Source organism: Mugil cephalus, chromosome 12 (genome assembly GCF_022458985.1).
Source record: "Mugil cephalus isolate CIBA_MC_2020 chromosome 12, CIBA_Mcephalus_1.1, whole genome shotgun sequence".
Classification (NCBI taxonomy): Eukaryota; Metazoa; Chordata; class Actinopteri; order Mugiliformes; family Mugilidae; genus Mugil; species Mugil cephalus.
In genome coordinates this window covers 25,499,274-25,571,362 of record NC_061781.1, presented here as the reverse complement: position 1 = coordinate 25,571,362, position 72,089 = coordinate 25,499,274, and positions in this window count along the sequence as shown.

The following is a 72,089-nucleotide window of genomic DNA, read 5'->3' as shown; positions in this document are numbered from 1 at the left end:
AGAGATCAGAGTTACATTACACTTACAGATGAGATGATTGATCTGTGCGTGAACTACTGACGGACGGTTGTAACCTAATATTTACTTTTACAGGTAATAGGAGACGGATTATCTCCACTCAGCCAGAACACACATTTCAAAAACTGAAACATTTCTTTTTTTTTTTTTTAATTGATGATATTTTGTCTGATTAAACTGACACAGAAGAACTAAATATTTGTTTCTGGAGCTATCACGCTGCAGAACTTAAAATAGAAACTGTTTATTCTGGGGTATTTTATTCTGTTCCAATGTATTCATAAGAGTAATTTGTATATTTTATTCTATTTTATTTATCCTAGTGATGATTTCTTTTTTATGTGTTTTTATTCATTTTAGTAACCGTATTGTCTCAAGATTTAGGCCTTTGACTAGTTTTTAATGATAGTCTCTTATTTATAACTTATTTATTTATTCAGTTTCTATTTGTTCTAGTTATTGCATCTGCTGTTGTAGTTGACCAACATTGAATCTCCCTTGGGACCAATAAAGTCTATCTATGAAATACTTGATTTGTTCTCCTAACCCTTTAGTTTCTTTTTTGCATAGCTACAAGATTAATGTGATATTTGTGCAAATCTGGAATCAAAAGCATTTCTTTTCACACACAGAACATGTAATAGAGCTCAGAAGTCCACTTTGGTCTCCTGGGACACAGATCAGCCCTACAGTACATGCATACAGTAAATGCTTCACATTTGGACCACGGTGAAATCACTTTTAATAACATATGAAGGGACACACTCCAACATTCCTGTGTGGTGAAGCTCGAGAGGCAGCTTGCACTGAATGCGAGACAGCTCTCGAGCTTAATGCAGAGGGGCCGTGATCCCGGGGCCCCGCGCGTGACAGCTTTCTCATCAATCATTCCCGCATATACTTTAAGTAAACTTTTGACTTGAAATCATCCCGGCCTGCTGCTGTTATCTCTTTGTGCTCGAACATGTTTGTTTTTTCTCTTTCAGACACTTTGTCATGCCTGGTTATGAAGCTGCAGACCCACCAGTAATGGGAGGTGGCCCTGGCTTTACTCAGCTGTGCTATTGTTCTTCTCGGTTTCGAGTACCTCAGAGCTACAATGGCTATTAACGCAGCTATACACGTCTCATGAAGCATACCCCAGATGGGCTCAATTTAAATGTCTCTGCAACATAAGAGGGACATTTTGACCTTCGATTCCCACCCAAAAGCCTCCATGCAAGAAATGAAATCAATGAGACAGTTTTCCCTCTACTGATGACCTCATGCCTCAGAGATGCTTGATGTCATTATGGGAGCTCTGTCTCTTAGACAGAGAAATCCCCACAGGTTTCTGATCAGGACTTGCCAGGTTTCGATAAAGGAGGTTCCATCCCCACCCCAAGTCTCCATAGAGATTGAGCTGACTAATAAAAATAGCTTGGCCTCTATGTTTACACAGCGATGTTACTTGTTACTGTTCCCTTCTCTCAATCTCTTGTTCAGCCTCTGTTTCCAAGCAAATATGCAGCTTCATCTATTTATTTTTTCTCCTTTTATTGGATATGTTTTGTTTAGGATGGATCTCGGTTGTGTTGATGATGTGTGCTGCAGCGATCGCCACTTGTTTGTATCGTATGTGTTTGTATTTATGCACAGTGCCATTCGGACGGTGTGGGTGCACGTGCACATTTCACGGGGGACGGGAGTCTAGTGGTGAGACAAAGAGCTCCAGGAAGCAGAGGAATCAAAGGCAGATGGGTGTTTTCAGTGTCTACTTTCAAAGTGAATGGGAACGGGCCGTAAAGGTCAGGATGGACCCATAAACGTCAGGTTGAGGAGACAAATAATAGGTGGCAGGTGAAGTTCATGGAGGTATGAGGAACCACGTCCTTCAATAAAACCTGTTTTTTTTGTTTAAGGGCAGATGTATAGGGGTAGTTTCCCTTTTTCATCTCTTATCAGACTGTAAAATACTTTGTGGTGATGAAGTAATGGTAATATCTGAATAGCTTTGGCCGTTCTAGTCACCTGATGTTGAATGTTGGAGGCCTTTGCAGACCAAAACAAATGTAATGTGATGAGGGAGATGACGTCGTGATGTGACTGAGACCGGGAAAATATAAAGCCAACAACACGGATGACAGATGAGTATCTTTTCCATTTTAAATTTAAGAGATAGCTACTAATACTCAGAATAGCTGCAGGCTGCAGCTATTATGGTAGCTGGTTGCGCTGCTATTGACATTACGGGTGTAGCAGTTTAAATATGTTTAAATGTGAATAAATATGTCAAAATAGATGAAACCATAACTGTCCGACGAGCTGTAAATGTCCCCGGATTTCATTTCAGAAATCAAGTCACCTTATAATGGCAAAGGTTCCATTTTAGCACTAGCTAATATATGACCAGTCCTGTGAAGGGCTAGCTAGCTAGCTGTATATGCTTTTCCCTGAACTACAATGTATCTGCTGGTTTTTAATCTGACGACCATCATGGCGTTCATGTATCGCCTGAGTGGAACATGATGTCGCGTGTAAATGGCCCACACGTAGCGTGAAAACACCTGAGACATATATAGCACTTGAGAGACCACGTTACCGCACGGAAAGAAATGATAGGATGATAAATTAGTCCATTTTTGTCTGAGATATAGACAGATGCGCTGTCCCCAGGGAGGTATTAACATTAAAATGTCACAGAAAGAGCATGAATGAAATGTCTGGGTGGAATAGGAAAACAGTTGTGAGCAGCCAAAGCTCAGAGTGGTCTCCACGGCGATTATTGCGTCCCACTATTTTATAACCGAGTCGTGTGAATGAAGCATGCTGTCCTTCGAGTTTAACTGATTACTTTAGACTATTGAACTGTGACATTTTACTGTGGAGCATCTCTTAACTGAAAGATAAACTGCGGAGGCTTTGTTATTGCTGAGGGCTTTACTCTGAAACCGTTTCCTCACAGGCAATGCAAAGCATGATCGAGCAAATACAGTACAAGGGCTGAGTCACCTTTCGATTCACCCATTATTTGTCAGGGGGAAAGTTTACGACAAAAGACACTGGTGAACTGATAAGTATCGTAAACTTCCGTTTCCAGGAAGCAGGCTAAACCTGACTGATTGTCGCGCTTCAGCAAACATACATTTTCCATTTGCCGTGTCACGATAAGTCATTTCCACAAAACAAAAAATGATCTCAACAAAATAGTAGTGTACATGTATGAATTATGACAGCTGATTAAACTTAATTTGAGATAAATAAGAAAATATTCTCATTCTTAGCAGGAAATATAGTATATAACACATCAACCTAGTTGGATCCAGAAAAATAAAAACTGAGGGTTTTTTTTTTTTTTTTTTTACACACCGTTAGCCACAATATTTCTATACTGCTCCAAGTATTAGCCAGCACCTGTCATGAACAATTATGACTCGTAGTCATGTGCCTTCATGTGTGAACTGTACCCAGCTTGATGTGAAATCTCTGTCATTACGCATCAACACAGCTGAGGCTCTTGCATCTGATGTATGATGAGCAGATCGTCGTGTACACGCCACAGACTGTGGGTATTTGCAGACACAATATTCCAGTTGCAGCATTCAATCACTAAAATTGACACAGAGTTGGATGATAAAAAGAGTACGTTATAGTAAATAAGTGCTCTCTCTAGCCTCCCTCTGGTCTTCTTGGTTGTTAAATCTGCTTGTTTGTCATCCATAATTGTATTTGCTGTTATGCACATTCGAACAAAACTCCATACTTCACTGGAGACGATAGTAATTTTTCTTTTATGAGCCAGAATCGTTCACAAAGCGGCGCCCTGACACTGAAGCAGCTAAATGGAATCTTTAAGTGGCTCCGCTCCATAACCTCCATACAAATAAGCTGGAAACAGCCAAAGTAACCAAAAGCTGTAATGTTGAGTCAATACAAAGGTGATGTGTTAACACAGCAGGTGCTCCTGGTCTCCTGCTGTGTGTCATATCGTCTCCGAACGCTGAAGAACAATGAATAAAACTGGAGAAGTGCCTCCATATACTCGACTGAAGAGATGGAAAAGTGGTTTGATGCTGATGGTCAGACAGGTTCACTCTCCACGGACAGTTGGGAGATGTTTGTAGGTCTGTCAGATTTACGCTGATACACTGATTTAATGTGTATCGTGTGTAGGGATCATTGACTGCAGGTAGGAATGTCCCAACACCGATACTGTGCTCGTGTTCTCGTACTTGTAAAACAAGTCTGGAACAACTGCACCCAACACCCGTGACAGTTAACCGGCATTATATGTTGTAATGCTGCTGGAATTGTCTTGAGTGATGTTAGTAGGTTTTATTGTTTTCGATCACTAATGTGTTTGACTTGTACTTTGGGTATTTTATGTAAAGCAGTTTAATTATATTCAGATTAAGAATAATATCCGTGGGCTTGAACTTCCATTAATTTCAAAAAGCATGTTACTGTTTTTATTTTTTATTATTATACTTGCTACATTCGTTCCTGTTTTATGTATATTGTATAATAGTATGGAAGCTGTCTGAGCCAGTTACCCCCGGTGGGATTAGTAAAGTCGTCTGAATCTGAATAGACGAGTAAATTAGGTGAGCATATGCACATATCCGTTGGTTGTTAACCTGGGCCTTTTGCAGATGTAGTGGCAGCTTTAACCGTTCCACCATAACTGTCTCCAACCTGGAAGACATTCAGGTGCAGGCTCCAGCCAGACTGGAACAATATAGTCTCAGTGGACTAGATATACATATTTATACATATTTGCCATTTTCGTTTTCATTTTACTTGTGCTTTGTATATATCTGTTAATCTTTTCTGAACCTTCTGATTGCCACATGATTTTGTCTCTTCGCAGTCTTCACAACATCCAGTATAATGAGAATGCTTGGAGTCCTTGGAGATATGAAGTACTGGGGCAGTTTCCAGTCTTCCTCCAGCCACGGTTTCAACATAGCAAACTGAATATTTCCACATGACAAGCCGATTCTGTCAGAGCTTTACGCAAGGTATGACCTTAAACCTGAGATGCAACCATCACATTTGACTTTAAAAAACAAAAAACAAAAAAAACTTCCAATATCTGTTTGGCAAGGTGAGATGACTCTGCTCGTATCTGAATCCGATGCTGTAACGTAATGCAATACCCAGACAAATAGACAGACAGCAACCTATATTGTTCTGTTTTCCTGCAAGCCATGCCAGAAAAAGAGTTCTGACTAGAATCCAATCAGTCATTCACAGCGAGTGAGCCAAGAACTTGTCCACACTGGAACAACGCTTTCTTTGGGAGTGCAGAACCTCGTTATACTGTTTACATGCTCTGTCTCTTCCTTGCTAAGTCAGGTTTCCCTGTGTGCTAGCTTGCAGACCAAACATTTTGTTTTGCCCACAAAGACATGTAGACTTGTTTTTGGGTGAGTTGCATGGCGAGTTTATCCCTGTGTGTTTGTCCCGTTATTAAGCATCTAAGCCCCTGTCTATTGTCCTTTCTCAACAGACGTAGATTAGACTCAGTGATTCACTGTGCTGCTTGGGCCTTGCAGTGTATTTGGAGTATCTGTGTGAATTATGTGGAAATGGAGAGAAGAAAAAACAGCGCAACAGTCCAAGAGGAATAGTGTGAATGTGCTCATGCGATTGAAAACACAGCTGAAATGCAGAATTCCTCATGCTCATCATTCTATATTAGGCCACAGCACAGCAAGGTACATTAATAATATGGAGAGTGAGTCAACCATTTTTCCAGGTCAACATGAGAGCATGTGACACATTTAGCAGATAAACCGCAGATATCCTTTCATCTGATGTTCTCCGTTCTTTACAGCGTTTCTTCTTGCCAGTGATGAAACCACTGAAGTGGACTTTGTTTGGGTGTGTCTTTAAACACCCTGAAACTACCATTCACATTCACCAGACACGACAGCAGAATTTCATAAAATAAACTTATTTTTCTTCTCTCTAGTTTTTTTCCTCCTTGTAGAAATCTATTATTGTAGGCTACAGGTGTCATCACTTGCACAAATAGCCTCCTCCTCCTCCTGGAGGACTTATTTATAGAACAAGAGCCCAACATGTATTGTACATCCTGAACCTTGTTACACGACTACAGAGAAACATGCATAACATCCATTACATTTTAGGTTTGTGCAGATTATTCTGCACCATTTAAACTTTTATCTTCTTAACTAGATACTAGTTGGTGTAAAAACACGACAGTGGATTCATTCTGCAGCGGACCACGCAACAAAAGTGGACAAGGAACAAAACCTCATATTTTACATCTTAAACTTTTTATTTATGCTTTCATGCAACTTTGACAATGATATCAATAGTATTAAGCTATAACTTTATTAGCCATTTAGCAAGTGCTCCGTTGAGGACACTGGGATTTCATTATTTACAGTTCTGCAGCAACATTCAGACGTGAAAATGAACAGTTTTATATTTTGTCACATATAATTGAGTGAAATAATCCCTGTGTGCATGCATGAGGACGTCATTCTTTTCCAAAAAGTACTTCCTGTTCAATGATGTTGCTTCGTTTTTAGGTTTCTAGTGATGCCAAATAAAGAGAAATGGAGAAATTAGGAACAATAGCATATATTATTATATGTCTGTGTCGCCATTAAATTAGGAAAAGTCATTAATTATGAAGTAAAACTAATTATTTAGAGACTTTAAACAGTGAATGAGTCAAATTGAAAAAAACAAAGTATGATTCTTCTGATTTATAATAAACTCAGCCCTTTCAATCTTTATATTTTGCAATGGGGTTAATTAATCCCTGATAAAGGACATTTACCAAGGCTTTGTTCCCCATTAACTATTTAATCCACCTTTCTAAATGAACTGGCTGGCGAATTTGAAAGAAAACATACAAAGTACAAGTTCTGAATAGTTGCCTTACGAGTTATTCATCGTCTATTTTAACTCTAGAGAGTAAAGACACGGAGCAGAAGGAGTTAATGTCAGACACATAATCTAAATATCTCATTTACAACACAGATCAGTGCCTCATCCTCTCAACACCACAACACGTTGAACGTTACACACAAGCCGCAGTCATTTGTTCCTGAAAATCCTAACGTCAATTTGTGGACAGTGACGTGACTGTGGAGTTAACTGGTCTTAAATAGACTGTCAAATTATATTTACTTTTTGTCACCCGTGCACATTGTTATGGGCTTTGAATCATGATAGCGCTCTGGCTCACAGCTGAGTAAAAGTGTTTTATGAGCGGAGCGAAACAGAAAAATCTCACGCTGCCAAGTCGTATCTAAAGTGTGTCATAGTAAATTCAAGTCAGTTTTATTTATAGCGCTAATAAAAATCCACATGGCGTGTCAAACTGCTTTCCTAACCCGGAGCCTGAAACCGCCCAGAGCAATCGCTAAGGTGATGGTAGCGAAGAAAAAACGGTTTCAGTTACAGGAAGAAACTCGGAGCTCGTACGGAGGAACATCTGATGGAGGCTGAGGAGAAGATGGCAGATGAAGTCTTAGGTATTCATTGTTACAGGGCGCGATAAACGGCGTTTCAATTACATCTGGATCTTCAAAACTGTGCCATGGACTATTTCTGGTGACAGCAACAACATGAATGATCCCTGCGTATATTTTCTAATGTTACAGATCACAAAATGCCCAATAAGGGACACACATTAGTTTTTACTCATCACTGGACAATGAGGACGACGTCAGCCTGATCTCAAATGGGGTTTAGAGTGGTGTAATAAATTCCAACTGAAAGGTTGAATTCAATCCTCGTGTGGTCTGAGGCACTTACCAGTGAGGAAAGGTTCATAAATGATAAGTTACACTGTGAGTGGAGGTGGGACCACATTGGATCATACTAGTGAACATAAAACACAATGACTATGCTGAAAATACCATTAAAGCCATTCAATTAGAGCAGTTTTTATTTATTTATTTTTATGCATGGCCTGAAATCAGTCCATCAGCGTATTTCAATGCACTGCTCCACCTGAAAGACTGAGAGAAAACTGGAAGGAAAACGATGGTGATCGATGACGCTCTGGGGTCCAGCTGCACCCACCAGTCACTCCATCACTGAGTGGGAGCTCAATAAGTCAGAAGCTGCAAAGCATTTTACATTGAATTCACACTTTGCAAACATGGACTCGACTCATGTTCATCCAAAACCAAAACACACAGACCTGCATTCAGTCGTCATCAGGACTTTTCATGAACACAGAGATCATTCGTCATTTAAACTGTCGTATGACAAGTTGGACCCAGGCAACAAGCACAACACTGAACACTGGTCCCTCATGGATCTAGTGCCGTTAGTCAACTGTGTTTATGTGTGAGAGCTTCTTAATGATGGAATATAAAAGCTACTAACATAAGAAACTACACCTCTTACAAAACATTTAGTCTCCACCTGTATCTGCCTCATAGCTGCGTGTTGTTTCTGTTGTCATCTATTGTTCTGGCTGTTGTGTTTGTTTTAGCTTTGAGCCTTAGCCTAATGGCTGATGCCTGGTTGTTAGTGATGAATGACTCTTTGCTTTGCAATTTCTTTTTCCACAGATATGATAATGGTTCTTAAAATATCTTAAGTGTCTAACACTGGCATATTTACTATGAAGATGATTAATGTCCTTTTTAAATAAATAAAAACAAAACAAAAAAAGGCTCCAGGGAAACCAAGTCCATTAGCCTGTTTACAGACTAATACACAGCTATTGCTGCATTTAATAATACATATTATTATTATTATTATTATTATTATTATTAGGATGACGTTGGGGGTCAGGTGCCATGGACATGGGGTGAGGAGAATGTGTTGTTGTTCTTTCCTGTACATATAATAGTTTCAAAGAATCATGTGAACTGGATGTGAATATAGGCTGTTAACTCTCACACTGATTTCACTTGAGGGAATTAAAACCTTAAAGACACGACGCAGACTTTAATCCTTCTTAGCTGCTTTTAACGTCAACTTAACGTCTCTAAACAATGTTTTCTGATTAGTGTCAGTTTGGGTAGTCAGCTGTAGTCAGACACTCTGGATTTAGAACGGCATGATGAGCATCTCCCTGTGACAGCTGTGACAACGAGATGCTCCCCACCACCACCACCACCCTCCCCAAGGCTGTGGAGAACCATTCCTACTTCACTGTACACTACAGGGGGAATGTGGTTTTATCTATGTACATTAGAAACACAGTAGAAACTGTTGTTTTGTGCCATGTCACTGCTTTTACCTTCAACTGCATCACACACATTTACTTTTTGTTAACATCTCGTAATCTCCCACTGTGGGTGATAGTATGAACGATTCAACACTCCTGGAAAATGTTAAGGCTTAAGTTATGCGCAGTTAAGATTGTGGCAGATTGACAGGTTCCTAGAGCTGCATCAGTCCAGACATTAGCTCCACATTATTCTTGAATAACCAGGAACCAGGCTAATGTAGCTGTAGCAGCTATAACACCACAGTTCATGAAATCTGTGGGTGATGTCACAGATGATTCATCCATCTTTTTTATGCAGCTTGTACTTTCCAAGGAATATTTAGTGTCCAAGTGTCCAAAAATAACTTTGACAATAGTTGATTTTCACATTTTAATTTTCAAAAAGAAGTTTAAAGAAAGGCAACTGGACTTGTAGAGTTTCTTGAAGACGTTTCAACACTCATCCGAGTAGCTTCTAGCTAGCTAGCTTCTTAAGGTGAGACATGGCAGAAAAAACACTTTTCACCCACTGATCAGTTTTGAGATTTCCTGCTATTTTGCTTAACATGTCTTCTGTCAAACTTCTGTCAAAATGCACATTTAGGTCTTCATTGCCTCTAATTTCCTTTTAAATTCTCTAAAAGTCATCTTTCTACTGTGAGTCTCATCTGTCTGGTATATGAGGAACCTTGTGAAACTCTTCTTCTCCTGCAGAAGTTTGTCAGCTCCAAATATGGTCATATCCTTTCTGTTGGCAACCAATCATTAGAAAAGTAGAAAGGCTGATCTGAAGCTAAACTCTCATTGGTTGGTTTAAAAGTGTCATGTGACTGGATATTCTGCTGGTCTGTGTTTATCTGAGAGGGACATTTTAAAATGCAGTGAAGTCTTTTCTAAGAAGGAAATTACAGCTCAAATTAGCAAGAAAAGTCAAAGTAAAGAAAAGAAAAGCCAAATTAAGGAGAAGTCAGACTCATCTAAGTTTATCTGGCTGTAAACGGTCTTTGGTAAAAGGAGACGATCAGCAGTGGATCATTCATGTTTCACACTGGAATGAAAGTAGTGAAAATTTAATCTGATATTATACATGTTGATATGATTAACTGAGCCAGAGCGCTATCGTGATTCAAAGCCCATAACAATGTGCACAGGTGACAAAAAGTAAATAAACTTTTCTCAAAATGAGTTTTTCTGCTACTCTGAGCCAGAAACCTCCACTTCAGTAGTGTCAGGTAAGCGAGGTTGAGGTGAGGACCCAGATGCAGGACTACAGGCAGGTAATTCAAACAAAAAGTAGTTCATAATTAACAAAAAGCAAAAGAAAAAAAAAAGATAGAAATCTAGGATCCAAGAAGCAAAAGAATCATGAACATGGCATGAAAACATAGAAAACAAGGAAAACAAAGAACATAGAAACATGAGGATAACATTAATGACGCAACAAGAAACAAAGGGAAGGCAGGACTATAAATACACATGAGGACTGAGGGTTGACGAGACACAGGTGAGACGCATGAGGACAATCAACACAGGTGAAACCAATGAACAATCAAGGGACAAGGAGGCACAAGACAGGAAACCCAGAACTTAAGAAAATAAAACAGGAAACAGAACATGACACAGACATGATGAACCACAAGGAAACATGATGGACAGGAAACTAGGAAACATGATAAAATAAAACAGGAAACTTTGAAACATGACTCAAAATAAAAGACAGACACAGAACCATGACAAGCAGCACGTACACAAACCAAAAACTCCAGATTTATTCCTAACGACATCCTGCAGGATGTTTCATACATTATTCAGAGACTGATTTATAGAACATTTTCCTCCTAAAAACAAAAATAGAATTTTTTGGGACTGTCGACATTATTTTGTGATTAATGGAAGTGATAAAAAGAGAAACTTCCCTCTGAAAATAGCTGGAAATCTAATACATTAACAAAATGAAACAAGAATTTTGAACCTCGCTTTAGCCATTATTCAGATTTCTGTTCTGGAAATGTTTGCAAATTAGTGCATGATTAAGTAGATAACTCCTCGGTTGCATATTTAATTATAAAATCACAGAAAACTTGTACAAAAAAAGAACTTAACTGGAGAAGTTTCATGGTGATATTTTTATTAGTTAAATATTTTTACCCTATTCACCTGTAGCGTCTCAGTTTTTCTATTTAAACCTCAACTTCCCACGTCTCTCAGAACTGAAGAAACTACTCAGATAAGTGGTGAAAACGTCTTCAGGAAACTCTACAAGCCTTTCTTTAAACATCTCTTGGATATAAACCGTGACCTGGATGAGTGACAACCTCCACAGACACATTTTACTTTTATAACTGTGTGAACTTGTCGTTTGAATGTCGTATGTTGCTTTTGCTATTTCAAACTGAGCCTCGCAGCCTCTGACACAAAACAGAGAGTAAACGTCCACATAAAGAGTACACGAAACTTTCTTCACACTCTCCCAGTAAAATCACTTCCCCTCGGTTTGTTGCCTCTCCCGTGCTCCTCTTTGTGGGCTTGTAACTCCGGCTTTGGTTCTGCTGTGGTTCTGCTGTGTCATTGTTACGAGACGACGGCCACAATGCTACAGTGTTGTGCGTTTGGCCTCCTGCTAAAACCCGCCCCTCCAAAAGACCAACTCCTGGCCCGAGTACAACCATTCTAGTGCAGACCCCCTGGGCGTGTGAATCCTCTGGCAAGTTCCCATTTAGAGAGAGAGGAGGGAGGGTGGGGGGGTGGAAATGGCCACAACCAGTGGGAACACCTGCAGTTCTGGGATGAGCCGGAGCGCCACCGTGCCAGGGGGCATTTTAGGGCACGCTGACAGAGTCTGGCACGAGGCCAGAGGAAGTTTTATAAGGGGGGGAGGGGGTTGGCACAAACTCCAGGCAAAAGCAATGAGAGTAAGAGTACAAGGGAGCAACCATGGTGTAGAAAATTGGTCCCATTTTTAGGCTGGTAAGCAATTACAAGAGTGGTGGGTTGTCTCAGGTCAGTCACTGATAAAATGAACGAGGCCTCAACACTGGTATTAAAAGACAAAACAGCCACCGCGGGGCTCTCGTACTGCTTTTAACTCAGCAGACCATGAAATTCTGCTTCAGACCAGAACAAAAATAAAAAATAAAAAAAATAAATATATATATATATATATATATATATATATATATATATATATATAGATATATATATATATATATATATATATATTATATATATATATATAAAGGGTATAGAGACCAAATTTAGCTGCAGCCGGTCGGTACCATCTTTAAAAAGTTTGGAGAAACTAGCAACGTACAAAAACGTCATTATCTATCACTGAGTGGAAAATGTGATGGGGCAAAGTTGTCAAACTCACTAAGCATAAAAGCCATTTTTTTGTTGTTTGTTTTATTAGCATACCGTAGGAGTGGGTGGATAAGTGCATGAGACACAAGGTTACCTACGTTCTTCCTTGTCCAGGCATATCAAAGATAGATGCCAGCCCTTGTGTTCCTGCCAGCCTGATACTAAGCCAGATTCCAAAGGTTAACAAGATTCTGCACTCTGCAACCAACCACAGACAATGCTGCCATTCTTCTCCTTGCAAATAGCTACACTACTTTGGATCTCCTTTCCCGAACCTCTTTGTTGTGCCATTCAAACCCAGGCTTGTGTGACTTGGACCCGGGAACGTGCTGGTGAACGATATCATGGCATTTCGTTTGTAATAACACTTGAATGAGGGGGAAATCCTTTTTTTTCTATTTTTTTTGTTTTTTAAATCATTCTGAAAATTACATTTACATTTATTTGTTTCATGTCAGAATGATAACGGCTGCACCATGTGGCAAACTGCTTTACCACCTGATTCATCTAATATTAACGTTTTTTAGAATAAAAGAAACAGAATAAAAGACAATGGTTATTTTTTATTATTGGATTAAAATAAAAAATAAAATCTATTTTTTGCCAGTTCATCTGCACAAACCACAAATTGGAAAATAATGACTATAATAATGAATTTCATTTGATAGTTTTTTCGTACCTGCATCATGTACTGTCATGTGTTACACTATAAATGGTGTATTTTACACCCTAATCCTACTAAAGTATTCATGGTGCCTATTAACTGTGATTTACTTTGCAACAACTGAAAGAAAAACCAAAAACTATAAAATAAAATGAAAAGGTCTCACACAGGAAGCAGACCTCTGGTGAACTCTGACCCCTCTGCACTAGTCTACGCTACATTCAGAAAAAAAAGTGGAAAATTAATTTGAAATTTGATATAATACACATGGCTGAATTAAATACTCTATTTTTAAAGTTGCACTATTTGTCAAGGTAAAAAATGAGAGTCCACGTCCAGGAATGTGACTCAATTAACGCCGGTGATTTTTCACACAGTCCCCTGAGACTGATGCATCCGTCCACCTTCACGTCCCCTCTGCCAGACCTGCTGCCAAACAAGCCACAGTTTTCCAGAATCTTTCTCAGCTTTCATCCAGTTTTTTTCTTCCTTCCTGTCTGTTTTTGAGCTCCTGCATGCGTTTTGGATCCTCATCCTTTTTTTTTTTTGCTTCCTTCACCTCCGTCTCCTGCGTCTTTGCCAGGCTCTTACCGGCATCTGCCTGCTCGCTGTCTGTGTTCGTCTAATGGCGTGTCTCCGAAACCACCAAAAAGCTCTTGTTTCATTTCAATGTAATATTTCCCATTATTGAGAGACTACATTTCATTGTTCGTAGTTGTGTTTTGTGTCTTCTTTATGGACTGACGCGTGACTTTTTGCAGACATACTAGAATACTCTGGCAGTGGACAATAAAGCTGATGGATAGAAATAATAAAAGAATAAATAAATTCCACCAACATACTACATTTCTGCCCTGGTCTGTCTACGTCCATGTTTCCTATTTATTATTCATTCTGCGTTGAAGTCATAGTCTTTCTGCACTTGTGTGTCTTTGTCCATGTTTCCTATTTATTATTCATTCTGCATTGATGTCATAGTCTAAAAGAGGCAGAATATCTGCCAGACTGCACCCACAGGACGGGGGGAATATTCCTCAGTCTTAGATATTTTCAAGCACTGCACTATTAAAACTACAGAGGCGTCCTTCTAGCGCACCAGTACGAGTACAACTTCACGAGAAAAGAAAACGCTCCAAATAATGAATTTACACATATGTAGAAAATAAATGAAATGAAAGAGGCTGCTAATAAAAACGCCATAAACGATGTCTTATACAGTGTGTGATAAATGTATTAGTGCATTGCTAACATGAACTATGGCGCTTTGGATACGAGCTGTCTGAACATGTATGCATGCACACAAATACAGTGTGCACAGACACACAATGGGCTGCCTCACATCTTGAGTTTCACTGCCGTTCTCAGTATGTGCGAGTCCGCAGAGATTTGCAGTCAAGGCTCCAGCTTATTTTACATTTAAAACTGAATTCAGCTGCTAGAGCCAAACTCTGTGCCGGGTTGCTCCGTCCATTTACCCGCGTCTTAAGCTGCTTCTTCCTTCAAGTCCATCATAAGAAAAAGAACAAGCCTGGAGGAAAAAATGAAGGGGGAGAGGAGGGGAGTGGGGTGTAAGGCTTGAAGCCAAAAGAGGAAACTATTGACGTGCTTGGATAATTTATATTGCTTAGAATAGAAAGGAGGCACTTTATTCATCCCACAGGGGAAAAATATCTGTTACGGTGCAGGAGTGTCACGTTGCACTAGCACAATAAAAATATATATTAAATACAACAACACATAGAATCTAACACAAGTGGCTTCATCATAAGAGAGAAAACACTGAAACATATTACACCAATCCATTATCTGTACAACATGCACCACTCACTACGAGTAACAGGATCATTTCTCTCGTCTTAATCTAGTTTAGAGGTTTTTCCTTTGATTTTATTCTGTTGCCATTAGCTGCAGCTCACAGCCTGTACGGGGTCAGTAATGGAGACAACGTGCATATTCTGGTTCTTTTTAATTATTCATAGACAGTTTGGACGAGCTTCAAAAGCCAACTCTCCACTGAGCAGAGTATGTTTTAATATTTATGGGTCACTGAGTTGAAACTCTTCAGGTTTTTGCATCCTGGTCTCAAGTCAAGTGGACTTTTCAAGCATTCAAGCTTTAGTAGGTTGAAGTCACGTCACAAGCAGCATTTGTTTTTATGATCGTGCACCTTTTGTTTTGTCCAGTTTGGTTTCTTACTTTATTTTACTTCCTCTTTTCGTCCGTGTTTCCACTCACCTGTCTCACCTTGTGTCTTTTGTGTGTGCGCCCCTCCCCTCGTTGGTTTCACCTGTGTCTCGTTACTCCTTCAGCCTGTGACTGTGTATATATAACCGGCCTTTCCCTTCGTCACATCGCCTGTGGAATCGCCGCTGTTGATGCCTCTTTGTGTTCAGTTCCTTGTGCGTCCCTTTGTTCTTGTCTCACATACCATGCAGAGCTTATTGTTCCAGTTTTTCTAAGTTGTAGTTTAAGTTATTTTGCTTCCTGCTCCTGCCTCCCATCGTGTCTTATTTGGGTCCTCTACCTCTCAGCCACTCGTTTTAACATTTGTATGACTCTGTAAGAGTTTCATTCCATCCTGACTTGACCACATAATGCAGGTTGTGCAGGTTATCACGCGCTGGAGCTAAAACCCTGATTTCCTGAAAACATCTCAAGTGCTTTCTGACACAGCAGGTGACCCCAGAGGTCTGGAGTGTTTCCATGATGGGACACACCTGGTCAGCAACATTGCTGACGTATATTCTGTTATTCAAGGCATGTTATGGTCATCTGCATGTCAACAATTACAAACGCATTCATATTCACATTTCTACTCTCAAGAAAACAGCACTGCAGCTATTGTGCATAAATTCTTTTTTTCTAAATTATTTTTTTTTTTACTCCCCAACCCAGAACAAATCATTACACTCATATCTGTAGTTATTTATCTATTTGCACCAATGAGAAATTGACTGTACATTAACCTACTGCACAGTTTCAACATTTAGGAGACCAGTTTGCTAAGGATTGTGCTAATTCAGTGTCCAGATATTATACAAACTGACTGGTTGAAAGGACCTTTTATTGTGTCTGTCCTTGCAGAGATAAATTACTCACTTTAGATGTGACTGTGAATTGGTGGAGTGACATTATGTTCACAGACCTGACAAAAAGACACATTAATCCCGTCCTGAGACCTTGTGTCCTCATATGGAGATGTTAAGTTTTAAGTTTGTAGCAGCTTCTTCTGCTTCATTTAGACTTTTATCCTCATAACTAGACACTAGTTGGTGAAATAACTGATCCAGATCAAATAACAAAAGTGGACAAGGTACAAAAACTCACCAGAGTTTACAGCTGAAACTTGTCTGTTTATGCTTATTAAATTTTCTAGTTTAATATGATGCACAAATGTAACAAATTCTATCAATGGTAACAAGCCATAACTTTCATAAAAACGACTTCTTGTTCAAAGATGATGCTTAGATTTTATGGTTCTTGGGTCCAACTAATCCCAAATACCTTGGAGAAATTAAAAATGCATACCAAACTGAAGCTCAGGTCTCAGGAGGTTAATCTTTAATAAAGTTTTCAGGCCTGACTACGCTCACCAACAACACAATACCAAACTATAGTAAGCTTTTGGAACCATCCATATCAAAAGCAGAAGTGACACACGCAGGGTGAGGACTGTGTGTTTTCCGTATGCCTGACTCATTGTTTGATAGAAACTGTTGGCTTGGGTTACAAGTGGTATTTGTGTGTGGCTATTGCAAAGCCTGGGACAAGTTGAAAAGCTTAGCTCTTAGGAAATGTCACTCACTCAGACATGAAGTCAGTCGAACCAATGAACTAGCAGCAATTCATCATCTGAAGCGTTTCTGTTACAGCGCTCATGTGTTTACTGCATGGTCTGCAGTGAAAGAGAATGGACTCTTGTTCTGCCCTGCCAAGGTGTGTGTCAGTGAGAGTCCAGCTCAGGTAGGTACCCACAGCTTCTCAGACGTGGAGCATTTCACAGGGATTAGGGAAATGTCAAACAATGTAAAACGATCCCTATAGACAACCGTCCAATCGTTCTGGAAGACACACTGGAAAATCAGTTTTAAATGTAAATGGGGGAAAAAGTGGAGGAAAATGCACCTGAAACGCTGAATTGGTTATTTTTATCTTGTTTGTTTAAATTATTTTTGAGACGTATCTAGGCCTTGTTCTCAACTGAAAGGCTTGGACATGAAGTAGTTTATGTGGTAATAAATGCACACATGATTCTCAACGTGTGTCAGGACAAAAAAGCCATGAATTCCAAGGAACTGCAAACTACCACAATAAAATTGGAGCCAGACGTAGATGAAAGCAATGTTTTAAAACTAGGAAAGAATTTTCCTTGATCTGGTAGAAGACCAAGAATCCAACAGAAGAGACAAATATGGAACTCAATGTCTGAAAACAGGCAGTGCTCATCATGACCTCCAAGACATTTACATGCACGTGAAAAAAACTAATTATTAATCCAACTCTAACTGGACAGCTTAAGTGCATGTAAACATGTTATTCCAACCAATATCAGAGTTCTCCTGATCCAATTCCTGATCCTGATAATGAGATTGGAAATGGATTTTCTCCGGCATTTATACGCCTTAATTGGACTTTAACTGGACAACACACGTGCGCATGCTCCAGAACTGCTGCTCTAGTGTATGACCCCGGTACAAAAACATCCAAGAAAGTCGGTCGCAGAAGAAGAAAGTAAACAGAGCCAGTAGAAGAACCACCTGAGGGACAGTGCCATCTATCTGCACCAGAAGTAGCATAAGATTAAAAAAACTATTATCCATCTGGTTGTTGTTTGAAATGTCAGTCCGACACATGAACGACTCCAGTTGTTTATAATATGACATAATAGGTCAACCAGAAAGGGGGCCATATTAACCCACTGAAAAGACATGTATCGCCCCCATCAGGTATTGGATTTTCTTTGTTGCATGTAAACAGGGACAGTCGAACTTCAGGCTCCATTAAGCTGTGCATGGAAACGCAGTGAGTGAAGCATGGTGGTGGTAGCATCATGTTAGAGTTGTGGTTCTTTAGACTGGAGTGAAATATAAAAGATTATCTTCTCTGTGTTGCAGCAATCTGAGGATAAGGCCATGACTCACTACCACTAGTTAGAAATGTAAGACAATAAAGTGGTTATGGGACGAGTTTCTCACTGTGCTTGAGCCAAAGCCGTCGTTTAAATGTCACAGAACATCTGTGGACAGACCTGAGGATGACGCTTCCCATCCAGTGTCCAATGAAGAACAGGAAACAACTCCTATCACCACTCACAATGCTGCACCTTTTTACCATCTTAACCTATTCACAATATTCCACAGTTGGAGTAACTCAGCAGTTTTTCTTGTGAGCCTCCGTTCTAATGTTCCAAAATGGCCATGTGGTAATCAGCAATCAGCCACAGAAGTACATGTCATTGTTGGCTCGGTCGGAGCTGAAGATGATCGGTCATATGACTTAATTTTCCCACTGAGTATGAAATCATTTATTGAAACAGGTGTCAAAATATTCCTGACATCATATCTCCACATCCCAACGCCGCTTAAATGACTTCCAAACGGGGCCTACATGGCAAAATCCTTATCGCGTCAGCAATCACACCAAAGAGGTCGTTTCTGGAAGTTAAAATATGGGAAGCAATCAGACTGTGTTTACGTACGGGGGTTAATTATACTATATCTGATATTTTTACTTTACACATATATACATTATGTGCCGGTGCCTGAGACATTTGGCTCATAGGTTTTCAGTCTTTTCCCATGACAGCATGATGTGTACACATTTATTTAAAGTATGAGAACGTTATGCCTCCAGGATTTGTGGGGAAGTCCCTTTTTGGTTATACTGGGGTGTGTGTCTGCTTACAGACATACCAAAGCACCAGGGCATTTAATCCCGTCTACTGGTTCAAATAAGTATTATTTTATGCCAATCCACTCTTACACAAGTCACTTTTAATGGGTTCAGTGGAAGGTATCCAGCAATGATTTTAGGCTGTTACTGAGTGAGTAGCTTCTGTTCAGTGATGCAGAGAAGGACACGAGGTTATTGCACACATGCACGCAAAGCATTCCCATACCGAGCTGCTCCAAACGCAGACAGATGCTGCGACATGCATGCACACTGGCAGTGTGTTCCTGGAGTGCCCTACAGCCTCACAACTGAGGAGAATTTGGAAGAGGCAAACGTATCATCTTAATCAAAGTAATGATGATTAATTACATTTTGTTCTGAAACCTAAAACCTAATAGTGGAGTTTTAATGTTCTTTTGCCTGAAGCACACTTCTACTAGGGTGGCGTCTGCAGTTACTGGCACTACCAATAAATGATGTTGTTAAACTCAAGCTGAAGCCTCTGTTATCTCAAAGAGCCTGTCATTTACTGTGTGATGTAGGGTTTCTCATTTATAACATGAAACGCATCCAACAGGAATTCCCTCTGGCTTTGCTTAATATACTAATATATTCATTAGTAGTCACCATAAAAGTAAGTAAGAACCTGTAACCGCTGCACCGTGAGGCTAAGAAGCAGCAGCACCCTTCCGCCTCAGCTTCAGAGGGAGTGATGTCACACCCAGAAAGTTTCACCCTTTTCACGACTGCAGCGAGGGATGCACTGAAAGCTCACATAGTAAACAGAAGGTGGGAGAAAACTACACAGAAGACATAACATTTTATATAAAACCACGTAGAGAAACAGAACCTACACAGACTTATTTAAAATACTGAAATGCACATAAAAAGGTGCAGCAGCAGCAACATGACTGTTCAATGATTATTATAACCGTTTGGTCAAAATAAAGTTGTAAAGTCTGGTAGAACTATTCAATTTAATTCATGCTTTAGGGGTTATATATATATATATATATATATATATATCCCTCATATGATAAGTTGCATTAAACTTTACAAAAGCAAAATGCCGATAGATCCATGAGGCGCTATTAACGAATTCCCTTAAACTTTAGGAAATTCTTCCGTTGAAACTTTCTTTGCAGAATAAACATTTGATAAAATGTGGAAAATCATATGCACAAAAAGTGCTGACATTTACTTTCCAAAGAACTAGAATGAGTATCCCAGTCCCTCATTTCTGTCCTGTCTTGTCCTAGTTTCGTCTCATACACTGGTTTGTGTATTTTCTGTTATTTCAGGGCCCTGTTCTCTTCTAAAATAAAATCCCAGAGGTGCTCAGTGAGCAACTTCCAATACCAACATTAGCATGTTAAGTAGGTTTGCTAACACACCAGCCGCTGGGATGCAAAAGACATGTGGATAGATTTTATTTAAATTTATTCAGTCCTTCCAGGTTTTTGGTTTCTTCAAGTCATGGAAAAATGACATCATGCCTCCCAACGCTCATCATCCCGTTCTCCAGACAAATATACAACATATACCTATATGTGCTACGCTCTATGTGCTACATAGACACATGCAAGGTGTACGTACGTCCATGGCTCTGATTAGAGCGCAGCAGGACGCCACATGGAGCTGATCTGATCGGGAGTGTGCTGGTTGGCTTTAGTTTCACGTTGGACGGCTCACAACCACCGGGCTTTGCCAAATCTCTGGGTTTCACTCCTTCAAACAGCCGACTTGGGGGATTTGGTTCCCCAGTAATTATTGTGTGTGTGTGATCATTGCTGGGCTCTCCCCTGCTTTTTTTGCCATGCCCCCGCGACTATTGTTGCAGTGTTGCTCCCAAGCTGTTATCATAGGCAGATGACTGCATCGCTCCATCCTGATGAGCAAATGAATGAGGGGCGGCTCAGAGATGGAGGTGTGATGTAAGGTGTCGTCTGAGAATGATGCATATGTCTGAGTTAATTTATGGGATCGTCGGGTTTGATGCGTCGCCACTTGGCTGTGAATTTATTACGGAGAAAGATCATTGTGATGTGTGCTACAATCAGTCCACCACTTGAAAGTGACCAGCCTTTCATTTATTTAAACGTTTTTCACGCAGCTAGTTTCAATTTGCACAGGACGCACCTCATAAAACATGCCAGTTGTGAAAGACCATGACTTGTGCAACATTTCATGTGTATCGTTTACGTCAGCTGGCTCCCTTTCTGCCTTTGTTGGCATATTCTGCATTTGTTGCTTCATGCTTGCCACCAACTGTCAGTCAGTAAGAGAGCAAGAATGTGTGTCTTATCACTCTGAGCCTCACGTGCCTGCGTCCACGGTGCAAACCAAACAGGGGCCCGCTCTCAAAGTGCTGCTCCGCAGGCTGACGCTGCAAAGAGATTAACTTTAACGTGGGACTCGCCCCGATGAAGATATCCTAACCGCTTAAAATATAACACGGTATGTAATTTTTTTCTGAAACTACTGGATGCATCCCTCATATTCTTTTTCCTGCGTTCACCACAAACTCTGGCTTTTTCACTCTGGCAGCTGGTCCTGCAATCATGTTTGTCAGCTCTTCAGGCCACAGAGCAGGTCAGGATCGACTTCAACTGACAAAGAAACGAAACCCAATCAAAATTTGTGGCTTGTAACAACTCAAAGCCAACTGCATGGTGAAGATTAAGCAACTCCAGCTCTGCATGAGTGATAAACAGTCATTGAGCCCAAAGCCGCGCAACTCCTAGAAACACACCGAACGTGTCCCGTGGGCCTGAGGGGGGAGAGGGGGGAGGAGGGGTGAGTGGATTTTATCCCATGCTCGTAAATTAAACTCAGAAATGCCATGTTTGTTTGATTACACGCTGCCACATCTGGGATGTTATGATGGCCTAATCAAAATGTTGTTTCATGATATCTGTGGTGGCAGCGTGTTTGTGGAGTGAATCCAGCACCCACAAGGGAAAGAAAAAAAACTACAGTTGGAAGGCATCAGCAGTTCCCTGAAAATTATTATGTTTTGTTAAAGTGAAAACATAGAAATTGCCAACTCATTGAACTCTTTTTTTTTTTTTTTTTCTCATGACAGTCCCACAGCCCCTTTACCACAGCTCTGTTTAGTTTGATTAGACTTTGTTTAGTCCACTAGATTATGAATTATGTTAGACCAGCAAATGAAAATAAAATAAAATGATATTATGAGATGGGTTGATGGTTTGGCTAATCATTTAAGTGTAGGATGGTGTTTCTCTTTTACAATTATACCACATCTGTGCTCCATATCATCCAAGTTACTCCTTAGTATTTTATTATGTGTTCTAACCTGCTGATGAAGCTCTTCCAGTTCCCTCTGCGTTTTTTGGACGGACCAAGAGACAATGAGCCAAGAGCCGAGGGGAACTTGGGCCAAGGAAGGAAAAGGTGCACTAAAGTGCCTAAAACGAATCCATGTGAGGTCAGGTGTGGGAATCCCTCCCAGTATGAAGCAAGGAGAGAGACCAGCGACAGCAGGAGGTGTGGAGGCGGCGACATTCCGGGAAAAAGGTGAAGTCAGAGTTACAGAAAGGATTTGTGGACGGGGGGAAGTGAGAAGAAAACATGGAAAAGAGAACCAAAAGCATCAAAAGCTGTTAAGCAACTAAATCATTATTTTTTTTTTCTCTCTCTCTAGAAGAGCAATAAAAGTATCCAAAATTCCCACACTGAATCACAGAATCTGATTCCTGGAAAAGGTCTTCCAGCCCACACATCCATTTGGCCACAGAATGCCTCAGTGTTATTTTACCACTCTGTTTCACCTCAGAGAAATAAAAGAACATTTGCTATCATTTGTCTAATGAGCTGTGACTCAGGTTTACAAATGTAAACGTGAAGCCCATTTACACCCTGCAACGCTTTTACTGCTGTCACGTTTTCCCCACTTTTCCACTTCTTCTCCGCTCATTCTGTCCTGATTTGTTGAAAAGAGAAACCAGCGATGAAGAAATTAAGTCCTTCGTTAACCCTTTATGGGGTGAGGAACTTCTCAGGAAACATTCTCAGGTCTAATCAGGGTCTAATGTGGTCTACGAGGTCCACCCCTGCATGCCCTGGTCCCCCAGCTTTTGTTTGTGTCAGTGCACTCTTTGTTGCACGCTTGTTCTTCTTTATGTGTATGTTGTTGTTCAGTTATGATATTGTTTTAATTGTATTTTTTTCATATTTCACCTGGGACTCAAGATAGAAATTAGCAGTATGGCTATAAATTCTCATATTTACATGTAAGTGTTAATTAATACGAAAAATCAACTTATCAATTAATGCAGCAGAACTGATTTCCCTCTCAAACGCCCTAATGTTGCACATGTCTGAATAAATGATAAATATGAGTATTTGAACCTGTGTACATTTGTTTATCACTTAAGGACAAGGAAGCATCTTGATTTTCTGCATGAAAATTAAAAAAGAATTGAAAAATTGTAATAAATAAATAAATAAAAGTCACTGTGCCATATAATAACACTCAGGTATTTCCCTGAGTTTCCTATAAAGGGTTAAAATGTTGTGCTCCCTGAACGTTGGCTAATTTACTGCAAAGACTTTGTCCCAGTAGAAGAGCAGCAGGGTTTCAGCTGATTTAAGGTGGGAAACAACAGGATTAGCGAGTGTAGCGTACACGTCGCCGCTGTTGCGTAAAGTATTGCAGGTTAAAGGATTTACATCCTACAACCCGTCTCTCCAGGGCTCCATGTATCACAGCCTGTGCACCTGTAGTAAACACAGGCGCCCAGTAATGGAAGACATATGCACCTAAGCAACAGGTTACAAATACAAACTCCAAACTGGTTTCACCAGGCTGAGCTCATCACAAAGCTGTACAGAGGACAACCTGAATGAACAACACGTACAGTTTCCATTTATCGGTGATTCATATTTCCACAGTGAAACCAGAAACCCTTAAATGTAAGACAATATTCTTATTATTTAAGCCGACTTGTTGTGTCGCATGAGTGATGGCGTGTTTGTGTTTGACATGACGTCAGAAATTATATCATGTACAGTTTGGTAATAAGCTGTGTCTCAGAGTACAGAGTGTCAGAGTGTCCACATAACCCCTCACCTAGTGGATTTTCCCTCAGATCAGAATCAGAATCTCTTTATTGGCCAAACGTAAAATGTACACAGGAACCTGGTGTATGAGCAACACATAACATTAAATAAAAGTTAACAATATATAGAATTTAGACTCACTTATGGCTAATGTAAGGACAGATTCAGTATGTGCTTCAGCAGTGACAATGCTGCCACTATTCATTTCTTCTCAGTTCATAAATATTCCTAATACAGGTTTTTAGATTAAAGTCACTGTGGACATCAACGTCAACGCACCCACGGCTCCATCTCCCAACGCTCCAGACCAACTATCAGCACGGTGGATGTGGGGCCAAGAACTAAAGTCACTGATTAGATAAAGTAGGTCAATGCTCCCGTGTCTTTGCTACTACTTGGTGAATTCAATTAATAATGTCCCTTTGCATTTACATCGACTACTAAAACGCATTCTTATATTATCTTGATTTTGGCTCCAGTGTGTGAGAACTGTGTGTGGTTGACCAATCTCTTACCAAACATGGAGCCTTTAACGTCGAGGGAATGCTGCTCTGTGGTTCCTATTTGTTGTCTGTTTCTGCTATCTGTTATCTATTTCAGGCCTTCAACCTTCTTCCAACATTTTTCTAAGATGAGCAAATGGATGAAACTGAATATTGCATATTGATCAGACTGGCTATAGACGTCCAGACACATTTTCTTCTTTTCATGCTGAAAAACGTATTTGACCTGTTACTGACAGACTCCTGTTGAATGCAGCGCTGCCATACGTATATAAACCATATTTTATACCATATCACCAAACTATGTATGTCCTTCTTTTTAAAGAAAGCGTTGGTCACTTTCTTTCCCTCTTGTCCTCTCTCTCACACTCTCTCCATGGCTTTTCTCTTTTCCTCTCCCTTTCTTGACCATAAATCTTTCTGTTTCCCTAAGTGGATCCTGGGCGTTTGTCCCAGCCCCTGTGTCTTTCTCCCAGGGTATTTATGAAGACTTTGTACTCGTTCATCACACCACAACACCGTCTCCTTGACAAAGCGAATCAGTCCTTCATATTAATGGAATTTCAATATGATCTACGGCCTCATCCATTTCTGTCTCTAAACATACCGCATGACCTCCACGGGAAGAAGCAACAAGTTCTATCTAAGCACCTCCACTTCATTATGTCTGCAGCTGTCTGGCATTCAAACATAGGTGTCAATTACATGGATGTTCCGCCAACTACGACGAGACATATACTGTATATAGATTGTGCCATAAGGCTTTTGCCATATTTGGCACCTGGTGCTGTAGAAAGAGCACAAACCTCCCTTTGTTCTAAGCAGGATGGCAGCATCACTTTCTGCTCATACATCCAACAGTGCGTGCACACTGTTAAACGCTTTAGCCCTCATTTCGATCCCATTTACTGTTGTTGAAAAGGAGGTATTTAATATGCATGTACCATTGATTGTTTTAATAGTTTTTTTGTTTTAATCTGGCCACTTGCATGCAACTTTTAGCATGTTTAGAATGTTTTGGATTTCTCCCACTTCAGAGGGAGATATATGGGTGTTTGGTTGCTAATTGCCCAAAGAAAGCCACAGCTTCTTGTAAAACTGTTTACGTATAAAACTGAAAATATTTAATTAGAAATGCTACACACCCAAAAGTCACATAAGTGACGCCACCATAACTTTCTCCCTCTCAAGTTACCCAGAGACGTTGAACGTCGAGATCGAAAACTCACCACTTGTGCGTTTAATTTCCCATTAGCTCTTGGCTGGTGTAGCCGCACTCACATATTATCAGAATATGAATCTGGTAACAGGCCATTTGGATTTCATTATGAGCTGTGAAACCTCTCAACACAATTAGATGTTCCACCAACCAATCAGAGCGATTTAGCCATAAACAAATTAAACATGACTACGTCCACAGTGTTTAAAAGCCGCACAAACAATGGGAGTGAACCGGCAGATCTCTGGTGGGTCATAATCAGTCAATCAACAAAGAGACCCCAGACCAACTGTCTGCACACATCTGGTGGGTGGAGGAAGTCACAAATGGGAAAATCATTTGACCAACATTGCTATTGATACATGTATTTTTGCTTGAAGCTCTTTAACTGACATGGTCACATGAGGAACGGTAGTTTCTGTCCTGTCGCTTCAGGTTCTTCTAATTTGGCTCAGTCCCATTAACCAAACAAAACACAACACCAGTGAACTAGTTAAGATAATACATGTTTTCTCAGTTGCTCAATGGTGGAAGAACGGCCTCTGTGATGATAAGCTCGTGGAATTAATCCTCAAACAAGGACGTGACTCAGTCCTCAGAAGTGCTATTTTCGTCTTGGAGCTCCACATCACATGCCGAGGTATGTATTTGTTCAGGCTGACGGGTGGATGACAACCCAGTGTTGCTTTCATGGTTTACTTTCTGACTCTGTTTTTCTCTGAGGCACCTCCCTTTAAGTCAAATGCTCAGCAGGGACAGTCAAAACATGTTGTTATGTGGCAGGTGACACAGAAGTGTGCAAAGTCACCAGTGTGTGTGTGTGTGTGTTTATTAAACCAAAATCAGTGTTGCCACAGTTACCTTGAAAAAGTAATCTGATTACTCCTTTACAAAGTAACTACATTAGATTACAAGTTACTTTACTGGTTACCAATACCCACCATTTTTAACAGATTTAACTTAAAAACTATTTCCTGCCGAAAAACAAAACAAAAACACTACGTTTCTATTAAAGAGGCAGCGTTTCCTCTGTAATCTACTGTCCAACCAACTTCTTCTGCACCAACGTCCATCTTTTGTTGTTTGGGTGGTGGGGGACCTCCTGCATTCGGTGCAGCTTTTACCTTCTCACCACCTGGTGGGACTTCATACGTTAGCTTCACCATGTCGTGCGGCGACTCAACCTGGCCAACCTTAGTGTTGTTTTCTTTAGCTGACACAAACTCCAAATAGTGGCTGTCTAGAAAACGCTCATCTCTCTCCTCCCTCCATTGTTGCTCACGTTTGTGTCGCTGCGTGGTATTACACGTGAGTTGTCGTCACGCTGAAAACGTGATTGTCGCATGTCGCACGACACCTTCATGGCCTACGTGACTGTGACGTGACAACGTGAGCTGGAGGCAAAACAGAGGGAAGCTGGAGGCGAACGCTGTGAAAATGCCGTGTTGTTGTATGTTTGGATCCAAAACCGAAAAAAATCAAAAACAGTAACGTTTAATCACACACCAGCCACTGACAGTCGCAGACAACTTTGGTTTGGCTTTGGAGATTAAAAGAAAGGACTGGAGTGATGACAATTATCAAGGCACACTTCATATCAGGTCAGATTAATATATATAATATTAATATATATAATATATATAATGATCATCAGTTTCAGCCTGGATAACGATATGGGAATAAATCGTGACTGAAATTACATTAAGTTCATCTTGTTACATGTCAACGCTAATGCTAACTGCTAGCTAACCACAACATTGGTTGTGTGTTTCAGGGGTGTCCAAGCAGAAGTTGCATTTGCTACGTTCCCCTCCACAGTGGTTCCTCTTACTTCTTGTAATATCTTTTTTTGAGAGTCTTCACTAGATAAAGACAGACCAGACTTCGTCCCCTCTGTGTCCTTTGGTCAAATCGTCCATCCAGTGAGAGAGAGTGTAGTCAACTTTTTAAAATGACACTCACAGTCTCAGAGAGTGAGTGTATTAGTATATTTCTCAAAAATAAACAGTCCATTTAAATATGCTAACCGCTGTTTACAGGCTATAGTTTTACAGATGTTGTGCCTCCAGTTAAGCCCCGCCCCTCAAAAAACATCACACTGTTTACATCTGTGAAGGGGTCTGTATCTTTTTACTCATGAAAATGGGACAAATAGCAACGCACAGTGACTTGGATAAATAAGTTTAATCTCATTACTGGTTTGGAAAATAGTAACACGTTAGAAAAAAAGTGGTGAGATTAACATGTTACCAGCATCAATTACCAGCAGTGTTTGCTCTTTGATTGTCGTGGTAAAGAGATTTAGGCAGAACGCTCAATGAGTGCGGTCATGTTCTCAAACTAAATCTTTATGCTCCACCTAAATAAATGCAAAGACAAGAGTCTCTGATCTAATGTTGTCATTTTAACATATGCGTAACGTGACAGAATCTGAACAGGAAGCAGATTCTGGGATTACTCTGCTGAGCTGGCGTTTTGGCAGAGCTGCCACTATCCAGCTCTGCTCTGGATTGGGTTTATGTTAAAAGGAAGGAGGAGGGAGGATGGGAGGGGGGAGGTCAGGCGTCAGACGTCAGACACTGTGTAAGTCTGAGTTTACACTGAGAGGCACAATGGAAACTATCTACTCTCTGCATTCAGCCTCTTCAGAGCACAGGCTGCCAATGTGTGCATGGCCAGAAGGACCCCTGTGAGCAGCAATTATAGCTTTGTCAGGAGGCCTGTGTCATGCAAACACCCTGAAATACATTTACAATGTTTCACTCCATGTCTAAAAACCCGTGAAATGGGCTCAGATTAAAACAAAAATAATAATAATTGCCTTGTAGTTTCTCTACTAAGCCCGTGTTTACCGTTGAGGTCTTGTAAAGTCAATATTTACTGCATCTCAGGCTGTTATTTCAGCAGTCCGGCCACTGCAGGGCCACGACTTGACCCGGCTCATTGTCTGGAGCCTGTTTCCTTGTTGTTTAGCTCTCGAGTGCTGCGCTGCAGTCAACACTTCAACTTCTCACACACACACACAGCTTGTAGCTGCCTCTTTTGACAAAATGCTGATCGAGATGAGAGATTGTCACTTGGCAACTGCAGTCAACACGACCACTATCTGGAGCACAGCGCCGTTGCCAGAGGTGAATTTTTAACATTTGCAGTTCGCTCTAACAGAATTTCTATCCAACAGTCTTGTGTGCAATTCGCTGGTTGTGTTATCATTGGCCCCGGGCACAAGAACCCCCAATGACAAATATAGTTGCACAATCAGATTGTAGCAGGCTGGATGTAAACTGTGTCCAAGTTAAGCACGCAAACTTGGAATCAATTTGCAGTCGATGTTGTGGCATTGTTGAGGTTTTTCCGATACGTCAGCGTGATTTCTGTCAGGGGATTTAAACCATCTTAAGAGCCAATTAGAGATGTTGGCGGTTTTATTTTCGAGGAATCCAAATCTCTCAGTTCCATCAAAGTTTCCCATATGCTTGCTCAGCATTAATAACAGATGTCAGCTCCCAAGAGCACGCGGAGTCTGATGATGTGACCAGGGGCAGATGTCGTATGTTACAACTTCCTGAATATAATGACCCCGGCTTAAATGTCATTATCTTAACTCTCTGCGGCACTTGCGTTCAATCTGTTTACAGTGTAAGTGCTCAGTAGTTTACTTCACATTTGTGTTTAACTGCAGGGGGGTGAAAGATGCTCTCGCCATTACGTGAATCAGGGGCTTTGAGTTGTCACACTGCGTTTTTCACCCGAGGTATCATGAAGTACGCTGCCTGGAGGACAATCATTCACCACAACCCAAAGCAACTGCACAGCTGTCAGCTTAAAGGCTAAATATAAATAATGCTGGTGTCACCCATGCAAAGAACGAAAACCAGCAATGTTAGCCCACCTCGGTCTGACTTCATTCTGAGGCGCTCATAAATCTTAAAGAATATGTTACATCATTTTTCCAAAATAGGTCAGCGCATTTGTCGGAGGCTATTTTCAGCTGAGGATTAATTCACATTAGGGAGTATTTTGGGCAGCTCTATGGGAGCAGAAAAAGACGTATTAGGTTACGCTGATACAAACAATACTGGCTGATTAGGTAAATGAACAGTTTATTTTAGTCCTTTAATTCCACCTATTCTGTTACTTGATTGTACACAATGGGAACGCCAGACACAGACACAGAGTGCTTTTATTTTGGACACGCTGTAGGCCAATTACTGCATGTAAGAATTAAATCAATAAGACTACTGGACACCTCTTAGAATGCAGCAATGGGCTGTGAAGTAAAGACCAAATAGAAACCATAAACATAAGATGTTCAAAAGCCAAAGCATGTGGAGCTCCCCCTGGTGGCTGGCTGCAGCATCGGTAATCAGCTAATTACCAAGGATGGTTTCTGTCAGTTTAGGCATTTAGTTTGGAGGAACTACTGCATAGTTCCTAGACTGTTATAATCAACCATTGTACAAAAAATAAAAATAATAATAAATTGGGTGATGAAGTGATCTTCTTTGCACATTTTCGCGCATTTGTTGAAGGCCTGGTTAGGGAGCTCCTATTTCACCTGGCAACAACAAATACTATTTTCTGATTGAAGCAGAGCAGCCTGCCTTCTCCTCATCTATTCACAGGTTACTAATCTCTTTTAAAGTCTATGTGTGGTGAGTTTTATTATTTTTCTGCGTGAGAAATGTCATGTGTGGTGTGAGAGTGTGTGAACTTATTGAAACGTGTGCATGAGACTTGAAAGTCCTGTTTTAGGTAGTTAATGTAACGCTGGTCCAAGCTCAAGGTTAGAGTTTTTGGAGCTTAGTTTAGTCACGGTTGGTTATTTGATGCTATAAAAATAGTATGTGACGTCATGATGATTAACAGTTGCCACTGACAACCTGTCCTGAGGAGACAAAAAAAAGTGCATTGCATAATCCAACATTTCTTTGGAACTGCTGGAGGCAGAGCTGAGCTCAGCATTAACCAAACGTCAGTGAGTCTGGTAGAAGTGTCCGCAGGTCATCGTCATATCGTACTGTGCAGATTCTGGCTCCAAACTCTCAAGATGGCGCCGCCCGTATCCCTGGAATTCTGGCGTCAGCCTTTCAGCCAATGGGAGGAAGAGGAGACGTCCATTTTTTTCTTACGCTCTATGGAAGAAACATTTAATGAAGTGTTCTCTACATGTAGAAATAGCACCAGACTGTCTCATGGAAGGATTGTTCCATTTCTCCAGATTTCCCAAAACTTGCCGAGTCAGTGCCGGGGTACGCTGAAATTATTCTGGCGGCATGTGGCGGCCCAGCCCTTAATGAGACACTTTATGTTGGGTTGGTGTTGAATTTGTCACAAGTCTAAGTGTGTGTATCGGTTTGGCTCCTCAACAGGTTTTGGTTTGAACGGGGAATTCCCAGCTACTGTCCTAACAGCAAAAATGGCATGTTATTATTTTTTCTCATATCGTTATCATTAAAGCTGTGTTAGTACATCATCCTGCCATCCAATTTTCAGTTTCATTTCTCCCTCCTTCCCACCATTCAGTCCCTCCCTGTCACTTCTCTGAATTCCCCAGCCTTCCAGAAATGGTTTTCTCATTTCATCGTAATTACGACCTTAACCGTTGGTGCCTTTTGATTCACTGCTGCCTTCCCTCTCCAAGTATCTGTTTCTGTAAGCCAGGCCCCTTTGTCTCCCTTAATGCCTTTTGTAACTTTCACCTCCCCATGGGTATAAAAATGATCAGCCTCATGAGAGCAGAAGAACTTTCCACATGGACTGCGTTGTTTGAACTTGTCCAATGTGCAATTATGCCAGATCATTTGTTCTTATGTGGGAGGTAAGTAGGAGTGTCATTAAGCTAATTATAGATGTGGGTGCTGGTGGGTTGAGGGCATGGGAGTCTAAAATGAATAAACAACAACAACAACAAATAAAGCCGTATCAAAGTGCGTGTGTGTCCTCGATTCTTCTTTTTTCTTGCAGCTACACACTGAAAGAATCCGGTTCCAGTGTGACTCTACCTCGTCCTCATTTCCCAGTCTGTCGTGTCTCTGCCTCGTCCCGGCTCCTCATCTTTCTGTCTCCGTTGGCCTCTTGGCCTGTTGTGTCTGCTGCCACGTACAGAGGCAGCGACTTATGTGACGAAGAGACTGCGTCCTTGGGGACCTTGAACTTTTCTCGCTCTAACAAGGACTGCTGCTGTCAAAAAAAAAAAAAAACTACTGTGGCTATAGAGTTTCTGTGTCATGCAGTCTTTTATATGGTGCTGTTATGAGGAAGCCACAAAACAATGGCCACATCACAGCTCGTCTGGTTCTGATGTGCGGGGTAACGCGTAGGTCAGGCCTGAGAATCACAGCCAGTCTGTGACATATCAAGTAAGACAGTATGAGGCTCAAAGAGATGCTTTATGGAACCTCCATTTTGAGATTAAATCCTCTCAATGATCAGTGTTGGTTTGAACTACTTGGAGTTCCCAGCAGATCAGCAGCCATGTACTCATATCTACACTCCGCTGAGCTCAGTGTCGGTAGGAAACAAGAAATGACCAACTATATCAGTACAGACGCATTTTCCCTGCGGTAATGTTATGTATCACTCCACCCAAAACCCAGATTTCCCAGCTTCCTGGTGACACATGAACGCTCACTGTGTTTGTAAGCACAGAAGTCTCTTGGAAGCTAAAACGATTAAGTGAACGATCATATTTGTGAATTTGCAATAAAAAATAAATAAATAAAATTATGCTATTTGCAAAATTATGTTGTGCATATTTTTGTTCAAATTGATCAGTGCGCATTTGTCACCATCCAAGTTCACACACAAATAGTTTCTAAGCATTTGTGAATCTCATGTTTCACTCAGGGATCAATGATCACACATTTGAGACCATTCTGAGACTAAGTTCACTCCATAGCGTTGATACATTGTTTAGTATTTTACAGCTTTTCATGGTAAAAATAACGGAAGATACGATGATGCGTTCACAAGTTATTTCCTCCTTTTTGCTGTGATAACAAGTTAGTTCTTTCTGTTTTCTTGAAATCTCCAGTTATTTATTTTGTCATCTCGGGAAAATAAAGTTTTCTTTTGATTTCAAGAGCTGCCCTGCTCATTGGTTAATGCTCTTAATGCTAATAATGTAGCAATAACAGTAATAATAACCTAATGTAATAGATCTACTGTCAGATGAGCCATTTGTCTTGTGCTTTAATGTTTGCTTGATTAAAATAAAGTTTCTGGAGATCTCGAGAAAACAGAGGAAATGAAGAGGTTATCACAGGAAAATGGAGGAAATGTATGAACACGTGGACGCTTAAGGTTTCCATAGGAAGAGAATTGTGTTTGTAATTAAATATACTCACACGTGATATGTTTGACAGTAATTTAGTGACGTGTGTAAAGATTCATTGATTTTTGTCAGCAGGGGCGTCACTAGGCTTTAAGGACAGAGGAGGCTCAGCCCCCAGGAGGCACACAGGAAGTGGGTGAAAAACTGCTGAAGACTGAGAATTTATTAATTGTTATTATTTCAATCTGTTTTAAACACATTGCAACAACAAACACACAAGTTCCAGCAGTAACTATTAATAACTGATCAGCACAGAGGCATGACTTTCACTCACAACACAAATTAGGCCCGAAGACGCCAGTTGTTGTTGGCGGAAGTCATTCAGGAAAACAGATCAACGTGTCACAACTTCTAAACTCATGATGAACGGGCGTGGAAGCAGAAGTTTCTGGGTTACATGCTGAGCTGCACCGAGCTGGTTGGCTGCTCCCTCACTCCACACGCTGGTATCATCATTTGTTATCATTATTTTGGTGCAGGTGAAGACAACACGACCATTATGTCACCATTACGTCAGAAATTCACCAATTAAAGATGTATTGTAGCTTGTCATTTTTTCCCTCTTAGTGTAAACACACCAGGATGAATGTGAATGCACTTTGTTCTCATGTGTATCTGGACACGTAGCATGTTTGGTTTTATCTAAGGGTCGGGAAGGTTTTGGTTGAAATCAGAAGTCAAACCAAACTTCATAAGTGTATTGCAGTCTCTGGTTGATTCTTGATTTCTTATAAATGCCATACGGCTAAAACATGAGTCTGATATACATTTTGTTTCAGAGACACGTTCTGAACCGTTGTTTCACATCGTGTCTCATCCAAACCTTCTCTGCGTTACGCTCATAGCGTGCTGTTAACTCTCGTGCTCTTATTGATCCCTCCTGTCCATCTACAAGCCGTCAGTCATCACGGTAACGAAGTACAGCACCAGCATTAGGTTTGCAGCACTCCAGTCGCTGTGGTGGCATTTAAAGGCTAACCACTGACATGGTTCAGTGAGAGGAAACACAGCAGTACCCCTGTGGAGACTGGATAGCCCCGGACTACGACCACACTGTCTGCTGTGCCTCTAGTAAAATGCTAGGCAGCGGATTTAATTGCATGTCTGTCTACTTCTTGACAGATCATTAGTGTCTTTATATGTCTGTAATAATAGGCTATTTGTTATCATTAGGTATGTGGATGATGTGGAATGTTCTCTGGAATGTTGTTAAGTGGGACCAGAAGCATTTTGAATGGCAAAAGCTTCCACTAGAGAGTTTGATTATTTTCTGTGTTTTTTTTTGTTTTTAAACTTTGCTTTTCAGGTTTATCTGTATCTTTGTCTTCAGTCCCTTTTGTTTATTTTTAATGTTTTACCCATTACATTAAATACACAGTCATCTTTAAAAGATCTTTAAAAGATGATTAATCTGGGAGCTGTGGACTAGCGGTCGCCACGAGCGAACACCTGAACAAAAAAAAGACAGATGGATTTGACTGGATCTTTGAGAAGAAGTCACGTAGCAGCAGGTCATATTTTTCAAGTTGCGTTTTCACGCAGACATGACAGGTGCGACGTAACGCTTGACACTGGCCGATGCTGTAATGGTTTAATACTGCTCACATTACAAATCATCATCCCTGACATCATTCTAAAAGTAATACAGAGACCGGGGCTGATGACGAGTTCTTTCTTCACTCTTTGAGTCTTTTTTTGAAAACCTGGATCAAGTAGCTGCTGTAAATAATTTCTGGCGTTTAGTTTAGTTTGCAAAGAGAAATGATTTACCACTCGAGGCCAGCTCATGATGCCTGGAAGTTATCAGATTAAACTGACTCCTAAGCTGATTTACAATAAAATAGATTGATGGCGGTCAGCAACAATATCCTCATTTAACCAAGGTTTTTAAACCACTATTCAACTACTGCATCTGACACGTAACAATAAGGCAAACATTCATTATTCTTTTGTAGTCAGCTGTTTTTGTTTTTGTATTTTTGTATTTCTGTTGTGAACTTGTGAACTGTACCATGAGGTGGTTGTGGTTCCAGTCCAGAGCCCAGTTTCTCTAAACCAGATGATACACTTAACCTAAACTTGACCGAGAAATGTGAGTTCCTTCACGAAACCAGCCAAGTGTTTAACCCTCATGCTCGAATGTCATATTTTGACATTTCAGATCAAATGTGCTTCATTTTTACACTGTGCAAACAAAATAGTTACATTGTTTCCATTAAAAGACAAAAGTGTCCTCTTCAAAAACGCCCTAAAAATGTCACATTGAGTTTATTTAGTTCTAATTTTATTTATTTATTTTACATAAATCTTTTAATCCACTTCAGTTCTAATAACAAATACTGAATATTAATTATTTTCTGACGTTTAACCCTTTACAAGCACTGACATACAGTGTTTGTGATGGCATCAAATGTTTTTTTGAAAAAATTAATTGGAATATTTCCAATAATCTAAATGCAAAGTAAATTTTTCTTTCTCTCTCTTTTTCTCTTTTTTTAAATCCCAAAAGTCTGTTAATTTCCTGACGTTTAACCCTTTATATGTCAGTGTTTGTGATGACATCGCAAAACAAAAATTGGAATATTTTAAATAATCTAAATGCAAAATTTTCTTCAGGGGATTCTTCTTATTTATCTATTAATGGAGCTTTGGACATGTAGTGAAGAAGATACAAAAAACATGAATACACTTAGTTTTTCTGCGTTTTCAATAGTATTACTGATACGTTTAACACATGTGTGACTTGCTAAACGCGTTAACTGATGCTGACATGTAACAATCTGCTCACATTTACTTTGACTTCAAAGGTATTTTAGTTGTTAAATTATATAATTTCTTGGAAACGGGGCTGATAAGATGTAATGGCAAATTATTTCTATTACCGTTATGTAAGATTCATTTTAGTTGTCAGAGAAAAAGGTTGATTTGAGTTGTCTGAGTGTACCCTGATTCATACAGTATTAAAGTGTCTAGTGCTTTCCACTTTCCTCAAAGAAATGGAACTTTATGCAAGAAAAACTTTATGTCAGATGGTGATTATGTAAGTGAAGCTCAGCTTAAGTTCAGTCAAAGAGACTATTTTTATCCTCACAGCTCTCTCCATCTCTGTTGGGAGTTTCTGGCTTTGTCATTCACATTTTGCCAGGATCTCAATCTGCCCATCATGTCGTCAGACTTAGAATAATTGTTGTTTCAGGTCTGAACTGCTCTGAGCCTCCACCTCCACGTCTTCTAGGGCCAAAGTCAAGGTTGTGAGTGACTTCCTGTCACTTGAATATCTCCAGTCTTCTCTTTTTCTTACCATCACCACTTCTTAGTGTGCACAATATTAAATAAAATTCTCTGACTGATATATAATTAAAAGGCAAAACTGTTCAAACAGGAAAGAGTTTATTGTCATGTGCACGTTTCGCTGTAACAGTGAGATTTTTCTTTTGCCATCCACCCAAAGGCCTTAAAAAAATCTTAGAAACAGAATGTAAAGAAGTACATATGACACAAAGATACATATGACACAAAATATAAAATAACATAACCTTCAATTATTAATGGAAAAGCAGGCAAACATGCAGCAGAGAAAGAGAAACTCTGCCCAAAAAAAGCTGGAAAGCAAATAGTCCACTCAACCTTTCATTTGTTGAAAACCATTGAATCTTTAATTTCCTTCTGTCTTAAGCTTTTGGAAAAACTTTTCCAGCCAAATGACTTCCAGTGTCAAACCATGGTGATGAACTGAAACCAGGAAATATAAGCAATTACCATAACAAACTGCAGATTCTTATTTTAAATACTATGGGGCTAAGACAAAGACGTCATTAATTTACACTTATTTACATTTTAATAGAAAATCAAACAAAAAGTGGATGAAGTGCTACAGTAAATGTTCTGCCTGTTATGTGACTTCAAGCTGAAGCGTGACAAATCCAGCGTCTCTGAAATGATTTAGAGCAAAATTAGACAGAAAAGGTTAAAGTACAGACTGTCACAGAGATGCTCTGAAGTCCTGGTTCTTAACGAATGGTTACTATGACACTATTCAACAGAACAAGACGTGGGACGGTTTAGTTACTGTGATACTGATTTTTACTAAACTGTCAAATATACTGAAGCTTTTTAGTCTATTATTTATGAGTAACATGTTTGTGACACAAAGCGACACAAACCCCCATGTTCATATTTAGAGTATGTGGGCGGAGCAAGGCTCATCCAACATGGCAACACCTGGCTCCGCCCACTCCAGGTTCAGAATCCAATGGGTAACGTCATGATGGGTTTGTCCATAGTATAAACAGTGATGTGTGTACACACAAAAGCTAAAGACTAGATGGAATCATTTTTAGTTTAATGAACTGGCTAATTTGGGTAATACAAAAAAACAAAAAAAACAAACAAGGAAACTAAAACTAGAACGCCAATATAACAATAAAAAACTAGCATAGCATGTATAATAGCTTATTAGGCTCATAAATAGGTTTCATTTAATATAATTAATAGACATTTAAGGTGAACTGAACCTCGGCTAAAGTCCAAAAAACAACACTAAACTTGATCGATGTAGAGTCTGGTCATTTTTGTTTTGTGCAGTCAAAGCCTGATGTACATTTTGTGAGTCTTTGTGCTGTAGAGTCACAGCGTTGTTTGACAAACCCTCATACATCGTATTGAAACTATGAACACTTGTCAAAGCTCCAAATGTGTATTAATACAGAGCAGGAAGTGTACGCTTTAAGTCCTGCTCAGTGCCCAGACACTTTATAAGTCGTTTTTTTTTGTTGTTGTCTTTTGTTTAGTCTCATGTGCTTCAGTCTGGTTTAAAAAAGAGCCAAGGTATCAGTAAATGTGTAGGGACACTTCCAGGTAATTTCAGCGTAAAGCATGAGTTTCATAAAGGCATCATGTCCCTTCTCGGAACTTTATTCAGCGTTGAATGCTTCTCTGCTCGTCATTTAAACAGCTGCACTTCTGATGGGAATAAGCTGTTTCATGGTAACATTAGTCAGTGGTTGACTTACTTTAGTGTATGTGTTGTTCTGCCTTGTTGGCACACCTAAAAAAACATTCCTGCTCCTTTATTTCTAACAGTATCGGCGGCTAAGAGAGCGCGAGAGGAAGCGAGCGCCTTCTGTTTACAACTGTGTCGTCGGTATCTCCTCGGCAGCTATGAGGCCATGCCAGACAGAGGAGGTAGAGCATGACAGAGAAGAATCAGCGGGGGGAGGATCGGACATCACTCATCAACCACAGGTATTTCTATTAATATCCTCCAATGGTGTCACTCACAGCCGAGAGCAGTTGAACGGTGGAGACATGTCGGCCGTTGTTTGGTCTGCCTTCCAGTGGGTTTCAGGGAATGCAGGGCACGAGGAGCACCTGGAGGCGAGACGTGGATTATCTGACTCTTATTTGAGCTCAAGTAAAATATTTTATCCAGACTCAACTGTGTGTGTGTTCTGGCTTGGCTGCGCGGCTCCGGGTGAATACCTTTCTGAAGCTTTCACCAATCTGGGAGGCTCGCAGCGAGGATTAGGACCTCACTTTTATGTAACTGTGTTATGAAATTGTTACTTAGGCTATTAATGTTTTTGTTTTGTTTTTTAAAAGAAAAGGAAAAAAATACTCTGTGAAGACAGATCTGCTGCAGAACGAAACCACCACTGACGACACACCCACAGGGACTGATACACCCGGAAAATTGGGTTCATCATCAGGTTGAGACACAGGAATGAATGCACAGACTCTAAACACACAGACAATGGTGATGTTCGATGCCGCCGATTCATTTGTTGAAGTATATTGAGGTAGTGGCCTCATTTACTATATAGCCGAGCTAATACAACAACAGAAAAACCAAACAGAGACACAATCATACATTAATCAAACACTTAAAAAAAGTCAAATGAAAACTGTCATCTTAATTGTGACTCTGTGTTCTCCTCATCTGTCCTCATTCCTCCTCCCGCATAAAGACCTGGTATCAGAAGTGTCCATATTTATATAGACAGGGAATATTCACCACCGGTCAACATTTCTTTCTTTTCTTTATTGAAATGTAGCAGTTTAATGTCTCATTTTACCCTGAAATAGAAGCAAAGACCAAATAAAAAACTGCAGTTAAGAAAAAATCATCACAGACATTTTCATCTCATCTTCTACCTCTTATCCTCACTAGGGTCGCGGGGGTTTCTGGAGTCTATCCCAGCTGTCATCAGTCCGAGAGACGAGGTCCACCCTGGACAGGTCTCCAGCCTATCACAGGACTAACACAGAGACAACCAGAGAACCTGGAGAAAACCCAACACAGGGAGAACATGCAAACTCCACCCAGAAAGACCCAAACCAGCTCCATGGGGTTAAAGTCTACAGAATGGGCCATGGTCCACTCCATGTTTTCAAGCTTTCCATCTTGTTTTTATCCTGAGGTAGTTCTGGTAGAGCTTGGACTAAAGTTTTGGGTCATTATGTTGCTGTAGGATGAAGCTCTGACCAACTATATCAGGAGATACTGGAGGATGCTGTTCTAAAACTTTGTGTATCTCTGGTACATGTTTTATAAATCACAGTCTAATTAGAAGCTGGTCTTGTCAATTACAAGCCGCTGAACAGGCTGCAAATAAGGATTCAAATTCCGTCTGTAGACACACGACAGTGTCAAAGCGCTGCCAGATAATGACAGACCCTGGGCTGGAATGACAGGTGCTGCTTCAGGGCTCGTACAGTGCAAGTCAGGATCATGACTTCAACAGTTTGGATGCATCTTGATTATCCAGAACTAATTTGAGTTCCTCGAATGCTTTAGCTTCTGCTGGGGGGGGCAAACCGAAATAACTTGGATGCAACTGTTATTAATGAATAAGCGCTTGTCTCCTGTAAGTGCACAGAGAGTCTGCTCTGTGATTAAGGAAGCTATCATGTATCTGTAGACATTATTTTAAATAGCGGGTTCTGCTGCCTTGTATAATTTTCTGGGGCCCGTTCGCTGACAATGATACTGTTTCACTACAGTACAAATGTTCATGCACCCATTCATTCTGCGGTGTGTTAGGAGGGTCTACAGTCTCAGTGAATTCTCCTGTGACATGGGCAGTAAATCTCCTGCATCATCAGGTGCATGAAAAATGCACGTCTTCTGCTGAATTGTCAGTCATCTTCTCTGTGCCACTCCGGTTGTTGTGTGCAATGTACAGCACACGGGAGTGTAGCTTAAACTTTAGCCCTCGGTCCGTCCCACTTGCAGCATTTGAGATCAGCCAAGTGTCTACTTATGTGACATGACTGCCAAAGTGCCCATTACAAACACAAGTGTGCGCTCAGTGGGACACGCTTCATTAACAAAGACATCACTCGCAATTTCCTCCAGACCAGAACTGTCCATCAAATCACAGGCTTCGCTCATCTCTCACCTCAGCTCTGTCTGGTCTGTGCAGACACAGGTGAGGCTTGATTGTGTTTAAGAAATAAAGACAAACCAGAGAGTGTTGTGGAAAAAATGCAATGCAATACACAATATGATCAGCCATAACATTAAAACCACTGACGTTGACCATCATTGTGATCATGTGACATGTTCTGCTGGGAAACTTTTGAGCCTGGGAGTTGGTGGATGTTATTTCACCGTGTACCACCCACCAAGACCAGACCAGGCAGTTTGATTCTTTCTCTTTCTCTTTTGTGTAGTTTTTATGCAGGAATGTCATAAATTCTGAGATTCAAATATGTCTGTTCCATTTTTAAAAAGCAAGCTTACGCTGCACTTTTCCACCCTCAGCTTCACGCTGTGCAAAGTACAGGGAAGCTAATTATACTACGAGGTTGACAGTGACACCGTGGTACATGGGTTACATGGTGAAGGCTGCAGCATGTGGAGTGGTGCCCTGAGCAACAACCTAACCTCCAATTTGCTCCCTGGGCGCGACCCACCTGAGGCTGAAGTCCACTGCTACTGTGTGAACGAATGGATGGGTCAAATGCACAGAAGGAATTTCCCCATGAGGGGTCGATAAAGGAATAATTATTATCATTAAAGGAGGACACTAATGTAATAATACAGAATAAGGAACATAAGATACGATCTCTATTCTGCAGTTTCTGCAGAAAGACTGAGGAAAAGCAGCAACATATGTTTAAGGCAGACGGGCGTAGACGACAGGCAGAGAACGAAAAGAGAAGGGAAGAGTTAATATATGTTGGGAATGGCGCAAATCGCTACACGGCTATAGTTACAGTGTGCCTCAGGCTGTTACTTGGCTAAAATCTTATTGTTAGAGCTGTCACTCATGGAGTGAACATGCATGCCAAGATTCAGAAGCCAGGCGTCCTAAATAAAGATGGATGTTTTCTTGGCGTCGGCCCCAACAGCGGCTTTGGCTGGTGTATTCTCTCTCACCTGGGGACCAACAGGATTAGGTCAGTGCCAAGCAGCCTTTATATGGTCTGTACGGAGCGAACCAAAGATAAATGCACTCATCATGGGTGTTTTTATGTGGATACACTGCCACCACTTAAGGAATAACTCTGTGTTCAGACGCATTCTTCTTTTCATTCCTATTTATTTATATATATATATCACACTGTCACAGTCATTTGAAAAATATTTTATTCTAGATGTTTATGGGAAACACTGGGACATGTACATAACATATTTCACTTTTTACTGTAAATAAACATTTTGAAGTATGAAAGCATGTTTATCATACTAGACTAAATAAATGCACTTACCCACAGAAAGGTGGTAATTACCAATAAGTCATTATTGTTAACGTTTTGAACAGAAAGCTCTTCCATTTTAGAAACCTCACTTAAAACGTTTTGACATGCATAAGCTCTGCCCAAGAGCTTCACGGAACATTCACTATGCTTCGCCATGAAAGCACTACATCACAACTTGTTGATGCCTGTCTATTATTGACAGTCGCTGCCCCCCCCCCCCCCCCGTCTCCGTGTCTTCCTCTCCATAAAAAGCCCCATGCTGCAGGTGCTGTTTGACAAGTGCAACTAGTCCGAGCCGTTCGTGTTGTGTGTTTTTACAAGATCGCAAATCTCCCTTAAGCTCCCTTGTTTGAATTTGTGCTTGTGTGTCTATTTAAGTCGGTGTGTGCAGCCATGGGTGTGCGAGTGCATGCTCACATGCATGCATGACTCGATGAAGATTGCTCACTGACTTTCAAATGAAACGTGTGATGGGTTTGATTAGCAGATCTTTTTTTTTTTTTTTTCTAATCTGAGGGTCAGAGGGTTTGGGGTAAGACACCAGTTAGTAAATCTATCTCAATCGAAACATGACTGCGCCTGTTTGGAAGGGGTTGATTGTGGCTTTGTTTGAAGAGATACATTCTTTAAAAATTGCCGTTAATGGGCTCAGTTGGAAAAGCTCACTGACACTAACCCGGTTTCCTCAAATACTGCACATTCAAGCATACAAACGTGACGAATCACTCAGTGGTGTGAAAATAGTGTTGACTCCTTTCTGACTTCTTATTTTTTTGCATGTTTATTACATTTCAATGTCTCAGATCATTGAACCAAACACAAGTAAACACACATTTCAGTCTTTAAATGAAGTTTGTTATATACTTTCTCACACAGGTTTTTCCTTAATAATAAAAACCTCTGATCCGATACCTAGTAAAATTCAGGCTGGTATCAGCGATACTGATCCGATGCTTTGTGTAAATACACCATAACATGTCAACCTAAAAAAAATAAAATATTTCAAATCATAGCTTCGTAAAGAATACAAGACATCAGAGTCATTTATTTATTTTAAACTCATTTATTTTAAACTTGTATCTTAATTCTGACACCGTGCTCTCCTCTTCTGTCCTTAAATCTAAATGTTAAATCTAAATGTTAAATGTAGTGCTCGGCAAAACTAAACATTTCGCTAATATGCTAATTGAAAATGAAAGCTTCAAGTCTAACTATTCTAACTAAGAACTACTATAAAAATAAAACTTACATCTTAATTCTGACACTGTAGTTATGTTAAATATTGAATCTAAATGTAAAAACTAAATATTAAATGTTAAATCTAAATATTAACTGTTAAATGTAGCGCTGGGTGAAACTAAATATTTAGTTAATATGCTAACTGACACTGCAGTTCAAAATAAAAGCTACTATTCAAACTATGAAGAACTACTATAAAATGAAACCTTTCATCTTAATTGTGACCCTTTTCTCTCCTCTTCTGTCCTCATCATCATAAATGCCTCATATTCTGTGTTGTGGTTTAAAAAGAGACACTCTCACATACAGAGATGCCTTCTTTTATTAGTGACTCCAAACGCTCAGTTATGTCACTTTGCATGGCGCGTAGTGTCGAGAACTACTCTAGATTAGCCATGAGTGTCCTTACCAGTGCTGCAGTATACACAATACATGCATCAGTACCCCCACATACCCTGGCTTGGCCGACGGTTAGCCAGGAGACAATAGTCAACAGAGAGGTCCTCTTTAGCTATTTGTATTAGCCTGTGTTTTTTCAGCTGGGCAGCTGCAGTGTAACTTAACCACAGTGCACCTGGAGTCACCAATGCGAGGGAACCCGGAGAGCAACAGCTTAGTGTCACAGGAGCCCCGGCACTGGTGGCTTTGTGACGTCAGACCGTAAATTTAAAGAAGGCTTAAGAACGTTCCACGGGGGCGGCTCAACATTCAAACTGATCTGGGAGCAAGATGCTTTATCAGAGACGACTTTCCCTTGCGTCACTATATGTGGAGTCTTCCTACATTAAATAACTCACACCTCCCAGGGAAGGACACGTTCTATCGAGCTGCTCAGATTTGCATAACATCACAGTTCTCTTTCCCTGTTAGATATCGTTGACTATGAGCACGACAACGGAAACACTGTTGTCATACAGATGTTCAGTATTGATTATTTTCTTCACCAGTCAGGACGTCTAAACATTAAATCCTGATCTATGAATATGCAGATATAGACAATAATTACTAGATGGTTGGTTAGTTGTTGGCAGCAGCAGCTGCACAAGTGAATCGACAAAAAAAGGAAAAGCCTGAGTCATGGATTAGAGGAAGTCATGTGTAAGAAAGGAAATATTCTACTGTTCAGTCTGGTCATTACACAGTGATTACAGACTGGTTCAGAGGTGAAGAATCCTGATTTAGGATGAGAAAAAAAAGACACATTTCTCATGTTCAACATTTAAGATATGCTACATTCTCACTGCATGCAGGCCACACCAACCTGAACGAGATGACGCTGTAAATGAGACCGGTGGCCAAGAGGGTGATTTCATTCAAGAATCTAACTTATATTCATATCTTCTGAAAACAATTGTTTCATTACCTTGTTTAAGATGTTCTGAATTTTGAAAATGAAACATTAACTACAGAAACCTGCGGCAGAATGAAATCAGAGCCTCATTTATTTTTCTTTTGCAAACCTTGAACTCTAAAAACCTTTGTGTCAGTTTTGATGTTACGAGTCCAACAATGTTCCATAAATGTCTCTTTCTAGTTTTCATTAAAACAGGTGCAGCAACGATGGTTTCATTTTCATTTTCATTTTCATTTTCATTTTCCAGTAGCCTACCAGCATCTTTATTTACTTTATCTTTTTTACACTTTTTACTCTTGATATTTGTTGCAAACTCCAATTTGTCCCATTGCAGGACAAATAAAGGTTTTCTTAATAAATAATTACAAACTTTAGTTATATAGCACAATTCATGCATAAAACGCAAACAGACAAGAAACACAAAGACAAGAAAGAAAAGACAGTCAAGAGGCCTAATAAAAGCATAAGCACATAAAAACACATTTCAAGCTAAAGCAATGGTAAAAATGTGTAAAAAGATTTCATCTGAAGGTTTCAACAGACTCTGAGCTCCTAAGAGCCTCAGGTAGACTGGTCCAGAGTTTAAGGCCATGCCTCCATGACTCTTTTGGCTGAAACCTTCAGAACAATCAGCAGACTTGAGTCTGAGTGTTTTGTGAATATTGAAGGAACGTACATTTTGAGCATAAAGTGGGTCAAGGCCATTCAGAGCTTTAATAACCAATTAAATAATTTTAAAATCTATCCTTTGACACGTGACCAGTGATTTTTAAGAACATGAGCTGCAGTTTAGAGAGAAGAGCATTGAAATAATCCAGTCAGGTGGATATAATCATACTTTAGTTACATTCTTAATCTTAATCTTAATTCGGGTTTTTTTGATCTTTCTTTGCTAAATGATGACTTAAATTAAAGCTCCGGTTTGAGTCAGTTGACATGTTTGCAAACTCGTTTCCCTTGTGGCTCAGTTTGTTTTTGCACAGCAAAGAATCCAAGCAAACCAGGATGCATCATCACAAACCTCCGGAGAGGAGGAGGAGGAGGAGGGAGATGGAGGACTTAAATAAAAAGCCTTTGTGTCCTGAACTCAATTTCACACGGAGCAATAGCAGTGTGGGCAATTCCTAATATCAGCACAATTATGTGGTGATATCTCAGACAAAAGTCTGGGAGACGAAATGGACTGGAAGGAAAAGTCTTGAATACACTGCTTCACACTTTCCAGAGGACACGTGCTGCCTTCAGACAAATGAACAAAACAAGCGATCTAATGGCTTCAGGAGCCTCTTTGTTCAAACTTTGGGAGTGCACAACAATTGAACCACTCCAGAGTTCATTTGGAACCGGTCCAAGGACAAACTAAGTGGTCAGACGCTGTATTGTTTGATTTAAAAGGACTAAACGTCGCAGGTGATAAAGCATCCTGAGACCACGCAGAATGAGAAAAGTCTGCCTTCCTGATGAGCTGAAATGGAACGGGGCCATTGGTAGGACAACTTATTCGTTTTCCTGCTACAACATCTCACGAATGTTGCTGTAAACAATACAGAGCACAGTCGGTTAAGCAGCATGGACGCTGCCAGACCAACTGAGCCCATGAGTCTCAATCAGGTTCCACACTACTAGCATGAACTCAAATTAAAATGAATGTTACATGGAAAAGGATAATAATAACAATAATAATAATTATTATATGCTGTCGACACTGGAACAGGAGCATCTTTTAAGCCGCACAAAAACACGCTGACTTAATTAACTATTAACTGTTTTCTTGTTCCAGCTACAAACTCCGTTCATATTTCTTTTTTTTTTTTCTTCAGGAAATTGGAATTAACGTTAGCCAATATGCTGCGGCGCTCCAAGATAAGACTAATCCCTAATTAGTTCATGCAACATAAAAGAGAAAACACCCATATCAAGGCGACATTTGAAAAACAATGTCATCTTCTCTCATCACATGTAATTCTAAGCTTGTAATTGAAATGACAAGCTTAATGAGGTGTTGCACTGGTGTCAGATTGTCTTCCTCCCTTGAGCCATAACTGCTGGAACAACGTGTTGCGGCCCAGTGTAGGGATTCCTGTAACCAAAAACAAAACTGTCTGCAGAGAAACCCAAGAGTAATTGTTGAAAATGCTTGGTAGACATACAGCAACATGAACAAAAACTATAAGAATGCCAGCAAATAACAGTGATGAGCATCCCAAACTACTTTCGTGTCAGCACTCGCCCACAGCTTTGGATGTAATGTAGACTTCTGGTGCCTTTTACCTTTCACCTCCCATGATGCATTGTGACCGGGTACAAGATAATCATGCAGTTGACTCTAAGCTGACACATCATAATTAATTGTTACGCTGTCATCATGCACAGTGATGGTTAATGGTTGCCTGCCCACACACAACTGAAGCTGCGTCAACATAATAATTGAGATAAATCTTAGCGTGTGTGACGCAGTCTAGGAAAATATGGTAGAAATTAAAAAGGCTATTTTTTTTTCTTTTCTTTTCTGACTAAACTTTTTTTTAGTTCCTGCAACTGCTTCATGCAGAGACGGCTCTGAGCAGAGGTAATGTAGGCAACCAGCTGGAGGGGGCGCTGCAGAAAACAAACAAACAAAAAACGTGTTATGTTAGACAAAAATTTAGTTTTTTTTTTCAAGTGCAGGCAATACGCTTCTTATATATTGGTTGGTTTGTTTTTCAGAATTTTTTTTTTTTTCATTTTCTAAGTATTGAGTCCCCCCCCCCCCCCCCCTGTTGTTTGGGGTCATTTTTTTCCTGAATTATTGAGATACTTCAAAGTCCCGTGAGATGACAGATGATGATTTTGAAACGCATTCAGGCTGACTACGTGTTGAGTCAAGAGACAATCAGGAGACTGAGGTTCTCGTGGGACTTTGAAGTATCTCAATAATTCAGGAGCAAAATTTCCCCGAAAAACAGAAGGGGTTAGAAAAAAAAATAATCTCAAAAATAGGAAAAAAAATAGTATGAAAAACAGACCTATTGTCTTAAATTACATCTAGGCTCTACTTTATGCATAATGGAGGGTGTGGCCACTGTGAGTGACAGCTCGGGTCCATCTCATGCTTCATGAGAGCTTCTGCCCATGTGTTGAATGTTTAGATGGATCCAGGCTCTGGCAAAATGGCGACGGTTAGAGACTGCCACCATCACTCATCAGGAAACCTGTGGGTGATGCCATAAACGATGATGCCATCTTCATGTCCAGTCAATGCCTCTTACTCACAGATAAAAAAAATCCCCAGTCTTCAGAAGTGTTTAATTCTAAAATGTAGAAGACTTGTCATCTGTCATCTTGTCATCAAAAGTTCTGCGTTCTGAATGAGATTTATCCATACAAGGAACTGGGTGCACGTAAACTACTTCCATGTCCATTAAAGAGGAGTAAATAAATGCAGAAATGCCTTAATTAGACTCAACACTCTATGGAACAAGCAGTAGAGTTCAAATAATGATTTGGGTTTGGCTCATTTTGGGAATACTTTGAGAAAACGTTCTTACAAATGGGAATTTTATCTTACTTGACGTGCACCATGATCGTATGACAGTAAAGTGGCGATCAGCACCAACGTAAATGGATTTTAAAGCTACCACAGCTATCCTGGGAACACGCGGGGTGTCGTACGCTTGTCAGATAGCCCATTATTCTCCGTCAAGCCCATTTACCTCAGCCCGTCATCTGAGATAATATCTGTTGAGTGATGGGTTTTGGGGGGCGTAGGGGGTGGAGCTGCGTTGGTCACGACCACCCTTCTCCATGACAGGTGCACCGTTGACCCTTCTCTGTTCAAACTGGGATAAAATTGCATCACATTGTATCTTTGTGCTGCGTGTTTAACCCTGTTAAACAGCTCCATCGGGTCAAGGTTTTGCATTACGCCAGCAGCAGCAGCAGATACAATGGCATCCTTGACTCAAAGACGTTTTTTCTTTGTTTGTGTGTGAGGTAGCAAGGAAAGTTTGTGGTTCACCACGACTGGATGACTTGATGCTTCCGCTGAAAACAAATTATAAACTTACAATAAAGTCCCTGTACCCATTTTCTCAAAATACCTGCCTAAAGCACTGTATTCCCTAAAATATAAGATCGTCAACTAACTACACCAGTATGAGCTGACAAAAGATATCCCACCGCCATGTATTAATAGCTTCCAATGCCCATCCGTCAAGGACTTTATGGCTGTTTATTCCCGACTGTTTACAAAAGTGTGTGGCAACAGCCAAGCGCTGCCATTTAATTAGGAGTCTACTTCATGGCCATCGGACGGGCTGATAAAACTCAAAACAAATATCCAGAGTGTTTCCAGGAGCCTGGCTGTGTAATTGAGGGTTTTTTTTTTTTTTGACGTAACCCCACTTGGCAAAGACACCCACAGTTTCTCACTCACACGCACAAACACACAAAAAGAGATCTGATTTTGAAAGCGAACATCCAGCTGATTCAGTTCTGAGAACATTTGTTTTAGCGTCTGCTTTCCTCATTAAAGCTCCTCGCACCACATTCGAGGAAGAGACTCAGTCTCCAAATATCCATCGACGTGGGCTTCGTCTTGGCCAAGGCTTTCTTTAAAAAGTCATGAATTTAACCATTGTGAGTTTTGGCAGAGCTCTCCAGGGCTTCTGCCTTGACCTTCGACACTGGTTGGATGGTGTAACTGTCAACAGCTAATCTCGCTTATAGTGCAGCAAGTGCTAGAAGTAGATTTTGTGTTGTGTTTACTAAATTGTGCATGCAGACGTTTTAAAGACCAAACTGCATCTGGTTTTACAAAGCTGGTTAACTACTGACACGTGTCACTAATTTCATGGGCCAGATGTACGGCTGGTGGGAAACAGCATGAGGTGTCATAGCCTCTGAATATTTGAGGTTTCTGTAGCATCTCTCAAGATGCTATAGTTTTACACAATACACTATCATTTACATAACTGTTCTGAGCGAGTTGCCAGTAAGGCCTGCTAGCTTAAATGGCAGTGAGCTTACACAGATGATCATACTTTATACTTGAAAACAGGAGAAATGTCACAGTTTAATCTCCCATCCCGCCTCCACCTCATTCAGCCTTCCAGCCACTCCCGCCTCATCAGTCAACTCCGCTCTCACCTGTGCACACAGATGCTGCTAATCTCCTGTAATCTGGCCGGCATATATCCACCAGCTCCACAGTCACTCCCAGATCATTCGTTGCCAGGCGAGACTTTCCAGCAGCTTTCTGCCCGACTCTGACTCACCGGTTCACCGTCTCCCTCTTTCTGATCCCGACCACAGTTCTACCTTTGCCCTCCTGGATCCTGTTTTTTCTGCCTGTGGCAGCACAATTAAACGGTTGAACGCCGCACTGATCCTCTTTAGGCTGTAACTGGGTTTGTGCATCACCTGTTTCAGAATAAGGTGTCATCTGCTGTGTTTCCATTAAACTTAGAAATGTGCAAAACCTAAAAACTGCAATAAAAAACTGGTAATGGAAATGCCTACATTTTGAAAAGTCTCTCTAATGTCAAAAAACAAAACATTGTTGTGCTCCCATGAGGCGGATATTCAAACATATTTTGAAACACTTTTTTGGCATTTCCCCATCACAGACATCACGGGAGACGGTGCAGGGGGTCATGTGACTATGTCCATCTTCTTCAAAGTGACGAGTTGCAGCTTATTCACAACACAATGGAAACATGTACAAAGAGCAATTAGACTTTATCAAAGTTTCAGAATTGTCGCTTTTGTTTTGCGTAAAACTCTAATGGAAACACAGCTTCTGCCTCTGTGGTTTTTGTGGTTAATGTGGAAGATGTTGTATCTTCATCGTGTTTCATCATGTTTCATAAAGTTTTGCAACCTCCAGATTTTCTGCATGAGCATCTCAGTGAGCATGCATTGAGTGTAATGAACCAGAATAATGGGGCGAAGGACAAAAAACAACCTGAAGGAGTGTACAAGGTATTTGCTTCTTATGCTTCTATAATAAACAGACAGGAACAGTTAGCGAGAATCCTCCTCATCTTAATATGGATTAAAATGTGTTCTCCTGACAGTTCAGAGTGAACCCAGGCATCCTGAGCTAGTGGTGGATTTCATGTAAAATTATACTGAAGAGAAAAAACACAAAATCATTCATTCTCACCCCGTGTCCCTTTGAGGCCTTTCATCTGACAAGTACTTAATTTCTGGTCTTAACCTTGGGCAGATCGCTCTAGTGGTGGGGAGCAAACAAACCATGGTGAAACTGAATAATATAATTTAAAGTGGGCAGCGCTTGAACTCAAAACAAAGGAGAACCCCTTAATAACATGTAATATAATACAGCGATACAAAAACCAAACCAAAATTGATTCAGCGGAAACATGGACGATGTCCACCTTTGCATGTGAACAGTAATTTGATAAAAATATGAACATGATATTTTGTATTATTTTTCTGCTTTTTCTTTTTGGTGGGCTGACGTCCTCGGGAGAAGAGGACAAAAAGCAAAGGATTTGAGGGGAAACTTGAAACGGAGAGAAAGGGTAAGGACTGTAACCGCTACAGTAGCAGAAAGAATAGAAAAAAATAGTAAGACGGAGAGAAAAGGGCCTGGTGCCCTGGACTGGAGGTATCGTATTCAGCCTGGTCCTGACAGAGACTCCTCTCCAGGTTGAATAGGCCCATTGTTTAGACAAGGCCTCCATGACACAGGCCATTTCATTACAGAATGAGCCCAGGCGCAGGAAGTAGATGGAGGCTGGTTTCCTCCTCCTCTCGCCTGTCAAAGACCTCCATTCTCTTTCCCGTGGGGCTACCTGCATGAGCAGGAAGACAGCCATAGGGGCGACGCACTCTCTAAAAAGCAAACAGGTACCCTCCATCACGACAACAGACAGAGGGAATCTTTCAGTGAAAAGACGTGCGTAACCCAATAGCCTCTGATGTAATATGTCACGTCTGTGCTGTGACTCAGGAACAAGCAGCAGATGGTTAAAACGTGTCACAGTGTCACCGTGTTCGTCTTCCCCCCCTTCACTCATGCACTAACACGAGTGCACTTTGTAACGTTAAACCTTCGACTGGCCACCTGTGAGTCTGCACGGCCTCAGATCATCAAAGTTACAGTTCACTTTGTCGGTTCTCACGTTTCAGTCGAGTCTCTCTGGCTACGATAGGCACAAGTTAAAGGTGTGTAGTAAAGACTGACTAGTGACTGAATGACCTTAAATGGATGTGCAGTACAACGTGTGCAGATGGAGGAGACAAGGAGCTCCAGAATCAAATACAGGAACTTTTTTTCTGTGATGAAAACACAAAACAGATCAGATGAGCTGATGTTGGTAGAACCTCTTCCTCTTCTTCCTCTTCCTGGAGTTTAAACTGAAATTAATTTATTTTATTGTAAAATGTGCCTGAAGAGTGGCTACATGTCGCCAGTGTTAATGGTTGTTTTTTGTCTGACATGTTATTTTTTTTTCTGGGCCTTGAACCAGTCAAAATGGTTTTTGGTCGTTTTTGTCTTTTTGTGCTGTTTTTATTTAGTTTTTCTCTGTTGTTGGTCGCTGGCTGTGGCGTTCGGCAGAGCGGCCAAATGCTGTCCATGTGCCCTGAGCCGGAGTGAGGCCTAAGTGCTTTGGAGCCAGGCTGAGGTTCTTACAGTACCTCTATACTATATCTTTACAGTATCTCTATCACAATATGCACTGAGCAATGAGCCATAACTTCTCCATTATATTGTACAGTCATTAGCCTTAAAGGTGTATGTATTGGTCCTTGTCCTGCCAACTATATCCAAAGTAACCCCTTTGCTAAAGTCAAATATTAATAAAGTTGCTAAAATCAAAGATTTAAGAAGTTTATTTTTTGTCATTTCCACCTTGCCTGCCTGCTGGGACGTCGCCATTTTAAAGTGATGTCATCGAACATGTCATGAGGTTGGTAGGATCCTTCAGCTGCTGTAGAGAGTGAAGCATCTCTGATGAAAATAAATGGAAAGATACATTGAGTCCATCAAAAATCCACTTGGTACAAACCGTCAGAGCATGAGAACCGAGCAGTAATATCACTACGAGTGGAAGAAGTGGTGGAGCCGGTGGTTTAGGGGAAAGAAACTGAACCGACTGAAATATTCATGAAAAATGCCATGTGCATAAATACTCTTCATCCTACTGCTGCTGTCGTTTATTTAGAAGCTTCATTTGCTGTTGTTATAGACACAATGTTCATGAATAACCAGCGTCGTTTACAAGGACCGATCCAAATGTTTTCTGTGATCTGAACTTCGCTCAATTCTGGGCTCATTAAAAAAATAAATAAAATCTTTAGTCAAATATTCTGCACATTTCTGACACTGAAGAGACAAGATGACTACAGGTAAAACTACAGTATCTCTATCACAGTATTTATCGGACCATGAATCATCACCTTCTACTGGATGTGGAAATGAGCTACACTGGACGTAATAAGATCTACTGAGAACGGACAATCCATTTTTCCAGTTATTTTGGTGAAAGTAAAAGTAATGTAATGCCTTCAAAGACAGTAATATTATAATGTAACTAATTACTTTACAGTGCATTTCACTCCCAGCACGGACCAGGACAAATATTTACGTTCTCTGTGTTAAATCATAAGCAGACGATGGACAAAGGGAACATGAAACATGAGCCCTTGTGTTGGTTGTAGGTGAGTTTAACTAAACTGGACTTGTGCATTTGTCAATTTTTGACTTATTGTAAGAGGCTTGGTGTTTGGAGAAGGGTTTCCTCCCCTATTATAAAACCCATGCTGATGAACATTGTCCGTCTCTGACCACACTTACTGACTTGACAAACCCAAGTGAACATTTAAGACCAAACTTATGAATACTGTAGAAAACCACTGCTTACATTTTGAACTGATAATAGTTTCTTTTGACTGTGAGAAGTAATTTAAGTTATTAATGATAAACGTGCTGCAGCTCTGGTTGTTCTCAGTAACAGCAGTGTGGTCAATGACACATCGGTCCACCAGCTCTACCCCCCCTCACCAGTCTGTACTGTATTATGTCCCAGCTTTGAAGATGCACTTCTAGCCAAAGTTTGTCCTTCTGTTTACCCTTCCTTAAACTCTTTTCACTTTCAACCTCTCTCTCCTGCTCGTCTAATCCCTTTCCTGCGCAGTCCCTCCGACCTCCCAGTGAACTCCTGCAGCTACTGAGGCCGTCTGTGTTATTGGAAGCACTCCTTCACCGTGCTCATTAGCCACAATGTAAAGATAATAGGTTGCGCTTTGCTTAGATATCCATTTCCAATCACAGCTCATGATTAGTGAGAGCAGCCTGAGATGATGACATGAAAAAAAAAAAGGGGGAGGGAGTTAGCGATGCTAATGGGGAGACAGGGAGCAGAGCCTTGTGCAATATGTGTGTGAGTCCGAGGGGATGAAGCTAATTTAGAAAAACAGGCAGGATGATACTGAAGTATTGAGTGAGTGGAAACTCAAAAGAGATTTGGGACTGATAAAAGTGAGGTCTTGGCTATCAGCTGATTTGTGCATTCATTCATTCATTTATTTTCTGTAACTGCTTGTCCTCTGGAGGGTCATGGGGGGGCTGGAGTCCATCCCAGCTGTCATTGGATGAGAGGCGGGGTTTAGAAACAGCAATGAACCTGTCAAGCATGTTTTTGGACGGTGGGAGGAAGCTGGAGAACCCAGAGAGAATCCACACAAACACAGGGAGAACATGTAAACCCCACCCAGAAAGGCCCCAGACGGCCAATGGATTCAAACCCAGAACCTTCACCACACTGTGCTGTCCCTGGTTTTTACCATTGACTGTTTATGCTATGGACAAACCCATCGTGACGTCACCCATTGGAGCCGGCGGTCGCTGTGTTAGATGAGCTTTACTCCACCCACACTTGGATACACCATATATGGACATGGGAGTCGGACGTTGAGACCCGTCCACCAAACTCTCCACTACCTTTTAGCTCAGGCTACCACCTGTCAATCAAAGTGGAACGCCCTTAGTTGTGCAGAATTTTAAACCTTGATAAAATATAAACAAAAATCACAGCCCCGTACAGTTCAAATGAATAGTGAAATAAAATACTGACACCAAAATCATGTTGTTGTAAATTTGGACTTTTTAACATGGGGGTCTGTGGGGATTTGCTCCTTTTTGGAGCCTCAAGTGGCCACTCGATGAACTGCAGTGTTTTTTTTTAAGTTCTGCATGAATTTCATCGCTCAGACCTGGAGGATGCAAACATATATCACTGTTTGGTCTATGACAGTGCTGTAGTGCAATGACTGAAAGCACAAAAAAAAACTGTAGAAATCATTTTTTAAAAATGTTTTATTCATTCATATTCACTTTTCAAGATTATTGCATGAATACACTTCCTCTACTCTTTAAGCTGAGCTAAAAAACAGGTGCCTAGAAATGTGTTCATTAGCTGATCAGGTGTAGTAACTTTTATATCTTTTTACAATTTTTCTATTATGTCCTGTCATATTCACTTAACAGAATATTCCTCAACTTCAGTTAAAGTTTTCTCTCCCATTCTTCAGATTCAGTTTTGAGAACAGCTGCTGCTTTGCCCCTGACGAGAACTTAACGATGGAAGTTGGATATAAGGAGCAACATTTTTGTGGAATGCTGGAAGCGGTCTGCTGTATGTGTGTCTTCTCGAGCAGTCACCAATTCATTCATCAGTGTGCTGCTATTTGTCCGTTATTGTAGCTTGAGCAGATACTCACTGATTACCAAATCCCCAAACTTCGCTCTGCTTGCAGTGTGCTGATTGCTCCTGCCAGCTGAGGAATGAGAATGATGTGTTAGTACAACGTGTCCTGTCAGTGACAGAATCGGAACATCTCTCTGTCCAACAAAGGATTTATCTCAGAACAGGTGTCACATGTCAGCGCGAAACAGCGAGAATGTGAGAAACTAACAGAAGCTGAAACATAGCACGCATAGCGGGGCGCTAATGCTAAAGTTCTGTTCTTCTCATTCAAAGGTAAAGTTGAAAAGGTTAAAGGAGTTTATGGCCTGCTCAGATTTACTGGCAGCACTAACAAGGGTTTCAAGCAAACACAAAGATAATATGGTAACAAAGTTAGCTGATGTTATCACGCCGTGAGGACGAGACAGTCGCCAGCTCACCAGGTGATTTTTCTGCAACAACAGCATCATTTGGCAACAAACCAACCCGAACTGAAGCTGAACTGAAGCTGAACACTCATGATTAAGTTGTTTAACCTGACGTACAGATATGATGGAGGTCCCTGATTCCTATACATTCGTTTACATAACACAAAGTGAGGCATATGTGGCCCATAAAAGCTCAAAACACAAACATTAGAGCACTAAGTACTAAGAAGTCAGTGGAAATCTTCCAGTAGAGAGAAACACACAGAAAAAAATACATGACATTACTAGTTTAATTGGTGAACTATTCTAAATTCTTTATTATGACTTGGAAAAAGTTGAATTTATATTTCTGCATGGATGTCAGTTTCAGTTAGTTTCAGTTCTGATAAATGTAGCTAAATAAAAGATGCTAACGGTAAGAGCTTTACTGAGAAGTAAAGTTAACCGTACAATACTGTAGCGTTAAAAGGACAACGAGGAGTGATCACAAATATTCAGTTTATTGTTTTATTGATATTTATTGTTGGAACTGAAATAGTTACTGTCGGACATAACTACGACAAAACAACAACATCAACAAACTTATCTGACAGCCCTCCACAACGGAACTAAAGAAGTAACTTAAGGTTTGACTTCATCAGTAAATACATTTTAAATTAATATTATCTGACACTAAATGTGAACCACAACACCAGGTTTCTGTGTCTGGATTCCAGTTGCTTCTTCTAATGCAGCGATACATTTACTGATGGAAACTGATTATGCTTTGCAAAGATCATCTGACCACTGTGGAGTTAAACTTGTTAAAACACACTGACTCTGGATGGTTTCAGGACGATCCAGGTACTGTGACTTGACTGTCTTTCTTTGTATCAGTTAAAATACAACACAAAAAGAGCTCTGCATCTTTACCTGATCACACGACTTTCCCAGTTGTTGTTCTTCTGACCTTTAGCTTTTACTCTGGTTGAGGTTGATGAGTTCAGCAAATTCACATGTCACAGATTTCGTGTCCATTCGTGACCATTTTCCTCACCTTTAGCTGCATAGCAGGGCTGTGTATGAAGACCAGATATTTATTTATTTATTTTGCTGAACAAGCTGTCAGCAGAGAAATTCACAGAATGTGACAGTAAGTGAGTTGGATTAGAACTCACCTTTAACTCCACCTTTAGATTCGTTCCTGAAAATCCTTTGATCTAAATCACAATATTCATGAACGAAGCGAAGGTCTGAAGTCGTCGGTAGATGGCATTTAGGGCGACCTTGATGTGAAACAATTATGGAAGCATTAATGCAGTTTTACATGCGTGAAGATGGGGAAATACTTACATTGAGTTCAGTGACAACTAAAGGCTCAGTAATGTCTTCATCACGTTTCCTTTGAGAGACGTGGGTGCAGAGTTTCAAGCGACTTTGAATGAAGGCAAAGACAAGTGGAGGGGCAACGCATAAGGCGTCTCTCAGTGGGTTTGAAATCGCAGAGGTCAGTTATCAGAGAGATTAAGACCACCCACAGTATGAGATGGAGGGGATGAATAGCTCATACCACCATGTGCACGAGGCAGGCAGCCCATCACGTCCCAGAACGTACGAGCCATAGTGTTTGATCAGGGAACCGTAGCCAATCAGGATGAATGATGGAGGAGTGGATGGAGAATGCACTCTGTGTGAACAGTACACACCTTGTGTTCAGATTTCCAAACTGCAGTATTACGCCATGCATTGTATTTATGTTTGCTAGATGTTACATTTCACATGCTTTGGTCAAAAGTGAACAATGGTAAAATAAAGAGGAACACGCCTTGTAAGTACCATTTAAACAAAATCTGGGGAGAGAAAGAAATTGTTTTCTGTCACTGGAATGTAAGATTAGTGGGCTGAGGCTGTAGGAATGACGTGATGTATCTTAGCCACGGGTCATTTACTTTGATTGCCCCCTGACTCACTACAATATGAGTAATTTGGGAAGTGGAAGGATACATGACGATTCAGGCAGTGAGGCATTATGCGTGATGCATTATGTTGCATGCCACTGAATTTCATTTGAAACATACTTCTCAGTTAGCCAGAACTGTATGTTGATAGTGAGATTTGTAGGTATTAATCAGGGCATTTAACTCCTTTGCACCTGAGACGTCTCGTGTATCATGTTTGACAGCTACGTAATTGAAACCACAAGTATTTTATTAGGTAACGATTTCAGAGTTTCTAGGATTGATTTGCACAATGAAATTACCATAAAGAGCCTGAGAGGAGGGCATTTAACCCGTCATAGACCCAGCACGTTGGGTTTCAGTAGTAAATGCAACAGGCTGCTTCTATGGAGTGATGTTTTCTGGTTGCAATGTTTTTAGATTTGCTGTGTTGTTCTAAAATAATGGGCACCAGGGGAAGGTTTTCCAGCGTCATATAAGTCAACGTAAAAACAACTTTTCAGCGTGGTTCACATAACTTCCCTTCACCCCTCTGGGCTTTGGGGTTTTACTAGAATCATAAAATATCATGGGATATTTTAGAGTTCACTTAAAGACTTCAGAAACCTAAACAAACTAATTATGAGGACGCACAAATAAGAATGACTAACCATGAAAGAGTTCCACACAAAATGGAGGCGTTCCAACTATTTTGTTTTGATTGATGTGAAATGCTTTTCATTCCACATCCTGTTCTTTTACATTTATGCGAGCATGTGACGGAGATTAGCCTTTTAATCGTTCAACAAAGTCTGTTGATCTCTGAATGACCAGAGTAAAATGTGAGGTACACCTTATACATACAGTCTAGCTGCTGTGATGGAACATTACTAGGGAAACAGCGCTGCAGTGCACACACTACGAAGCGATCACTCACGATTCACCTGCTGCTAGTTAAAACAAAAAAATGCAGCCGAGACCAGAATTCTTTCAGAGTTGTCTCGCTCTGTTTTGACTCCTGGTTGCCAGGGTGGGGCTCCATCTTATCGTCGGAGATTCTTGCAAAGGCCTTCATTGAACCTGAAACTGTCCTGGTATCCTCCTCATGCAAACCTGTTGCTGCTCTAATCAGGTGGCTTATGCGGTGTTTGATAGGATTTCTCTGGGGCTAAGATGAGGGCAAGGACTAAATTATGGTACTAAATCTCTCCAGTGCAAGTCCCCGCAGAGAGCCTGGCTGTAAGACCGGGGGAGAGTTTTCGGAGCCACTCCAGGAAATTCCGCATGCACAATTTGTCTTTGTAACAGGAGAGCTGGCACGGCTCTCGGCTTAAGGATGTCATGACCGGACCAACTTAGCACGCAGCAGAAGTGCTTATTACGCATTGTATACTCATTCTTGACACAGGGGAGCCTGGCGTGGCTCACATCCCGGTGATCAGACTCAAGCTTTTTCTCACCACAATAGTTTGTAAGAGACCTGGTGAATTTCCACGAACCTCGGCATGAACTCTACCACTTAACCATGAGAGACTCCTCATTTTAGGAGAGGCCAGAGTCTGATAAACACTGGGGAAGAAAGAAAGAAGAAAAAAAAAGAACGACAGGAAAATGGAAAACAGGGCTGGCACTTCCAGCAGGTTTATTTGAGGCCGTGACAGTGAGCCCTTGGAAAAGGGATGGCGTCTAAAGCCGGGTCCACACATGGGCGGAGGGTACACAAAAGGGGTCGTGACAAGTAGACATGGCATTTCAAAGCTCCCTCGCTTCTTCTCTGGAGTCTGGGAGATAAAGGAAGGAAAAATAGGATTATTTTACTCCCCGGATCCCTGAACTCAGCGGGGCAGAGTGAAGACAGTGCCTGGGAACAATTTGTCCAGCCATTATCTCAATCCATTAAGGATGAGAACTGCAGGCCACGCTCCGGCTCCGATGTTCCATCGCACAGATGAAAAGAGGATTTCTAAAGTTATTTATTTCCAGATTACTGTCTCTTTTTCTCCCTCTCTGTGTTTTATGTGCTGACAGAATATCCATACAGAAACCAGAAGCTTATTATTTACCTGTGGATTTGCTTTTATCCTGTCTCCACCTGTCTCAGGTTCTGCACATATGGAATGTGTATGGGACGTGTAGGTGTGCATGCAGACACTTAATATATTAGATGTAGCTGTAAAAACAACACCCTGGAGACACAGAGTAGTTTCCCAGAAGGCACAGACAGCCAGGTTAATCTTGTGGAATGAATCCTTTATATTATACGGAGGCGTCATGATTACCTGGACCAACATGCAAACCACAGCAGCAGCAGCAGCCATGAAGGTCGTGCTCAGCAGCTGGTTTGGTGTTTCACCAAGTCAAAGTCATAGCGATATGTGGTGGAAACTGGAAAAAAAGAAGAAGAAGAAGAATCTGGGAGACACTAACACCGTGTTCTAAAACCCTGAGTCTCACTGCTTGGCTGCTTTCCAAAGACTGTCGTCCATCTTTGCTCTTTCATCACCTCTCTTACGGATGCTTTGGTTCAGTAGTAGTAGGTAGAGTATATAGGGGTTAATGGTGTGTGAATGAATGGATAGGTGTATCATTGTGACTGTAAAGCAACAAATACATGTAGCAAGATCCTTGCTTGTGAGACTGGGTGATGATGCATGGAAGGTGGAACATATATGCATGCATACAAATACATAAGACGTCAGAGCCAATCAGTACATCACTACTACAGCCACAATCCTTAGTCCACTGTGTCAGAGACTAAGCCCAAACTAAACACAAAGGAATCTGCTACAGTAGAGAAAAGGTCAAAGAAAGAAGCTCATGGTATAAACCTTGAAAGAACGAGAGTCTGTTGGGTTCTGTGTCTGTTGGCTGAAATTTAGAGCACACATGCAGAGATTTTACACTAAATAATTAAAAGCCGTTGGTGACACCAAAGCCCTTTTGGAGCCATCCAGTGAAAACTAATTCCTGGGGAACTATCAGCACCAAATTTCATGGTGATTTATTCTTCTTGGACCAAAGCGGTGGATCAACAGAGTGCTGTAGCATCATTGCCAAACCACACCACTATCATGACAAAAATCAACTCAACATATTTCAGCAACATTTCTTGAAATGTTTGACTATAGAGCATGGAAATACCATTTATTCCAATAATATTTCATACGGGAGAAGCACTATTATGTCTTATGACATAAATACACAAGTAGAATAATTTGTTATCCCACCCATTTTGTACTTTCTGTCCTCCTTTGTATTTTACACTTATTTTCATGAAATCTAATTCTGAACATGAACAGATTTCTATGTTTTTTTTTTGTTTGTTTGTTTTTTTCAGTGCCAAACAGGATTCAGTCCTGCACAGGTGGACAGTTTGCCTCCTATGTGGTGTTAAAGCAGGACAATAAATTTAAGTGTGCTTTGTTGTTCCATCTGAATTTACATGCAGGTGAAAAAATTGCCCTTTATTATTGCCTTAATCCACACCTGATTCAAATGATCAGCTCATCATCAAGCTCTGCAGAATCAGGTGTGCTCATCATCAAGCTCTGCTGAATCAGGTGTGTTGGAGGAGGGAAACATCGAAAACATGCAGGGCAGTGGGTCGCGAGGAGCGGAATGGAGAAACACTGTCTTAGTCCGACTTTAACTGGTCAACTTCAGTGCATGTAAACATGATTGAACATGAATAAAATTGGAGTTCTCCTTATTCGATTAAGAGACTCAGATAATGTGATTTTCTCTGGCATGTATACGCTCAATCCGACTTTAACTGGACACCGTATTGTGCACATGCTCCACAACCACTGTGCAGGCGAATGACCAGGAACAGAAACATCTTATCTGCACCAGAAGTAGCACACACATTATGTATGAGATTAAAAAGCTGAACTGTTATCCATCTTGTTGTTTATTATATTACCCATTTGTTTATTATATGATGTTATAGGTCAACCAGAAAAGACGCTGTATTAACCCGCTGAAAAGACACATATCGCCACCTAGTGTGGAGGAGGAGGAGGACATGTTCCCATCAGTACCACATTCAGAAAGTTGAATTTCAAGCACAGCTCCATTGAGAGTGTTTTATCAATTCTGCTTCTGCTCCACTAAACCAAACAATATGCAATAAGTGGACTGGTGACTTGCCTGCAAAACGGCACGAACACAGTTTTAGAAATCCTACCTAAAATCTCTCTTTCACTCTCAGACGAGAAACAGGAGTCTGGAATGTCCCAGAAGATCTGCTCTGGTGAAACTGACGAACGCCAACACAACCCACCTCCAATGCCAAACCGTCATGGAGAGAGAATGTGATTACATTTATAGAGTCAAATTCAGCCCCACTTCCCTCAGCATAGGAGTGGGTTTCTTTGTGGCCTTTGTCGGTCCAACTTGGAAGCAAAAGGCGAGACTTTGATGTCTGGTAAATGTTTGATAAAAATCTGCTAAAAGGACGGGGATATTTAAAACATGGCGAAGCATGTGTTTTATATTATATGAATGAAACCAATACATTTCACCTTTAACACACATGGCTCCACAGAAGCAGGTTTATAAGTTGTTGTTCTTGGTGATTAAAACAATTTGTTGCGTAAGAAAATGCAGACCATGTAGCAGAAGAGCACCAGTTGGTGCTGCTGTCTGATTCTGATAGAGGCAAAGCATGGGACGGGGAAATATACTGGTGTAAGCCCTGTGAAATTCATCATTGCAAGAAGTGGTGTTTATATGGCATTTGAGTGTGTTGGCCAGAGTCTGAGTACATTAAATGTCTAGCCTGTGATGTCAGTGGTGCTGAAGTGGGCTTATGCCTTCTAAAGCCACCTTGGATCAGTAATTTATGTGTTTTGCTACAATCATTCTTATGTTGCGGGAAAGGGAAAACACTTCATGTAACATATGCCGTTGGCACGGAAAAAAGCGATTTAAGGCGTGTAAAACATGGTCGTGTGCCATGTAATTTCTGCTCTCCAGGAAACCCTCTGTGTTTAATAGTCAGTGCTGTCATAAATCTACTCTTCTTTACTCAAAATAAGCTTGTTTTCAGTGTTCTAAGCCAATGTCTTTATAAGCCACGTATATTTGAGAGAAGCCTTGAAAAGAATTTGAGTATCAAGTGATTCTTTTGAAAGTCTGATATATAAATACAATACTGCTTATTTAAGCTCTGCGCTGGCCAGAAAGCCACAAACCATGATCATGCAATATCAAAGGATTACTTTCAGTGTTGGCTTAAGAAAGTCATACGCACACACAAAACCTCTTTAGATCCCAAGAGTCCCTTTACTGCATCCAAGTAAAACTTACTTTATTAAGATGCGATGTCCTTTGAAAAATTACTCTGTGTTTATGATAGTTGCACTTAATGATATCTGAAATGATATGATTTTAGCTTTGCAAACAGCAAAAGGCTTCAAACGCCACACAGATGACTTGACTCTGCCTTCAGAATGTGGACAATGGCCTCACTGAGGTCAAAAGGGATTCTGGCTGACGTGCACTTTGAGGAATATATATATATACACCATCAGATGTTCTGATTCTCTCTTCACCCTGTCTCCTCGTCCCTCTATTTCCTGTCTCTCTGCCAAACTGGACTCAAGCCGGCGAGTTCCCCCATATGAGCTTAACTTGTTCTAGCATTTAGTGTAAGTCTTTCAGGCTCTGGGTTCTGTCAAGTGTTTTGAGACTATGTGGATTGTTATTGATGCTGTATAAATGAAATTGAATAGATGTTTCCAATGATTATAGGTTTATTTATTACCTCAGCCGTGCCTTTTTTTAAATGGTAATGGACTTGTGTTGATATAATGCTTTCTTACTCAACACGCTTTACTCACGATAGCAAATAAACCTACCCGTTCGCACAAGCGCACACATTTACACAACTACTCAAAGACACTTGTGCTCTATGTGCCAAAGATCAAATGACTAACCCTGGTTAATGGACAGCCAGCTCTGAACCATGGCTGCCCTGCTTTAGCCTGTTTTAAAAACCATGATGTCATATTAATAAGGGACATTCATCCACTGGAGACGTCTTTTCTACTGTTCTAAACTATTCTCAGAAAGCTTTAGGTTGTCCAAAACAGGGCACCACGATGGGTCTTGCGTTGTTCGCTGAGAACACAAAGTCAGTCATGAGCAGTAAAACTCCTGTTTTTACATATAAACTAATTATTTATCACAACACTGTCCATGATCTTAATACTAGTTCCAGCAATGGGCAACTTGAATTGCATTGCCCAAGTATCAATATTTTAATGAGGACTTTTATTTAAAGACCCCTTCACAGTTTGTAAACAATATGACATTTCTTGAGGGGCGGGGCTTAGCTGGAGGCAAAACATATACACACTATAGCCTGTAAGCGTCCGTTAGCATATTTCAATGGACTGTTTTGGCTGGAATGGATGAGGTAAACGTATATTTTAGAGAATATACTAATACACCCACTCTCTGAAAATGAGTGTTATTTTGAAAAGTTGACTCTGACTGATGGGACTATATTCATTTGACACAGTCTGGTCTGTCTTTCAGTGAAGCCTCTCCAACAAAGACATCACAAGAAGTAAGAGGAACCACTGTGGACAGTAACGTAGCAAATGCAACTTCTCCTTCGACACCCCCGAAACACTAACGTTGCGTTAATATAATTTGTCATGATTTATTCTAACTTATAACGTTATCCAGGCTGAAACTAATGATGCATTACATATTTATCTTATCTGATATGAAGTGCATCCATTGTTGATTGTCTCACTCCAATCCTTTCTTTCACCAAAGCCAAACCTGGAGTTGTCTATGACTGTCAGTGGCTGGTATGTGATAAAACTTCACGTTTTTTGGTTTTGGCCCCATTAATTCAACAAGACGTCATTTGTTTGGTTGACAGTGACACTGTTTTGCCTCCAGATAACGTTGTGACGTCACAGTGATGTAGGACATGAGGGGGTCTCTCTGTAACCACCTGCCACAATACCTCTGTAACAATGATAGAGAATTAGAAAGTATTGACTTTCAATTTTCTATCAACACGTGATTTTTAAAGGTATTTTCTTGTTCTGTCTTTGTGTGGACCCCAGGAAGATTAGCTGGTTGCTATGGCACCAGCTAATGGGGATCCTCAGTAAAATCAAATCTAAACAAGGGAACCATTTAGAGGTGAGTTCTATGGATGATCCTTTGGTTTCAGTTTCAGGGATAGTTTCCTACTGCTTGAATTCCATTTGAAAGTGTTTACCAGGAAGCTGTTGTTACAGGTGGCAGGTATCGAGAATAATACGATCTTGATCATGTTGCCTTACGTGAAATGTAGGATTCAGCACGATCTGTGGGTTTTAAATTTTGTTTTGTTACTTGAGTCCGTTTCAAAGATGAGAATATGTTTTAGATAATTAAGTGTCAGTCTTGAACAGGGGTGCCTGGTAGGTCTCATGGGTAGATCGTTTGTCATCCCAAAAAAACATCTTTTCCTTGGTAGTCTATCATCTATCCTCACTGTAGTATTTGGCATGTGGTTGACATACAATGATGGATTGACAGGTGGCCAGTCTGAGATCTCCCCACGCATGTGTGGTCTAATGTGTGAAGTGCTGCAAACCTCTAGGCCTGGGAGGTCTGGGAGTTTGAGGATTCTGCTGGTTCAGTATCTTAGCTGTTCCTAGGTTTGCTGTGACTCCTGTGGACTGAAGTTTCAGGTGTGGTTCCTGGGATCTACTACCACAGGGACCACCTTAACTCACCTCCAGCTGTTCTTTCAACCCTTAGTATTTCTCAGCCTTTTCGTGTTCGTTCTTTCTGATGTTGGTGTCAGTTGGTATCGCCACATCTACCACCACCACCTTCTTCTGCTCTTTGTCCGGTTGTTTAGCCAGGACCTGTTTATCAGTCTGGAAGCTTAAGTCCCACAGAACCATCATCACAGTCATGTTCTGCCCCTTCAAGTCAACCTAAATCACCTTTATCAGCTGTATTTAATGCAAAACATAAGCCAATACTATACATTCATAATTATTATAATGGCTAATTAAAGAATGCTTATTTTTACACTTCTTATATTAGAAGTGTAACTCAAAAAAAATATTTTTACACCTATTCTGAAGTTTATTTGATTACAATTACAAATACTGGATGTGCCACCGTTGTGTTTTACTACCTCTTCAACAACAATTTTCCATTATGCAGTAACGACTGTGTAAGTGTAAAACCACATGCACTTCCCTCTGCAGCCAGTTCATCACAAATGCCGACCTTGGGCTTTGTATCTGCCCCCTACAGTGAGGGCAGAGCGTCACTCACTCACATCAAGTGTCTCCATGACGGAAAGAGCTTCCCAGAAAATGTTCCGTGTAATTCTTCTTAAGACAGAAGACTACATTAACATTCTTCACAGTGGAAGACTGAAGCAGCATTTGATGACAGCTTCTTACCTCTGCTCCAGTAAGCAGCCAGAGCTCTGCTGAGCTTCAGCATGTGAACTCCTGCACTTACTAAGCATGTCTGTGACAGTTGTTTAGAAAACATTTAAAATAATATTCACCAATGCCTCGTGACAGCTGCTTGAGTCACGGCCGTTTTCGTCAACTCGCATCCGTCATCCAATCTTTTACAGTGCTTTCTTGGAGAAGGCACCATGGGATCTGTTTTCTTGATGTAAAGCCTCGTCTCGCGGGGAAAATTTGGCACAATCAATCTTGTTATTAATTAATCATAATATTTTCTCTGGTCACCACAGATGGAAGCCCTTACTTGGGACTGGAACTTCCATTATAATATGACGATAGCAGCATTGACCTCTTGGAGTGCGCACTGTACACGTGTGTGTAGGTTTGTTTGTGTGTGTTTGAGTGTGTGTTTGTGTGATTTGACGTTATTCCGTGCGGAATTCAGAACAAGTGAATCACTCAGAGGTTTTTCCCCCAACGCAAGTCTACGTGATAGTAATGTGACGTGTGCGATTATTTGAAATTTCATCACATGTTTAAAACACAGAGAGCAGAGGGTGAAACCATTAAAGACTTTAGAAAGGGCTTAAAAGCTCCACAGGCATTGTTATAAGTAGAGCTAGTCCATTCTCTTGGAAAACTGATGTCAGTGATACCATAATCTATTGAACCACTGTTAGATGCTTTAATTTCCAGAACTCTGTCAAATTATCCTTTACTCGTTTTTATTTATTTTTGTTCCAAAGAATCACAGACCTAGAAAACAATATTTTTCCACGTTGCTGGTACAGTGATACATCTCTGCAGTGGAATTATAAAACAGGCCGAGTGCACAGACACATGCACAGATCAGCCATAACATTATGACGGGGAAAGTGAATAACACTGATCATTTTGTGACAATTCAACATTCTTCTGGGACATATCTGGACCTGGCATTCATTCATGTGGATATTACTTAGACATGTAGGGATGATGATCCACAGAGGACCCACCCCTCAACCCACAGGACCCAAAGCCCCCCACTAACAACATTGTGCTGCCTCAGGACACCCTCAGAATGCCCACTAATGAGTCAAAATTGTTTTTGGAGACACAAGAGAGACTACACAATATTAGGCCTACATAATGTTATGCTTGATCAGTGTATGCTACTTTTTCAAAATATTTGATACTGGACCCAAGAACATTTAAATGTTCCTCCATTTGGCTAGTTATGATACTATTAAGTCAATAGTTGGTGTTTTAATTTCTAAATTCTAACTCTAAGCACTCCTCTTGTCAATACATCCATTTATTTCCTAATATCTTATTAGAGATATGGAAAAGTACAGTGGATGAATTTTTTTCTAACTCATTCATTTTTTTTTTATTTTTATTTTTATTAAGGTTTAAATGCCTGCATAATTAAGGACCCCGTGTCCATATTTAGAGTAACCGAGTGTGGGCAGAATAAAGCTCATCCAACATAGCTACAGGCTCCGCCTACTTCAGTCTTTATTTTCGAGGTTCAGAATCCAGTGAATGACGTCACAATGAGTAAGTCCACAGTATATACAGTCAATGGTCGGTGCCATCAGTTAGTGTTCAGGTTTTACTGTTGAGTGCCAGTAGTTTTCCTTGGATGTATTCAGCTGAATATGAAACTGCCACTCAGCTTTGTCACTAATCCACAGAAAAACAGTCCTGTGAAACTATATAAGTCCAAACACACTCCTAATACTGCAAACAAGCTTGTGTCTCACTCCTGCTGTTATGAAACTATTATGAAACTTTAATCTATGGAGATCTATGAATTGTGTTCACTTCACAGTTCATAAACTATATGGAGTGAAAAGGAAAGTGTGGAAACCTGTGAACCGGAGAACATTCTGACAATTAATCCTCAGGAAAGTCAGCTGTGGTTATCATGAGTTTGGCATCCTGCTCTTTGTTCGGTGTAGTCGATGCAACACTAAACTTCATGCACCATCTATTTTGCAAAAAAAAAGAAGAAGTACCTCTGGTAAGTGCTGGCTGCCCTTCTCCCTTCTCTTTGCTCTGTTTTTTAAACAAACCTTTTACTCACCGACTACCATGTTATTATCTCCATATGACAAACAGCATAAAAAAAAACTATTTGGATTACATTTATCTTTGTTGTTAATACAAACAGAGACATTTACGTTCCCAATTTAGATTTATTTAGAGTCTCCTAGTCTGTGTGACTCATGGAAGTAGTGGGAACTCATCACATTAAGGCCTCAGCTTCTTCGAAATACGATGGATTTAAAAAAAAAATAATAAAAAAAAAAAAATCAGCACCTCCTTAGACTCCAATGATGATTTCCTTTTAATTCCACTCATTCACTCATGGTTTAATACAAAAAACAGCTGCACAAAATCTGTACTTTAGCTCTTTCATTTCAGGGAATATCACTACAAACACTCCTCAAGACACATGGAGGAGAGGTCAGCTGGGCTTCTATTCCTTAATGATTTGTTTCCTTACACTTTGCCAAAAACACCAGAGCTGTTTTTGCAGTAAATTGCAATAATAATTGGTTTCTACTAAGAGAACATTTTTTTTTTTTCTGCATCCTCAACATCTTGCTCTGTGTTTTCTTTGGAGTGCCAGTGAAACCAATCACATTCCTCTCACCAACTCTCACTTCCTATCTCCTCCATTGATAGACTGAAAATAGAATCATTCCATGGCAGCCACACTTGTGTTTACGCTTCGCCTTCTTCCTTACTGGAATATTGTACCCTAATTCACACCAAGCGCTGAAGAATGTTCCGATAAAGTCAACGAGAGAAACCAGAATATGGAGTTTAGGAGGTTTGAGGGGAATTTGCTCAAGTACATGTTGTGTTTTACTTCAACAACAAGGTCTAAAGATAACTTTCAGTGCGAAAACCTGCCAGAGAAAACTTGTATGGCATAGTGTGTGGTTTCCTGGAGTAGTGGAATGAAAGGAAACACAAGGGTATGTGTAATGCAGAAAAGGTGTTTGGTGCACTGGTTTTCAGACTTGTTTAACTATTCAGAGCAACCGGGTATTTTCTTTTACTTGTTCACTCTGATCAACATTGTCCTCTGCAGAGTCGGGACTATAGTCTATTACAGGGCTGATGCAGAGAGACAGACATTCACACTCCACCTACGGCCAATTTACAATCACCTACGAGCCCAACGAGGGAACCCACAACCTTCTTGTTGTGAGGTGCTTACCACCACACAACTGTCCCGCCCTCAGTAACATTCAGTAACCAAGCCATCAAATGTGTCTGAAAGTGGTTTGATTTTCCTGCTGAAGTGTTGCAACAAAAGATACTTTTGCGTTGTGTTGATTGGATGAAACATGTTCACTGGTCATAAAAGCAATAACACTTAACCTCCTGAGACCCAAGGATTTGTTTGGAATGCATGTTAATTTATTTTAGATAAGATTAAGACCTTTAAGCAAGTTAGGATAAAAAATAAGCATAATGTCCCCATGTGAGGACGCTGGGTCTCAGGAGGTTAAGGCCGGATCTGCTAAAGCACAAATGAGGAGTTGGACAGACTCTCTCTAATATAGGGATCTGTTCCAGCCCACATGCAAAATTCTAGATACAATGTCGGATCTTAGTGGATCTGGGCCAAAGTCAACCACTGCATGTATTTCGTCAAGGTCCTGATCAGATCTTCAGTAGTTGCCTTCATGAAGCCTTTCACCAAGTCTTGTGCTCCGACTGAGCCGCCCAGTGACCGAACTGTGGTCACACAGCATAGTTCCCAGATTTGTATGTGTCAGTGTAATCCTCTCTTCCTCAGAGATGACTCCCCTCTGCCGGAGATGCGATTACAAGTGTCTCCGTTCTTCAAATCCGGTGCCAGAGGAATAACGTGGGCAAACATCTCGTCTGAGAAATGTTTTGGCAGTCTGACTTTACTTCCACTACTTAACCTTAAACTTTACACAACCTACTTAAGTCCTGTCCCACAAGTAGCCATAGCTGCTAGAGTTCTTGTCTTCAACAGGAACTAAATTTGCCACATTGGCATCAATTTGGTGACAAGGTCAACATGTGTTATATGTGACAGTTTTGGTAAAATATATTTATATAACGTTTTCCTACATATTTGTACTCAAAGTGCTTTTACAGTCACAGGGAAACATGTACTCATTCACAGACACCCACTCTACTTACTGTGCCACTGGTAGTATGTATATCTATATTTATCAATACACACACACATATATTCCTTCAGGGTTTACTAAGTCAGAACCTATGAATTCAGGCTCCACTACTTCAATTAGTCAGTCAGTTTTGTGGCTCGAAGCTTGTCAATTAAACACATGACCACATCCTAACTGCACTTGTAGTTCAAAATGTTCTGCTCTGATAAATGAGACGCTGAGTAATACAACATCTGTTTTCAAAGTACTCACATTCTGGCGGAATTTAACAAGGTGTTGCAGACATAAAGGCCTTTTATTTTTATTTTTACATTTTTGTATAATTTTCGAGAAGAGCTTAAGAAAAACAACAGAGCTTCCAGACAGCAGCGTGTGGTAAGGCCATGCTTTTAATGAGAAATGCTGTTTAAAGGTCCAACTTTATTTATTTATTTATTTTTATTTTGAGCACAAGCGTTCTTAAAAGAAATGACAGTGTCATTACGCTGCATAACAGATATGTTTCAAGTCTGCACTTTAATTAAAACACAACACTGTGACTGTTTTAATTAGAAAAATATGTGTCTTGAAAAGAAAAACGTGTGGATCAGCTCTCAGCAGCTCTGTTCTGCCCAAAGGAATAAATCATTTAATAGAGTGGGTTTGTTTTTTTACAAGCAAAAAACTTAATGACCCTGCCCAGTGGCTTAAAATACACAAATATGCACAATGATGCATCAGTTTTTAGTTAACAAACGGAGTAACAAAGACATGGCACACATGAAATATGAGTCTTTAAAAGGCATCATGAAAATGAGTATTATAGCAGAAGCAGCAGCAACAGCTTAAATGAAACGTGGTGCTTTTATTGCACAAGTTCAGCGTGTCCTCAGAATTCTCATCACCCGTGCAACAGCTGTAATTACGTGTCAGCACTGTACATCAGTCCTGTTATAGTTTCACAAACACAACAGCTCATTAATTACAGGCTGCAGTCCAAAAAGCAGAGTTTCCAGAAAGGTATGTCTGATAGTTCACGGAATAGCCCTAAGAAAGCACTGTGGTATTTGGCGTAACCATCACATTACGTTATCACTGCCACGTCTGTCATGTGTGTTCAAATGACACTGAGTAATTAGGCAATTCAAAAACACGGCTCCTGATTACCCTCCAAGATTACCCTCTAAGCCCCTGTTGACACCGGAGTCAGCGCTACAATGAGCGTACCCAAGAGTCCCCGTCTTCTCTCTGTCTAGACTGCTGTAATAACCCGAAGGTAATCACCTAGAAGGTGTGCAAGACTGTGTGTTAACAGAGTGGGGCTTATTTGAATGGCGGGGGGTGTGAAAGTGCACACAGGCCTTGTAAAAAAAAAAAAAAAAAAAAAACGGCAACAAAAGGGGGATTGTCACCGGAGAATATTTATGTCGTTCTGTCTGTTTCTGGATTTTATCTGGTTCTATATTTAGGACAAGTTTCCATGAAATGTCATGTCATAAAATATGGAGGTCAACTTCCTGCTTTTCACTGTTGTTGGAAAATGTTTGCTGCTAATCATATTATTATGCTGGAGTGCATCTTAATGTGGAGAATCTCTCTCAGACTATACCGTTGGTGAATGTAAAGTCCCTCCAAAAACAGCAGGAAAGGCTCCAAACAGCTTGACATCACATCTGCATGATGTCAGCATTTCTAAAAAGTGGAGATGGGAGAATCTATTTTATGCACAAGCGGCTCCATGGCACCACGGTGGCGGCAAAATATTACATCACGAAGCTAATTTGGGCTACGAGTGTTCTGCTTCGGCCTGCCCCACCTCCTGCTGGGCCCTGGGGACCAGGGTTATGTTGTCCAGATGGGGAGTAATAGCCCACACCTGGGTCC